The following is a 70,953-nucleotide window of genomic DNA, read 5'->3' on the forward strand; positions in this document are numbered from 1 at the left end:
TCTGTTTGTCCAATATCGACAGGCCAAATATCTGGAGTTTATATTAAACCTAAAAATAGATTTGAGCTCTCTTACCTGTAACATCTTTGAGATTTTGTGAGCCATTATTAGGTTTTTCTTGTCTTACTTTTGGCACGAAGTTCATCAATAGTTTCCTTTGGGTAAATACGAGGCTGCAGTCTGCAGATAATGCTCATCCGAGTATTATTCTGCAGGGACGTCTGAGGAAACTCAAACAGGAAGTGAGATACTCCCCAGTTTCTTATCCTGAAGGAATAATGTGGTAAAGAGATGGTTTCATTGTTTACAACTGGAAAATGTAATTCCATAAGACAAAACTGCAGAAGTTCCCGAGAGCTCAGAAGAACAGGAATTTCTGGTTGAATTTATGTGTCTGATCACTTCATTATGTCAGCCGGCTCCAATCATGCACTCATTGGGCCGATCAGATTGCTATAACTTCATCAGGCCACTGCTTTGGAGTTTCAGCAGCCTTTCACCTGCGCGTCTGACAGGTTTGCATCGTGTGTTACTTCAGACGTGTGCAGACTGTAGCTTAGGGACTCATTCAACGGGTAAGTAAAAAGTGTAAAGAAAGCGTAAATCGTTAAAGTCCAAGTGGGTGAATTAACCCTTTATATAAATAATAAATGAGTTATATTTGCAGACATATAATTAAAGTCCCAAATGAGAAGGACGAGGTCTCACTCATGGTGTGCAGAGAGAGAAACTTCTTTGTGGTTTTTAATGACGTCAGCCAAGAGACAGACAGAGAGATGATGACTGTAACAGGGTCGGACAGACTGGAGAGAATAGAGCCGCTGGGTGTGTCCCTGTGACCTGCTGGGCCGATACAATGCTCACCATCAGAGTCTCTGAGCAAAGACGCTAACGCCTGTCAACAAACACTCAGGGGATGATTAACACAAACACAATCCTCAAACTGTTTGTGTCTGGGATGGTTCTTTTTATACTTCTCTTTAGATATATGATGATTTATAAGTGTCGACTATATGCTGTACTTTTTCTTCAAATTTTTAAATCACTTTTGACAACAACAAAAAACTAGAGGTATTTTAACTTTTTAATCATCAGAATGAAATGTGTCGTGTTGTTTTGGAGTAATTCCTGCCAGATTATTTTATGTGGAAATAACGTCACACCTTCTTCCTCAGCGTCCTCTGGTACTTCATGACTCAGTCTGCGAGTATGTCAATGAGTTTATCTGCATGTGTGTGTGTGTGTGTGTGTGTGTGTGTGTGTGTGTGTGTGTGTGTACCGTGAGCATCATTGTTTTCGAATACTGATTAAATTATCATTCCAGATAAAGAGGTGAGACGCACCTATCAACACTATTTCAGGACGTGATTGTATCTTGATAAAAAAAAGTGCTTCAGAGAGAAGCAGCTTCTTATATCCACTGACCTTTGATTTATAAGAAGTGGATGTCCCCCATTGGTTGGTGGACTGCGGCATATTAAGTTAACGTTGAGCCCCATGAGCTGGATAAAACACTGTACAATTCCTCATTTATATATGTGTGTGTTTGTGTTGAAGTGGTGAAATAAGAATATGCTCATTATTCTGACACAATGACTAATAATGCAGCTATTTAAAATTAACATGTAATGTGAGCATGTGTATGTTTTATAACTACAAAGCATTTCCATACAATGACAACACCAGTGGCACTGAGGTGATGTTACAGTACGGAGGGGGGTCCATCCCCTCAGCCTTGTCAGTGGGCACCTGTTAGTTTGTGTTGACGTGGCTTCTTTAGCACCTCTGCTGATTGACTTAGCAAGTAAAATACTGACAACTCACCAGGCCCCTCAGCAGGTAGCGGACTGTGTGCATACAGCGGCGAGCTGGTAGCACCTGAGAGCAACGCATTGTGTGCTAAGCTGCTGCTGTAAAATCCCTTTGCTTATAATGCTCTGATATGGAGGTTACAGTGGAGAAAAAGCCTGAATTCAACATCTTGTCTTCACGGTCAGACGCCCTCACACAAGACTCATCTGAGGGGTCATGAGATGGTTTGCATCATGGGAAAGCATAGAACATATAACAGTAAGTCAAAATTACATCATAAAAGAGAGCAATTCTAAATTTAAAATCAAGATAAACCATATACTGATTCTGATTTAAACCAATTACCACAAAGACCCATTGCAACGTCTACACAGGCTCCTTACTCATGAGATATCTTTGCAGATATTAAGATCAGCAGGAAAAAGCTGATTCAACACCCAAAAGCAGCAGAGATTGAGATAAATCTGAGTCCAAATACATACAAGATAACATGTCAGAAAAGTGGTCTTGAGTTGAGGCTCTAGGCTTTGGCAGGTAACGCAGAGTAAACAGTGTTTGGTTTGATTGGCAGGTTATTGTTGAGTCTGTGTGGGTGTTGAGGAAGGTTGGACCTTCTCTCAGGACGTAGCCTCACTTCCCTCTCTCAGAGGCTCTCAGGAGGAGAGCAGTGTGCCTTTTAACTTTTCATACTTGTGCTGTGTTTGTTAAGGCCACATTCCCTGAGCCCGGCTGCAACTTGTGTTATTCTTCCTGTGCTGTTTGCCCCACTCGCAGCTGGAAGGACAGGAAAACCGATCTGGAAAACTACTTCATGTATGTCATCAGTGATTACAGGACGGCAGTGCCCGCCTGCGCCTTGGTATTGGCAGCCTCATGCCGGGGCTCGCGGCGCAGCGGCAGGCCTGAATAATGCCGTCCCATGGGGGCGATGCTGTGCACCCCTCCTCGCTCAAGGCCTCGCTTCTGCTTTCACGCAAGGAACTCTGTGAGCCCATGCAGCCCTGTCAGCACTCTTCCTGTGGAGAAACTGGAGAGGAAGCTCCACCAGGCTGCCCGAGGTGGCCAGAAACCTCCACAACTTTCCATTTCTTTCTTTTATCTTTCCAGTTGACTCTCAGCAAATGACAGACTGGTGCACCTAAACCATCAATTAGTGGCGGAGAAATACCACACTGTAGAAATAATCCATTACAAGCAAGAGTCCTCCATTCAAAATCTTGAGTCTTGCTAACAAGACTATGTAACTTTTGCTAAAGAGCAAGCTCTTCTCAATCACAGTTTGTACTTATACCTACAAAAAGTAATGCACTATAATTCGTATACAACCCAATCTTGAGCAAACAAACACAGGACTTTCACCCAGGAAAAAGCTGTACATGTCCCACGTGAAACCATAATCCTTATTTTACCTTATTTTACGTAACTTATGTATTTAACTCCCTACAATACGACGATAGTTTTTTATCACGTCAGTCGTCAGATCTGCCTCATTTCTGGGATGCCACACAGTAAGACATTCCCTCAGATCCCCTCTCTGTTCATTGCTTCCTCCTTCCTCTGCTGCCACTTTCCCAGGCAGAGGACCTGGAAGAGCAATCTAGGGGGATCAGGAATGACAAGGCAGTCCGGCCTCCCATTGTATGTGAGCGTTTACTCAGCATGGAAGAGCAAGGACAGTGAGCCTACAAGAATACAATAGGCTCATATTTATTTACTGCTTAGTGGCAGCCAGGGAGAGCCCCCTCCCCTCCTCAATAGCTGATAACAACTTTACAGTAATAGACCTCTAATAAAGTCCTCGGAGGGCAAGTAGAGGCCAGACTCTCTGACTCTATCGTGGGTTAATTTCAAACACAACCGATGAGATGTGTTAAATCTGTGAGGAAGACTCACTTCAACGTATATGAGGGTGTTAAAACAGGTTAAAAACAGTCAAATGAGTTGAGAAAAGAGAAATTGTAAATATAATCACACATTCAAATTCTCGTCAACTTCATTTCAGATGAAGTTGTTGTCTGATTTCCTCACATAGTTTGGTAATGCCAATAAGTGTCTATGGGAAAATGCAAAGCACAATTTTATCTAATACAAAGTTTCCTGTTTCCTGTAAACATTTATATATATATATATATATATATATATATATATATATCATCAACATGGTCTCGAAAAAGAGATCTCGCTGGTTTGAAAGCAGCAGAAATGCTGGAAAAGCCCTCAGCTGTTATCTCAAACAAAGTGTTGGAAGTTATTTACATTATTCAGAAAAAGAAAAAGGACAACTAGAAAATATGAAAGTTCTGAAGTGGTTGGAAAATTGTTTACTTTGTGAGCTGTAAATCCTTTTTATCTAATGAACAAATGTGTTTGTATGTTTATCCAGTATGTATTTGGATGAGTGTGTATTTGGATGAGTGTGTACATGTACTCTAAGCAGCAAAGTGCAGCTTTAATCTTCTTACTACTTTTCTGCGAGCAAAAATTAAAAAGATTCCTGTTCTTAAACCGTTTTGATTATCAGTTGAAAAATATTCAAAATGAAGCAAACAAACAGATGAGAGGAATCTGTAAAGTCAGTCGTGCAGCGAGTGGATGAGTGAAAATGTGTTGCGTGAGAAAAGAAACAAGAAACACAATCCACAACACAAATTAAAATGAGTGATACTGAGACAAAGCAACATGTGTGCAGATTCATTCAGTCTAAATACTGCATAGTGTGCAAATATGAGCCATGAGAATGAGTAGAAGGGCTTTCAGGTTTATGTGTAATGCCTTTGAGGTCCAGTGGAGGGCTCCCTCTGTTGTACTGATTCATAATCCATCTGTAAAAACACAGTAAAGCAGAACATAAAGAGGTGGCATTTCCCTTAAAACTCCACATGCAGTATGAAGAATACACATTTATATTTGGGACTTACGGTCAAACCTCCCAAACCAGCTGATCTGTTGCTTCTAAACACAAGCTGACCGAGGCTTGACCATCGTTGACACTTGTTTCCTCCCGTGTTTTAATCTGACTGAAGAACGCCTGTAAATGGACCAAACCAGTGTCTGACTGGTGTCTGACCTACATGACCGAGTCCCGAGCCTGAAAAAATATTAATTTTCCGAGAGGCATTATGGGAGCGTGATTTATTGGTTGCCTTGATGCCTTGTGGGTGTAATTGTGAGAGCACGGCTGAAGTTGAGTGGCTTTCATGCCCCCGTCCGTCCCCTCCTCCAATCCCTGAGTTTTCAGAGATTAACTCAGACACTGGATTAAAATCTCAAAATAGAGAAATCCTTTTAGATGAACAGATTGATTAAAAAGGGGAAAAGATGAGCGTGGGGTGGCACTGAGCTGCTGATATTCTCACCGGGGAGTGAAAGTCCACTTGGAGCTCAATGACAACTCTGAATGTGTGTTTACCTTTGATGAATTCAAACTGTTTCAAGACAAACAGTTGATCCATTAGAAGTTAAGTCGTTCTCTGTAATGAGTTTTGACCATCAGCAAATCCGGTGGGAAAACTGGATGGCTGGTGTTTTAGAAATCTTTGTCAACACTCACAGCTGTTTGCTGTAGTTGCATTTCGGTTAGCTTTTTTATTGTATTTCCATAATATATTTTCCATTTGTCACCATTTTGGGAAATGGGCTCATTCGCTTTTAGGAGAAGATATCTGTTCATTAAATATTAAGTTACAGCTAGCATTTAGCTGGTTAGTTTAGTTTAGCTTAGCTTAGCATAACGACTGGAAACAGGGGGAAACAGCTAGCCAACAAGGGTTGCTGCTCGAATATTCAAATTGAATAGCATCTCTAAAGCTCAGCTAGCTGCTTTCTCCGTTTTCACTCTCTTAGCTAAGCTAACTGGCTGCTGACTGTAGCTACATATTTACTGAACAGACATGAGAGGGGTATCAATCCATCAAGAAACTCTTCACGGGGAAGTAAAAATGCTTTTTCTTTCCCTCATCTGATTAAAAGTCAGATTTTTCTTTTCTCATTTTTTTATGACTTTTGCCCTTCAATGCAAGATGCAGTCAGGAAACTATACAGGTGTGTAGATGAGATCAAAAGAAAGGCCAGGTGCGAAGATGGGTTAGGAAATGGGGATTGTGATCCCCCCCCCCCTCCCCCCATCCCCCCATCCTGATTTTGCGTTGTGACTTGTGTGATCGCTACAAAAAACAGTTTTAGGTTCTGACATCGTGTTGCATTTATTTTATTTTGTAGTTTTTGCATATTCATACAAACACACAACCATCAATGAAACTGCAACAAAAAATAAATAGACACAATATAAAAAAAACTGCTCTTCTTGCACAATTCAGAGTCAGAAACCATTTGAGCTCCACTTGCTTTCATTTTGAACCATAACTGTTTGGTGCAGGCTTTAGGGAATGCCGTTTTTCTTCTTGCTGTACTACTCAGTTTGGTGTTAACAGACAAAAGCCTGATGCTTGATATCGTCATCATTGTGTAGCCTGTTTGATTGCGGGAAGCAGGTGTATGTTAGTGTGGCCTTTCAGACCAGATTTAGTCATCCACTCACTTCCCCCTGGTCCCCAGGTTCCCTCTCCATTTCCCAGCAGAGCTCAGCCCTCCCTCCCTCCCTCCCTCCCTCCCGCCTGCATGCATGGAACACAGTGCAGAAAGCATTTTCTTCAACCACCAGATACGGTTGCATGCATTTAAGATTCATTGCATTTCCTTGGATAATTTTTTGATTCTTTTTTTTTAAATGTCTTTTTTGCTGCTCCACTCTCTTTTACCCTTGTCCTCCGTCTCCACAGCTCCCCTCTCTCCTTCCAGACCTAAGCGCTCTTCCTTCCTGCCCTCTCACAGCTTCCTGCTCCGGCTCTTATCACTCCAGAAAACATGACACAGTCTCAGCCCAGTCAAACCAACGCTAACCTCCGTTGTCCCCCCTTTTCCTTGGCCATCACTGCCTTAAATGGAAGTATTGTGGGCCCCGCAGGGTGCCTGCAGGGGGGTGAGTGGAAATTACAGAAGCCATGTCATCCTCCTGGGACAAATCTGCTAATGAACTTATTTATTATAAACAATATAGCCTCTACTTCACAGCCTACAAAGGGACAATACATCTGGAGTGGCCAGGCGTATTTTTATTTATGTATTTATTTATCTTAGAGGAAGTCGTGGGCACATTGGGACTTTATCAACTCATTCTCCTCCGAGGGGTTTTCCTCTGAGCTGAGGAAATAGTCTGCTTTGATTTACTCTGTAAATCTGTGCCTTGTAATACAGCAAGAGGTGACTGCATGAGGCCAAGGCTGTGAAATCTGGTTTGTGGTTAAAATGTGCAGCATCATGCTTAAGTTGATGTTATCTGGATTTCTTTTCATGAATACCCTTAAAGAATATTTCTTGTTTTTTTTTTCATTACACAGTAAAATCATACTCACTCTTTTGTCTAAAATCTTCCTCAGTTTGGTGTATTTGTCAAATCAGATGAAGTATATTCTCATGAGCATCTTGAGTAACATTTTGTGCATCGCTTGCAGGTTGTATTTATTGTTGTTCTATGACACCGCTGCCAGATACGGGTCTGCAAAGGCACGATAGAGCCCGTGTTATTGTAAGGCCACAAGGCCATCTGATAAGGTCCCATGCGCCACAGCCTGCAGCGATAACACATGTTTTGGATGGTTTCAAGCCAAAAAAGCCGAACCTGTCACTGCACAGAATGCAACAATTACAGCAAAGTTCAAAGTCTGCACTACGGGCATTGATCAGAATATCTGGATGCCATTTTTCAGCTGCGAATAGCGTCCTCTGGGGTCTCCATTGTTCCACACACTGCAGCATGTCAGTGTAGGTAATAGTGGGCTTTTGTCTGGATGCAGAAACGTGATGATATCAGGGGGGACTTTCCCCTGAGTTTCCTGATGTGAGCTTTTCCCATGTTATCATGTAGGAATAATCACAGGAGGGATGCTGATCAGCTGACAGTGATCGCTTGAATGTGATTGTAAGGAAAAACATAAGAATGCTTTTAATCTGTTTTAAAAATATATTTGTGTGCAATCATCTTAAAAAACAAGAATCATGGAGTCTGCTATGTTGCACCGCCATGTTTCTACAGTATGCCACTAATCCATAGACACTTGACCTTTAGGCATGAGTAATTATTTAACATGGGCCTGCATATGCTTTAACAGAATAGACATTTTGGGAAAATTATCATTTGGCTTTGTTGCTGAGCGTTAAATGAAAAGTTACAAACATTACGTCTGTTTATATTCAATTGAAAGGGTTGAAATGTATGTTTTACAAGACGAAATATTGACGTATTATCAGGTTGCTATGGCATGTGTCAGCAAACTATTGTCAGTTTACACTTATTAATCAGTGAATAGTTGTTACCTTTGAACAGGCTAGCGCTAGTTAGCTATAGCTTAAGCTAAGCGTACCAACTGCTAACAGTAGCTTTAATATTTGAGTGTTTTAAATCTTCTCATCTTGGCAAGAAAATGAATATGTACTGAACAACATATGTAGTAATAATGTATTCCTTTACACCGAGGCTGCATGGTGAGCTTTGGTGCAGCAGCCTGCAACTGTAGGGAGTGAGTAGATATTGATGATCCAGACCATTGTGTGTAAATGAACTGAGGAGATAATCTCCATCAGGTGAACTCAGACACTGAGAGGTCTAGTCAAACACAGGAACTCCTTGAAGTGTAAGATAGGCCAGATATGTGAGATAATGTATTGATAAAATGCTCTCACGGCGTACATTTCACTGTGACTTATTGTGGTTGTAACAGCCATGTTCCATCTTCATGATGTGTTTTTGGAACATGTTAATGTCAGCTCTCACTTTGCTCTCAAAGAGGAAATTAAAAAAAAAGGTGAAAGTAAAATTTTCACGCCTCAGGTTGATTATTAAATTTACCCCACAGTCTCGTCAACTTGACACCGATCCATCTGCCTCGCGATTTACTTAGTTTCACGGGACATTCATTTGACAAGCGCCTTGAGCGAGAGAAAGAAACTATTTGACAGAAAATATGTGTGAATCTGATTAAAAGTGGGTCGGCTCTTCCTATCAATGCTGCTTGTTTCTATACAGCGTTGGTGTAAAGGGAACAACGTAGGGAGGAAGCCCTCACACACACACACACAGTGCATTTCCTCCATAAAACCACAGCTGTGTGAAAACAACACATTCCTCAGCCATTTCTCTCACTTTAGCACAATAAAGGACATGAAGGTCTGCAGGGCACTCACTAATGTTGCTGAGTTGAATAAAGACTCGCGTGCAGGTAACTTTGCAATGTCACCTTGATAATATGAAAGTGTTGCATCATAAATAGGTGTAAAAGATCAGTATTTTAGTTTTTAACCGTAGTCCATTAAAGGAGAAGTTGTTGCGTCTATGAGGAAGTTCGACTTTTGGAGTATTTGTTCTGTAATCTCCAGAAATGACATTGCATTATTTGCACTATGAGAAAAATATCATGAAAAGTCCAATTTAAACCAAGTCTTATGATTTTGTTTCCACCACAGCTCAAGATAAGTTTGAGTTGTGATCTTTCCTCTTATCTGCTGTCTCTGCAGCTCCCGTGCTCACCTCTATTGATCCAGATTCTTGCAAGGTGCGATGCCACTGACCACACACGCCATTATTGATCGACATTGGTCACCCCTCGGCCGCCATGGCGTCCTGTTAGCACCCTCGGGGGTATCTGGGTTTTTGTTCTACGCTTTAGCGCCTCACCAAGGCAAAGGCCACACATGAAAGGATTCAGAGTGTTTGAGCCACTGAGGAATCAATTCACACCCTGATTGTCATGTACAAAGGCCTCACTGTCTCTTCCCTCGTTTAAAAAAAAAAACTAGTCTGGAGAGTTGGATCAGTAATTAACTCATTTCATCACGAAGGCATCAAACACTGATTTTTAAAGTATAGATATTATTCTGGTGATGGTGCAATCTCTTCAGCATGCAACATCATGTTGCTGCAAAACAGATGAGACGAATTGAGGGACTTCTCGTGCGGAGGGGTCAAAGCCAGGCCAAGTTGCGGAGAGTAATATTTATGTGACTGGTCGCTGTCAGGAAAACAATAATGACGCTTGGACATAATCTATCATTTGTTTTCTCACCAATACTTATAAAGCAATTCCTTTTTTTGATATACAAAGCAAGAGCAGGGATTGTGTGAGAGCTGAAAATCAGAAGAATTACTTTGGTGTTTATCTGTTCGGCTGGACAAAAGTATTGTTGGCCCATAACGTATTGTTTAGGAGTATTTCATCCCTTTGATGCTATAAAACAATTATAAAATGGTTTATTGTATAGCTGTAAGTTCATTTTCTCATGTTTTCTTATATTTGCAAATATTTATCTGCATGTTTTGTTCTTCCTTAAAAGAACAAAAAAAAAGAAGCTATTTCAGGCTCATACTTGTGTCAAGGACAAAAAGAAAAGAAAGACCCAAAATAGACAAGGCTTATCAGTTTGGGAATGGTCATAGCACCAGTAGGAACAATGGCGTGGCGAGATGGGAGTAGAGGTTGACCCTAATAATGCGACTGGTCCCGTCAAGGAACCTGGAGAACAGGAAGCCCACCGTACCTCTGTCCTAATGGATAAAGTCATAAAAATGATAAACACGGGTCTCGATTAGTCTCCGTCAGGACAATGTGGATTTGGGTCGGGCCAGTAAAAGTGAAGAGATGAAAGAGTCTGCTCTCCCGTGTGGCTGAACTCCCCGCTCGTTTCACTGAGGAAACCTGGGTTTTCCCTTTCCCCACTTACCAACGGTGATTCATCAGTCAATCAAGACGTTCTATTAATACTTCCTCCCTGTGGTGTTGGAAGAAAGAAGTGCGAGCATGAGTGAAAGTCACCCTGAGAGCAAGGGGGGGTCGCTGAGTGTAAGTATACACTAGAGTTAAAGGATAGTTATGTTTTATGACAACTTGGATCTTATTTTTAAAGGCTTTTGTTTCTATTGGCTATACACAACAGATTAATTGCTGAAAACACACAACAAAGTCTGATTGGACAGGAAACACAAGCAGTAAGAGGATCATATAGGTTTTAGACAAATCCCAGGTTAGCTGAGTTTATTTAAAAGACAAAATAAAAGTGAATAGTAAAATGATTACCGAAACATTTCCACTGTAAACAGTTTACAGACTTCTTGGTTGACCTTTGACTCACTCTACTTGAACATAAATAATACACAAATGGATGTCGGCAATTAGGCTAATCCGTTAGCTTGGTTAAAGCCATTGCTCGACATTTTGGGAACGACGCTTCCTCTTGTGAAGGTCAATGCCACTCTCATGTCTGAGAAGCTAAACGTGAAGCTACAGCCTTTACGCAGTTAGCTTAGCTTAGCATAAAAACAGGAAACAAGTGGAAACTGCTAGCCTTGCTATATTTTCCGATTAGACTTTTGTTGTCAAAAAAATAACTTTTCCCAGTTGATTGGTTCCTAAATGGTTCTTATGAGCGGTCGACCTCAAATAATATTTTTATTTTTGTTGAAATGTGTATATTCATTTTCTCCCAGATGCTACATTTGCAAAGGCCTCTTCCCACTTATGATGCCACTGATTGAAAGCCTAACACGATATCCTTGACATCATCATTTTACATTGCTGCCTCCTCCAGTGAAACTACAGCACTATGGATGTTCTCAGGAAAGAGACTTTGATTATTTTACTTGTTGCTTCCGTTTTATTGTTGGCTGACCCCTGGCAGCTTGCAAACCCCGAGGTCACCACAACTTGTCGTGAAAAGTTTCCAAACATCCTCATGTTAGCACGACTAAAGGCATATTTAAGATTGGTCTCGGACCCGGGGCTTCAGTTTAGTCAAACAGACTGAGAATGAGGGCGAGACGAGAAGATAAGGCGGATGTGCTCATCTCCAAACTGAGCAGCAGAGACAAACAAGAAATAGTTTTATCATCAGAGCATCTTCATTTTGCAGGGGGCCGGATGGTGCTGCAGACGGGGTGAAGATATCAAAATGTCCTCTTTTGCTCAGCGTGGAGTGAGCTGGCCAATAAACACGACAGGGCCGAGTAGATTCCCACCTGATTCTCGGCAGATCCCCGACAGATTAACGCCTCCAGAACAATGAGACGAGAGTGGAGACAGCTTCCTACGAGTCCCCGCTCGTCTGGGGGAGACAACATCCCAGCAGTGCTACCCTTTCTGCAGGGTCCGGGTGTGTGCTCTCGGGCAAGGGAACTTTCCCAGCAATCCCCTGAGGGAGGGGGAAGACTGTACCACCAATAACACCTAAAGACATCTATGTGTGCGTGTAAGTGAGAGGCAATGCTTTTGGCCGCGTGATCAGTTTCTGTCTTGTTTTTCTGGTGTCATTCGTCAGAATTTCAAGTCCTCAGTTTCTGTGACCAAATAGTGACCCGGGGAAAGAACATGATCAAGACTCTCATATCCTTTTTGTGAGCATAATTTAACCACCTTAACCTGTGGATGATCTCTCATATCTGCAATCTCCCTCATGGGATGATTCTCAGGTTGCTAAAGATCAACCACCAACAAAAAGTCATAAGGAAGTCACACTTTTCCTTGACATATTCCAACTAATACTGATCCGCTGCACAGTTTGACAGCAGAATTGAAACTTCTTTTAAATTCCTACATGACTTTATTACTGTTAAAACTTCCAGCTTTGGGAAAAGTTGTGATTTCTATTTACAGAATCCAGACTTGCTCTCCTTCTTTCTCTTCTGCACACCTGTTATGTGCTCCCCACCTTAACCTCCTCATTCTCTCCTGACGAGGGCCCTTCCCCCATGCTGAGACACCTCCTGCTCTCCAGCAGGTGTTGGAGGAAGTCATAGTCTAATCAGATAATTTAAACAATCACTATATCTCACCATTGACAATGACAAAGATCTACACACTGACTGTATGGCTTCTAATTTATATTCCTACCATACACATGACAAAAGAACTATAACCTGGGTTTGATGGGGGGCTGCAACTAACAAAGGTTTTAACTGTAGATAAAATGTAGAATAATTTGTTTGAGTAAACCTTTAACACCAACCCTCTTTTGTTGGTGAAACACCTAAATGGGAACGAATTGAGTATTTTTCATCATTAGAGCCTTTTAAAGGATGTAAAACATTGTTGAATCGACAAACTACTCTTAAAGTTGCACTGATCAACATTTTTACATGAACAATGGATCAAAGTTAACCCCCAACTCTGCAGTTTCCCTCAGCTCTAGGAGCGCTTTAGCGTCTTTAAGCTTGTTGTTTTAGTTTTTTAGGACCTCAACTGTTTTGTTTTGAGTTACCGCTCTCACCAACGTTGTATCCAGTCGACGCCAACGGATTTCAGGAAAAAACTTTGACAGACACACTGTAGGCGACCTGCTCAGCACCACACAGACACAGTTAAAGACTAGCTGGTGGACATATTGGAGCGTTTAGCAGCTACAGAGACAGATATTTCCCTCAGCAGTTGGTGGAGACCAAAGACAGAGTTAAAAGTAGAGTGACTATATTGATCTGAAACATGACTCCAAATAAACGTTAATGCTGCTCCGTGTCTGCTGGATGTGTAAATAAGCAACTGTTTGCTAACATGTTAGCAACTTGATGCCAAAGTGCCAAAGCAAATGGCCCAACAAAATAATGATGTTGTGTTTTATTGTACTGGCATTCAATGACATTTAAATATTTTGCCTTTTTACCATATGAAGAACTTCATGTTTTGTCTGTAAAATGTCATGTTTGTGAAAAATGGTCACAAATTTTTCTCCGACCAACAGTCTGCAAATTAATTATCTGTTATTTGACTACTCTATGAACTAAACATCCTTGAAGAAGTGTAAGATGAAGAGTAGGACAGAGTCCCCAAACATTTGCTGCTAATTAGAGTATTGTTCAAACTCAGAGCACTTTTCCCTTCTGTGGCTTTGTCCAGCTCAGGCCTTCGCAGCTCGAGAGGCTCAGGGGATCAGCACAGAGTGCTAACATATATATACCTTCCGTCCCTGTGATTTAAACTAACACCACTGCCTCGCAGCGCGGCACAAAGGAGCCAGCAAACACATTGTGCAATTCCCAAGAAAGCCACCCACAGACATTTATACAGTGAGACTGGCGACCAGCAGCTCAACCGTGTTTCAGAACTCACTCGGAAGGCGGACAGTTTGTGCTGCTACGCCAAGGACAGGAAGTGCTTGCAGAGGGACAGGAAGTGCTCACCGCTGCAGTAGCCGAGGCTGGAACTGAGATAATGCCATTGTGTAAGCAAGCCAAGTGACCTCTCCCTGAGCACTGAGTCCAGAGGCTGGCGTCGTGAGCCCTGGCCCCCACCCAGCCCCAGACTCCCCAGGCACGGGGTGGGGGACTTGGTGGAGGGACAGGGGGAGGAATGGAGGGAGGAGGCGGGGCAGGGGGATACGAGGCGTGTCACCTTCCCTCATCCCCCCGCCGCCACTCCTTTGGGTCGACTCTGAACCTCACCTTGTAGAGGAAATGTGGCTACGACTCCAGACTTTATGACTTCTCCTACCAAAAGACAGGATTTTTCACTCCCACACAGCGCGAGAGAGAGAGGTGGCCAGGGCACGCTCATGCCCACGCCCATGTCAAAACACGCATTCACAGAGACACACATGCAAACACAGAGTCTCTCTTTCTCCACTCTCTCAGGACTGGAAGGGGGGGGAACTTTATCAGGTCATAAGCAGTAAAATAGACGATGACAGTATTATAGTCCAGATCCTGTCCAATGCTTGGCCGGACCCTCCATCCAAAACACCCTCCCACCGACCCCTAGAGGGTCACCCGGCGTGCTCTCTGTGTCCCCGTGGTTTCTGCACGGGGGCACGAAAAGGTTGCATAAGCATCGCTCATATTTCTGTCAGCCCCTTTTGCCGTGTCACAGGGACCGTAAACCACAACGAGATGGGAACGGTCCGAGAAGAGCTGACAGGTTGAAGGGCTGCTGGCTCAGATAAGAACCAGCATCAGCTTGGGTGATGTTTGGGTTTCTGACCACAAACAGGGGCTTCATTCTCGGCTGTATAAACACTCCAAGTCTGGACATTTGAGGTGCAACAGGTTGCTTTAACCTTTCCCCCAGCGTGTCACCGTCCTGGTCTGGCACAGCTGCTCCAAAGCCAAGGATACACAGTCTCACACATTTCTGCAGCTTGCACATGTGTTTCATAGAGTTAATGGAGTTTATATTTCACAATACTGGCTAATGTCTTTAACACATATTCCATGAATGCTGCTCAGTGAAGGTTCACCTCAAACTCTCACTCAAACTCAAGTCTCAGAGAGGGATATTTTAGGGGCAAAATGTATTCTTTGTACAGTGAATAAGCCTTTTTGCCCTTTTTAAACTCAGACAAAACTTATTAATAATACAATGAAGTGAATGAGCATCCACTGAGGTAAACAATAATTGAATTGTGACATTATAGTTCAGACATCAAAGGTGAAATGCACCTTAAAGAGTTGTTGAAATAAATATAATAGCTGACCACAAAAAATAATAAATTACTTTTAGATTATTTTCAATATGCTGCTTTATTTTTACATATTTACAGACTATGCAATATTACCATTGTGTCCCATTATGTAAATTAAAAACAAGATATTTGGGCTTTTTTCCAGACATAACTGTTCTCTTCATAAATGCGATACCAAAAAAGTAATTTAAAGCGTTTTACGCCCACAACTTAATCAAGCAGCTGTTTGTTCGGTTCATTAACATCCCAGACCGACGTCCTCGACTGTTTTGACATTTGAGCGTCACAGCCATAGACAAAAGCGCACCAGTATCACAACATTTTACAGTTTTTTTTGTGTCAGAGGCCTCATCACTTAATAAACGTGTAATGGGTGTTTATTTAAGCTTTGTTATTTAGATCTATTGACGTCACTTTTAGGAAAGTTAAATCCTCAAACGCCCTTTGTCCAGCGCTTCTCATTAGGCTGCAATCAAAGAAAGTCTCCATCGAGACCATTGTGCGTAAAAGTTGCGAATGAGGGGACCATTAACTCCACGCGTAAACCTGATATTCAAGATTTTAACACTCTTAACCCCCTCCAATACACAAACTGTCGATCAAGTATTGATCTCTGCGCATCTCAGTGTCAGTCTAATACAAAGGGTGAGAATTAAAACTGCACTCAATAAACGTGAATTGTGGATCAAAGGGTTCATCAGTTTCACCTCTTTTCTCTCCTAAAGTAGGTAAAATGTCACACATTGCCACCTTTTTAAAACCTTTGCACTAAAGCCTGGTTCATATCTTAGTGTTTTATCTAACTATAAAACACATTTTGTGCACATGGGAATATATTTTTTATTATTTATAGTTTGCATCTATTAGAAATCTCACCACGTCTCTCCTTAGAGGGTCTCAGCGCTTCAAACAAGGGTAGGAGGCGGACTACTCCAACTTTTTTACACCTTTGTAGTAGTGGGCAACTCCCACCACATGGTGATTGGCTGCCTGTGAGTTTATAGCGCACCAGCCTTCACATCCAGCACTGAGTATTCGGTACACTTCAGCCCTCGCGACTTCAGCAAATGGCTTATGGATGTGACTAATTATTTTCCAGCTTTAAAGCCAGAAACCGTGTTAAGTTCTTTGTATCTGTCTGTTGGTTCTCAGTCGTAGTGTGCTGCTGTAGTCTGTTGCTTCAAAACCTCGCAGCTGGACAGAGATGAGTAGTCCCGATGCGGGTTACGCCAGCGACGATCAAACCCAGGCAAGGTGTGCGTTGTCAGTCATGATGCCTGGAATGGGACACTGCCAGTGGGCCGACCCTCTCAGTCCTCTCGGGGACGCCAAAGTGAAGAACGAGCCGTGCGCCTCCAGCTCCGGCAGCCAGAATCGCGGCAAGACCGAACCGCGGATCCGACGGCCCATGAACGCGTTCATGGTCTGGGCGAAGGATGAGCGCAAGAGACTGGCGCAGCAAAACCCGGACCTGCACAACGCGGAGCTGAGCAAAATGTTGGGTAAGTCATTTTATACTGTATTTAATCAATCTGTGTGCCAGATCTGTACAGGTTATTATAGAGAGATACTATTATTATTTGCTTCTGATATTTACGTGCTTGTTAATTTAGTTTATTGTTTTAAGTCAAATTATATTTTCGTGTTGCTCAAACAACAGTGAATGGTTATTTCTCAATCAGTGGAGGGATCGTTGAGGCAGCAGGTGAAGTTACCATGTTATTAAAAGTTACTGTGTCTGAGTTAAGCTGCACATGTAACCTCAAAAACCTGTCCCTGCCCCCTCAAATGGCAACAAGCTATTTTTGTGTGCATCACCAGACTCCATACAGTATCTGCTGACATATCGTTGATGTGCACTCTCCTCTTGACCTGCAGGGAAATCATGGAAAGCCCTTCCTGTCACAGAAAAGCAGCCCTTTGTGGAGGAGGCCGAGCGGCTGCGGGTTCAGCACATGCAGGATCACCCCAACTACAAGTACCGGCCCCGGCGGCGGAAGCAGGTGAAGAGGATTAAGAGGCTGGACTCTGGCTTTCTGGTCCACACCGTGTCCGATCACCAGCCCGGGGATGGCAGAGTGTGTGTGGAGACTCTGGGCCTGGGCTACCACGAGCATGGCTTCCAGGTTCCCCCGCAGCAGCTCAGCCACTACCGAGACACTCAGGCTCTTGGGGGCCCTTCTTATGAAACTTACAGCCTCCCTACTCCTGACACCTCCCCTCTGGACGCTGTGGAGTCAGACCTCATGTTCTTCCCCCCACATTCACAAGAGGACTGCCACATGATGCCTGCATACGCTTACCACTCCCAGGCGGCGGAGTACCAGCCCCAGGACCCCCACTCCAACCACCACGGCAACCCCATCCTGCACCGGCACCCTGCCTCAGCTCCAGAGCAGCCCCCTCAGCCTGCCACCCTTCCCCCTTCCTACATGGGATGCCCCAACCCTCTGGCCATGTATTACACTCAGCACTGCAGTCCCAGCCACCCCAAACGGCATCCCGGTGGAGTGGGACAGCTCTCCCCACCTCCTGACTCCCAAAGTCACTCAGCAGACGGCGTGGAGCAGATGCACCACTCTGAGCTGCTGGCCGAGGTGGACCGCAGCGAGTTCGAGCAGTATTTGAGCTCCTCTTCGGCGCGTGCGGACATGACAGGCCTGCCGTACGGGTCGCATGAGGCTGGCATGCAAGGACCTGAAAGCCTGATATCATCGGTGCTGTCAGACGCCAGCACAGCTGTGTATTACTGTAGCTACAACAACTCTTAACCTCCTGCCCGGCCTGTTACCCTGCTGCAAGGACACATGATCTGACCTCAAATCTCTGTAGCTAAATTTGAACAAAAATGTTTTTTTTGATTTGATTTGATTTGTCATTGCTAGCTTATGAGACTTTTTCTTCCTCTCTTGCAGGGATTTGTTTTGTGATAATAAATATTGAACAGCCGCTATTTTAAAGGTTATGTATATACTGAAGGTGTTTTTTATACTTTTTGCACTTTTAAAATAAATTTTTGCAAATAGACTCGTCCTCTCTTGTATTTATTATTTCACATTCTCTTGAATTTCAGAAAACACTGAAAGAAGCATTCCTTCACATTCATTTATTATATGTTTCAATTTCTAAATCAAAAGCTATATCACCTAAAAACAGTCTCTAATGATTAGTCCGTTACTTTATAACAAAACAAAAAATGCTTTGTGAACAATTCAGTTTTTCCACTCATCACAACATTCATTGAGCGTTGGCTCTGTATTACACGGTACTATCTCTGTTGGTTTTTCCCTCTTCCACATGGAGCATAAATGGGCTCGCATGCAGCACCAGTTGCTCACCTGGAAGCAGGGCAGCGGAGGGCCGCGACCCGGCTTCCTGGCCCGGACAGAGTGGAGGTAATCTCAGTGTCTGCGTTACACATGGCGCCTTGTTTTCGCAGCATGGGAGTGCAGTTTATGCTCCGGACATCCTGTCTCTGAATGATTTAGTCTCTTCTGATTAATGGAAGGGGGCCATTAAAATTCACTACACCTCTGTTAAACAATGGTGACACTTTATTTTGTGTATTTTAACTGCTGAACAGGAGGTATGATTCAATAACCATCCTCCAGTTATTACACAGCAATAACATCAGGTTTTAGTTCTGAAAGGCTATGATATATTTAGCCACTAACGCCAGTTTGTTGCTTCATCATACGTCAAATTTATCAGTTGAAAATCTTTAAGAGATTACATCAAACCTTGAGGATGATTTGTGGTATTTTTAGCTGACAAAGAGTCCCGTTTCATAAATAGAGAGTTTCCCTATTTTAAAAGGAAGAGGTTCTTCTCTAAAGGGGTCAATCACCCTGACCTCGCCATCCATTTTTAGCACTTCAGAGGAAACATGCTCCAGAGGTGTATATATTAATGTGCTTTGTTCCTGCTGAATGTTTTGAAATATTCTCATACGTAGAAGTAGTGGTTGGACCTCAAGGTAAATATTTCTGGTTCTTCCCACGGTCGTAATAATGATGTCAGCTCTTGTTAAAAACAGTCTTATTCAGGTTCAAAGAGCTACATGTTTTTGACCTCAACTTACATTTCTGAGTGTTTTTACTCCAAACAAGTTTGTCTGATATGTGTGAGGTGTTACTACGTCTTCTAACTTCCCTCGCACACAAACTGACTTGTTTCCCTTCGGGCCGTGTAGAACAATCCACTGTAATTGGTGTGAATGTGTTTAAATTCAGTCTGCAGCCGAGTGGCAGGTTTATCCTCCCTGTTGTTACGGCTAATGGGTGCATAACAACAGGCTCAGGCCACGATCCCTGAGGCATCAGCAGGGTGGGTGGGGGTCACCTGTGCAGATTTAGGGAGAGGCAGACCCCCCATGTCAGCCGTGATATTATCTCCTCACACAAATTGATCAGGGCTAATTGATGAGGAAGAGCTCTCTGTTTATCTTAAAGACACAAGAATGTGTTGGATAACAAAATACGGTATATATATTAATATGAGACATTGACTGTTTTGGGAGGGCAATACTTATTATTATTATTGTGTGTCTTTTTTCTGTTAAAGCTCAGGAAATGTGGGCTTTCATGGTTTTCCCTGCAGCTGTGTGTGTGTGTGTGTGTGTGTGTGTGTGTGTGTGTGTATGCAGGTGTGTGTGTGTTCGCGTCCCGGGGCCTCGCTGCCAGCAGTCTGCAGACAGCCACTCAGAGATTACAGCAGGACGGCCGGCTACATTAACGCAGCAGCACTTAATCATGGCACTGCACTAATCTCATCTCAGGTATAGCTGCCTTTCACAAACGCAGCTTCATTCAACCACAAAGCCAGCTGCAATGTATTTCATTCAGCCTCCCATAAACCATCCATATCAACTCTATTTGACCAACATGAGATGCAAACACAGTGAAGTTCAGTTCGAGGGTTAGTCATTATAAAGCCGTGTTAGCTGTGGCTGAATGCTGAGCAAAGACAATGCAAATACACCTCCTCTTCATGAGCTGAATCCAGGTGTTAACAATTATGCCTAATTGGTTTCTCTGTCTCTTAACTTTACATCTTTAGAAACAAGAAGAGCAAATAAAAAGACATTTTTAAAGAATAATTTTTTTTATTTTTGGATGCTGTAGAGGTGGGGGTTGTGCAAAACAGGCTAAGAAGAATAGTTCAGAAGCAATTACTTGATTGTACAATTAATAGGCTGAAACCGTAACTTTGATAACCCATTAATTCCACTTTTTAATAAGGCTCACTTTGAATGTGAGTTTTGTTATAAGCCATAAATAAGTGCATGTTTTGGGTCACCTGTGAAAAATCCCTTTGACTGCTTGGACCATTTACCTTCTCAAAAAGGGTCACATAAGAGCTGGACTAAAATTAAGTATTTAATAATGGCTGAAGAAACCAGTGTAAGGGATTTTCCACCATCTTGCAACCTGCTTTTCTATGTTTTGTAATATTGTAAATTACAATTTTTTTTAGGTTTGGACCGCTAGCTGGACAAAACAAGGAACTTGAAGACATCTCATTGGTTACTAGGAACACAATTTTTAACTTTAATATAAAATACTCTATAGACTAAATTATTAATTTATCAACTGTAATAAATAATAACAAAATAACAAATAACAAACAACCACAAAATCTGCATCTGAGTTTGTATTTATCATAAATGCCAGCCAGTAAGCTCTCTGCAAACTGGTCGAGGTGAAGATTCCTTTGTCCAGTTCCAGCGACAGAGAGGCTTGCGAGGGCCCAATCTGATTAAGTCATTGATAGTAGATTGCAAATACAGCATGTGAGACAGCTGCAGGAGAGGGTGTGTCTGTTGTCTAAAGCAGGGCTGGTTGCTCATAATCCCAGGCATATGCTGTCCCTCTCTGGCCTGATCGCTTTTATGGTCTGTAGTCACACCACCGCCCAGTTGTGCTCCCACTATATATAGTGGATCCAGTCAATCTCCACTCTCCACGCTGTGACTCAATAGTTTATTTTTCTTCTGATTCCAGCGCCGCTTTTGTCACACATTCAGTTATAAATAGTTGTCTCGTGAGTTAATAGAGTGAACAGGTACCCCCACTTTTTGTGCCAAGATGTCAGCTGCTGTGTCAAAATTCACAGGGATTATTCACAAATGGTTTTGGAAGTATTTGTGTTGCACGGCTGCAATGGTTCGGTAACATAAGGTGCAACACGATTTAACAGCTTTGTATCAGTGTTTTTTTTATTTCGGATTGTCTTTTTATTTAAGATAGTGGTCAAGATTTTAAGTTTACAAAAATTGGTCAAGAAAAGGTTCCCTTTCTAAAATACAATTCAGATTTTCACCATCCAACCAAAAGGAATTCTTCAGGAATGTGGCCCCAAAATCATCATAAAATGAGCAATAAAACTTGTATCTGAGTTCAGTTGATGTATCTGAACATAACACATAGAAATATTTGACTTTTGGTTAAATTGTGCTTCATATAAAGCTTTACACGGAGCTGCAAGTCAAGTCAGATTTACTTATATTGCCCAATATCACAAATGTGTACAGCATACGTCATCTTACATTACTGTAGTTGTTTTTATAATGAGACAATATGTCATTTGGATTTTTACCAACACACAGTCAGTATATTTAGTAGGCCTATGTCTTCCGAAACACAAGGAAAGTTGTGTAAAAGTATGTCTTAGTCATCAATACTTCCTTCTTTAATGTTATATTGAAGCCATAACAATGTGTTCATTTTAACATTTCACATGCTTCAAACATTTAATCCTAACTTTGAAGCTGTTTAACAGGACATTTACAGGTGATACATAATTGAATTCATGTTTTAATAAAGGGAAAAAAGGATTTTATGGTGAATAAAAGTGTAAAATTGCATGCAGAAATGATTAACAATTGCCACACAGTACAATACGGCAAAGAGAGGCTAGGACTGGTGCCAGGGAACATTTTTCAAGCTGGCAGGCACATTTGTTTCACAGTCAGGAATTGACTCAGCTAGCTGAATCAACTCCAGGCCTCTCCTGATCAGCTCAGCGCTCCTCGTTCTTTTGTTTGAATCCTCTAGTGGCATTCAGGACAATTTTTAGCTCACGTCCAGGCGGGTAATGAGTATAAGATGACTACATCAGCAGTCAGTTTCCTCTCCACTGTGTTTTTCTTTGGAAGGCAGAAAGGTGTTGGCAGAGTACAGCCCCAATTTGCTCTCTTTAAGTCCTGTGTCCTCTCTGTACAGGATTCCCTGTTGGCTCTGCACATTCCCTTCTGAGTAAATATGTAGGCCAAGGAAAGTGAGCAATGCTGTTTAGTAGCCAACCAAAGAACATCGTGACCAACATCATTAATGACTAACTTAACTTAGCCATTATCAAGGAAAAAGGAAATCAATAAAAAAAAAATTGAATGAAACACAAAGACATCCTTCAGTTAACTTATTTCCATGTGTAGGACATTTTGAGGAATAGCTCAATTAATATGAAAGAAATATATAAATGACAGAATACGAAAATATAACCAGTAATTGAGCCAGCTGTTAAAACCTGAACACAACTGAGAGTGCAACAAAAATAGTTATCAAGCCAGCAAAAAAAGATGAAACACGTTACGTTAGCTAGTAAAAGTGATACAAAAAATGGCTGAACAGATAGCTAAAGTAATGGAAAATGATGAAACAGTTGAAAAGTTAATCAAAAGTAGCTAATGGATAAACTGTTGAAACAGTTAGCTATGAGGAAAAGATTAAATCAGAGGTAGCCAACACGGTCCCTGCGGGCGACATGAGTCACCCGCAAGGCATGTTCTAAAAATAGCACTAGTCACCATGGAGCTCCGTCTTAAATTGTAGTTGCTGTTCTTTTTTTAATCAAAAACGCTTGCATTAGTGTAGATTTTAAAATGACAATATTTCTTGTCATAAGAGAGTTGGGTACCCGGAGGCGCACTGCGGACAGCCAGGACGAGGCCGTCGCACTAGGTTTTCAGGTTCCGAATGGCGGGCGTTTCCCGTTGGCGCCAGACGCGCGCCGCGAGCGCACCCCGTCGTCAGGTCCGTAAATCCTCGGAACAGGCCGCGGGGCAACAACTCAGGGGTGGCGGGGGTAGAGGCGAGGCAACGCAATCCGACCGAAAAGGCCCAGACTAGAGGATTGAACGCGGGTGCCCGAAGACGCTTGCGCGCCTCGGGGGGTTGGATCCCCCGCTCCGCTATAGACGAGACTGGTTACTAGTTTCTTCGTGGAGAAAAAGGTACCGTTGGAAAAGCTGGTGTCGGTGACAACAGACGGGGCTCCCGTGATGACGGGCCGGCATGCAGGCTTCATTGCGCAATGCAAAGGTGACCCAGACTTCGCAAAATGTCTACATTACCACTGCATCATTCACCAGCAGGCGCTATGTGCAAAAGTAACCGGCTTTAATCATGAGTTGATACAAAAATACCCGAGATGTGATACCTCTGACTTTCAAATAACAGAAATAGATTAACAAAAATAAAAGTTGCATGTTTAAATATATATGTATAGCTATACCATCATTGTTGTGGAAATCATTCTTAATAATTATTGTGAGGAATAATTAACTGACATGTGATCAAACAGTTTCTTCACATATATTATTGATATTAAAAGGTGATCTGTGCAACTTTGTTATTCAGGAAGTTTGTATCAAACAAGTAGCCCTTCGTACTGCTCGGTACCCTTGAAGTAGCTCTCAGTTTAAAAAAGGTTGGTGACCCCTGGATTAAATAGATATACGTAGACTAATAGAAACATTGGAAATAGTTAGCTTAAGTGACTGTTGAAACAGTTAGCTAATGGATAAATGTTCCAATTAGTAGCTGTTGGGTAGATGTTTGTTATAGTTAATCGAAGGTTGAAAATGATTATTAGATATTTTTTTCAATAGTTTCTTAAAAGCTAAATGTAGCCTGAAAGGGTATAAACAGTTAAAATAGCTAAAGGATTACTTTCTACAACTAATGGATAAACGACTATTTAGCTATTCGATAAATGGTTGGAAAAGATGACTAAAAGTAATGGACGGACAGGTGAAATAAATAGCTAAAGTAATAGAAAATGGCGAAACAGTTGAAAAAGTTAGTTAATAGTAGCTAACGGATTAATTGTTAAAACAGTAAGCTAATGGGAAAATGGTGAAGAAGGCAAAAGGAGGCTAATAGAAACGGTTGAAACAGTTAGTTAATGGATTAATGTTTGAATTAGAATTAACGTAATGATGATTTAAATAGTTAACTAATGGATAAATCGTTGAAATAGTAACGTTAGCTAATGGGAATGAGATAGATAGTTAATGAATGGTGAAACAGCTAAAAATTAAAAACGATAAAGAGTTGAAATAGTTAGCAATAGCTACATAAAACCTAAATGTAGCCTAATGGGTACAAACAGTTGAAATAGCTAGCTAAAGGAATGCTTTGCTACAACTAATGGATAATAGACTAGTTAGCTAATGGGTGAAATAGATAGCTATGGATGGTAAAAAAAAGGCTAAAATGGTGGATAAACAGTCGAGTTAGATAAAAGAAATGGATGGTTGAACTAAATGCTGGTGTGAAGTAATCAAGACTAACACAGAACTGATTTATTTGATTCGGGATTGGGTGACCTATATAGAAACTGGATGAATTTAATGGCAGTGAAAATACTCTGAGGCTCAGCTGAGGTGGGGTTCACAAGATAAATGTGGACTATTGTCTGTTTGTGTTTTTTTCTTTCTGTGGATCTTTGAATCTTCCACAGAGCACCTGTCTCCACTTCCTTGTTCCAATGACTCCTGTTTGCTCCATCCATGAAAGATTGGCTGGGAACATCCTTTATCCGAGAGGAAACCATACGCTGAGAAATTCACACCCTTCGCACCATTTTGGGAATCACCGGTAGGACTTCCTAAAGAATAAAAATACATAAAAATATAGTCTAAATAAAGGGAGGAGAGGGCAGAGTGTCATGACCCGGGTCAACTACCCTTTGTTGTCTCATTGCATTTGTGTGTGTGTGTGTGTGTGTGTGTGTGTGTGTGTGTGTGTGTGTGTGTGTGTGTGTGTGTGTGTGTGAGAGAAAGAGTCTGTATGTGTATGTGTTTGTGTGTGAGCAGCTGACACATGTTTTGTTCTTATTTACATTCAATAAAAAACACCATATTTGCTTTTCATGTGTTTATTGTGGTAGATAATGACATTGCCATTTCACCACAGTTACTGTATGTAAACGATTAATTAGATTTTAATTGAACTCTGTTTTTATTTTCTAATTGTTACACAGGTACACAGTTTGACCACGCTGTGGTCAGGATGTTGTTTGATAAGGGAGATTTGTAAGACTCTATTACTTTTCAGCAGTAATCTATTGATATCTATTTAAAACACTGTATTTCTGACTAAATTATGCATTATGCATTATGCAATATAAAAACCAAAAGTCTACCATCTTAAATTTAATGAATGAAAGTTTCCATCTCACTTATTTCTGTTTTTGCAACCTACAGATTGGGTCAGAAAATGTGCAGAAACCAAGTTACAGTATCATATTTTTAGATAAATGTTTAAATTGTGTGAACCTACAGCCAGGACAAATGTCTAGACTCTGTTTGGTATTTTTCTTCTTCAATAACACAACAAGTCTGAAAGCTGTCTCTTACGCAGGAAGTGTATTTGTGCTCATGTTATTGGATTATGAGCTTCAAACAAATATCAAGCACATTTCCACTGAAATAGCAAACAGTTCACTTCCAGTTCCCTAAAAGCTGACGGTGTGTTCCTCCCTCCGCAGGTCCTGTCTCGTCTCCGTGGGACCGGTCTGTCCTGTCACGTCTGTACAATCTGTAACACAGTCGTACTGACAGAAAATGTTCATTTCTAAAAGTAAAAGTCTGATTCAATGTTGTCTTAGTTTGGAAGTTGCTGTAGTGGTTGGGTTTTGCAGATGCTGTAAAGACGATTATTTGTGCTGTCACTTGTTGCCACCAGGGGTCAGCTGTGCACAGGACTACATGAGGCTCACTGGGAAATTAAACATTTACCAGGTGTTAAAAAACTAAAAATGTACTTATTCACAGGTAATGTGACAACTTATATAAATAGAATAAAACATAGTGGGTTGATATGCAAACTGTACAAACGTAATATTCTGTATTTATATTTAAACATAATTTCAATACATTGATTAATTATATCTGATTTATAAACTAACAGGTGTAATAGAAAATTGGCCCTGATGATTAATAATATATAAAATTATTAAAGTATTTAAAACAGAAGTTAATCTATGTTTTTTACAGGCTGATTTATTAATTTAAATAGTCAATTATAATCTGTAAAAAGTCTGATTTATTAACTGACAACTAATATTTGCAGATGATTTAAAGCATTTTGATTAATTATTACATACACATTGATAATATCAATCAATATTGACCTAAAGCAACCCTTTTCTCAGTAAAATCCTTGCCTCGAAATGAAATTGAGTTGTGCTTATAGTTAGTTAAATGTATATGATATTCATGAGATAAACGATTTTTTTTAGAAAACAAGAGTCCAGAGTCCTTGTGAGAATATAAGAGAGTGAGGGAGAATATAAGAGAGTGAGGGACGTGTAGAGCACGTGTGGTCCAGGTGAGGTGAGGTGCTCCAGTAATCCCTGACAGAAGTCCTGCTGTGGTCCCGCACAGCGGTCACGCTCCAGCTCTGCTGTCATTATTACATTACCTCTGGGGTAACATGTCAATCAAATGGTTTCTTATGGTACACTGTAAGTTAGACTTTACTTGTGCATCCTCATCTTAAGAGCTGCAGAGGGATTTTAAACTAGATCATTTTATAAGCATGGTCAATTTTAAATGTTCTGTCACTGAAGAAATCTGCGAATTCATTGGTTGATGCAATTTACTGTTTTGTTTTAAGTCTATTGTCTGTGCTTTTATGTGAAACTTATGCTGCCGTCATGGCCAGGACTAAATCTCATTAGGAAATAAAACAACACAATACATTAAATACAATTATATCATAATTACATATTGTGTGCATAACCAAATGTCATAATGTGAAATAATGTATCATAAATCAACAACATGAGGAATATTTCAGCACATTTAAAGGTTGTAGACAGTGTAACGAGTCTGTAGTACGAATAAATCTAATGTAAATTAATTATATTAAATTAATTAAACAATCATCAGGCTTATAAACAGCTTTATACAAAACGTTCAGATGAAATGCATAATAAATCATGTGTATTATAACATATTGTTATATACTTAAAGGGCCGTGTCCATAATGCTCACCCTGTGTTACGTTCTCGTTGTTGTTTGTCTTTATTTTTCCAGTAGTCTCTTGTAATACTTTTTTCTGTCTCTTGCCTTATAAATATTGTTGTCGAACCCCTTACACACATACAATAATTGTACATCACATGTATAACATTATCATATTATTATGCAGTGAAAAGACAGTACTTGTGAGGTTCATATGTAAAATAACCAATAATAGGGTAAAATCTTGCCAAATATTCATCACAGGTCTTCATTATTTTCTTTGTTTAGTTCTGCAGAGGTCCAGAGTTGCTACTTCATTAATGTAATACCTCAGATATTCAGAGATATGTGTATGTGTGTGTGTGAGTCAATCCGGGCGGGTACACTCAGGCGGCTTCTGATTATTGTCTGATGACAAACAGCTCGATCTACGGAGAGGACGGTAGGCAATGTTAAGAGTCTGCTTTGATTGGGTTTTATTACCATTTAAATACATCACACTTCTTTATTTAGTGGAAACAGTTGAAATGTGAAGTAAATGTTGTATGATTGTGCATATCTGACATCATTAAGCATGTTTCCAGGTTTTGTCTTCCAGCATGTCAGAGGGAGATTGGGTCCCTAAACTCCATTGACAGATTGTTGTAGTGTGTATTGTTCATTTTTTTATTGATGATCTTTATTGTTTTTCTATATCAACTGGACAGTGTTTTAGGGCTGAAATTGTGAGATATTTAAATGTATGAGGTGTGGCAGATCCAACAAAAACAGAAATCAAAATAATAAATGAATGGGACTAACATATGTTTCATATTGTAATGGACAGTGAGCATTATGTCATGTATCCTACCAACCATCCTCAAACTAGGGCCCATCCTTTCCTCACTATTGCTAACAGGTTAGTAGATACAAATTATACAGAGTATCAACAGATAATTTGCTAAAAACAACTATGACAAGGGTACTTTTCATCCCTACAGAATTCCCAGACAATATATGGATATAACAGGCACCATTTCCATTGAAATTGAGGGGGGCAGTAACCTGCTCGTGAACTCTGAACAGCAGGAACACTGCTCTTTAACAGCTCACAGAGACGAGTCAAACAGTGGGCGACTAAGATTCGCCACATCCTTTTGTTGTCGGGTTGAGCGAATGTCAAGGCCAGCTCAATAAGTCTTTATCTTGGCTCTGGGGTGTGTGTGTGTGTGTGTGTGTTAGTCAGCCAGCGTATATGACTAAAAGAGAGAGGAAAAATAATGACTACGTGCATATTCCTTTGTAAATGCCCATTGGTAAATGTGTGTATATGAATGAGTGTTCAGAGGAACACAGTACAGTACATGTGCTGTTTGCAGCGTCTGGAAAGTCCATTTGTGTGCGGTCAGGATGCCAGTGTCTCACACTGGGAGGCCGTTTGTCTCGCCCCTGTCCACTCCACTCTGCTCTGTCGCTCAGTGACTGACCCTTAATCAGAGGAAGGTTGTCTGATGCGAGCACAGACGGATAAATCACTCCTCACCCTGGGCTGCTATCTGGGTCGCGCGTAGCCAGGTTGTCCCGTCAGCGGACTGGCCCTCCGCCCGGGCCCTCCAAAGCTAACAGCCATGTGGTATTGAGCCCTTTGGTGAGGAGGACCCTGACTGCCACTGCCCTCTGGAGAATAATAGTCCACATTCTGTGCATATCAGTATTTATATTGCTGTGGAGAGGCTTTGTTGTTGATGTACTGTATCCTCACAATCTGCAGACTTTCAAAAGACATATCACTTTTTAGTCTGCCATTGTGTTTTGTCTTTGCTTCCTTCATGTAATTATTTTTTCAGTCCACATTGTCTCATTCCTGCCTTGATTATGTTGAAAATGTACTGTTTTTATTGCCTTTTAATAACTATATTGTCATTTTGGCCAAGACTCTCAAAAAAGAGATTCACAGAGACTATTCTGGTAAAATAAGGGTTAAATACTTTTACTTTTATGTATATATTGATATCTATTTAACAAAAACCAGTCTACTTAGGTAGACTTAGGCCTACCAGAATTTAAAATACTGCATGTGTCAGTTATGTCAGTCAGTTAGGGCTAATTGTTAGCTAGCTAATTAATGCTAGCTAACCTGCTAAATAATGTTAACAGCCAACAGAAAACCTCAAGCAGCATATGGTGAACAAACTTCACAACTACAAGATAAAAAAAGCATATTTTTTCAAGAATGTCTTTGCTTAACTGGCTGAAGATTATTCTAATGCTAGTTAACATTAGCCATAGGCTACTGGCAAGCTAGTGTAGCTGGATGCTATGTGGGTTATCTCTCATTATACTAGATAACCATATTTAATGTTATGTAAAGAAAGATACCAGAGTTAATAAATTAAGTTCAGTTTTTCTATGTCTTCTTGTTTCATAGATTGCAGAGGAATATTGTTTTAGTCCTACAAAACAGTACAACACTTCAAAAATGTGCTCAATTACTTTCCACCGCTGGCCATAACAAACTTTGTTATGTTTGCCATTGAACAATTAAAGCAGATGTTGTCAAGAGAAGAAAGAGATTAAGAAAATGAAAATGATTTGAAAACAATCACCAAGCCTCTTATTGTAATTACCAGGAATTGTGGTCAGTTTTTGTGCGGCCTAATTGAATAATGGTCATATCAGTGAACAAGTGGGAGTGCGGAGTGATTTACCGCACAGAGGAGCGTGCTTATCTTTCCCTCTGTCCCATGCAGGAAACACTGGGATGTCACCAGGCAGATTAAAAGCTTGGCACAGCTGATACGGAGCGCTCAAAATGGATGGGGTGGGGACCTCTCGACTGCTGTGCTACGGGTTTTGGAGGGGAGGGGACGGACGGTGGTGTGACCTTACAGTGTGAGTCCGGTTTGGCAGGGTTTCATTCAAAATCTGGGAATTCCACTGGAAGTTAAGAGGGGGGGAAAGATATAACATCATGTAACTTGAATGGAATTTTGAATAGTAAGCATATTTTTGGCTCAACGTTTGCCAAGTTTTCTTTTTTCTCACATTGAACTGCCCTCGAAGGAAAAATGGAATTAATCAACGTTGCTGTATACATATTAAAACAATTCTAAAATAATTGGGATTTTGGCTGCAAGTAAAGTTTAAAAGAGATAATATATTTGCAGGATCATTTGGTTGTCTTTTAATTCAAGTGATTGTCCGTTGGTCACTGTGCAGCTGTATCACTTATAATTGAATTCCTGACAGCTGCAATGCTTGGAATTTTAAACAGTTCTTACAAGGGCTAAAAAACAAGCTGGGCATTTTATTTCAAATGCAAATAGAGAGGCTAAACATGGCACAACATCAGAGCAAACTGCTGTTATTTTTCTATGTAGCCACCAATGTATTCTCTGCCCTTCAAGCAGAAGCACTCTTTGCCTCTCGAATTGAGTCGATATATGCAGACTGAAGAGAGGTGTTTGATGGGAACACAGGCAGACAGATCTGGAGGAGCAGCTGCATAGAGGACGCTGGGCCAAATATAGAACGGTGACAAGGGCCAAAACATATCACACATTTTTTCCCATTAACAGCATAGGTTTGAATCTAACTTGGCGCCAATTAGTTGCAGTATAGGCGCAAGGACTTAAAAATAGAGCTTGGCAGGGGTGGCAATACACCCGGAACGCAGAGACAGATATCTCTGTCATGGTGGCGTGTGATTTCACGTGTAATCATGTGAAGGAAAAATAGCAGTATTCATATCATCAGCTGGTTCGTTATAACTCTGTGACGTGAAAGGTTATGATGTGACAAATGGAGCTTCAGACATTCGTTGCTACCTGCCATGCTGCTCTGAGTGGAGAGCTTCAGCTCAGACCTATTTTCAGACTGATTCCAGAATGTTTGGCAGGACCTGTGCTGCTGTATCAGTGTGACCAGCCGTTTTTTTAACTGCTTGGTTTCAACATTTTGTCTCTTATCTCTGGAGCGGAGGGCTGGAATGAGGGGCATGCAGGCTTCAGGCCTACCTGTTTACTCTGAGGGCTTCCTCCATTGTTCCCTCCTCCCCAGCTTCCTTTGACGGATTTTTCACATTTTTGTGCTCGTTGTTGTTTTGGGAACGGGTCATGGGCTTGGCACATGGGAGCCTCCTGTGGCATTCCTGAATCTCTGTCTGGTCGGGCTCAGCAGGAATTCTTTCCTACAGCACATATCGTCCATTTCATACACACCTGAGATATTTTTACAGCAGTAAACCAAACAGAATGACAAGAGTGTCATCACTTTATCCTCTGATACTGAGCTGAAACCTGATAACTTTTGTATGTTCCTTTGATTCCTTAACGTCGGCCCCAGGTTTACTGAGGAATGAAGTCATCCCTTGTCGACTAATCCCTTTCACGACAGAAATAGACTCAACTCAGTCCAGTATTGGTGGCTGTTATGCAACTCATGATAGTTCATGGTTAAGCATATACACAACCGGCTAATTAATTGTATTTCTTGAACGAGCACTATTTTGTTGCATGTGTATTTTTGCATGGACTAAAAAAGCCTCCACGCGTTTGCTATTAAAGGAATGTCCGTGTTATTTTTAAGTGTCTTATTTTATACTAACACGCCCTTTGTGTGTTCAGATCACACAGGGTCAAAGACACAAATAATCCCCGATATGATTTAATAATTAATAAAGAGTTGTTTTTACTAAGAGGTAATAAGGTGAATGTTCTCTCCTTTCATTGAAAACAAGCGCTCTTCTAAGGGTCCTGCGAATGGAGAGCTCCTTAAGCCTTATTATCTAAAGAGGTCCTCAATGAGATTATAAACCCGACACCAATTTACCATCTGCTGCCACTGGTGGAGAAAACCCTGCTCTCCTTTTAGTTTATAATCTTCTGCAGGTACGATGCTGTGCTCTTATTAAAATATGCTTTGTTATACTGTACTGGTCTAATCACTCTCAAACCAGTGTTAGTATAATTTCACTTCACTCATTGTAAGAATGAATAGGGGGGATTTTATTTGTTTTAAAAATGATTTTGGTTAAGACAATATATCCCTAGGGGGAAAACATCTATACAAACATGTTTCCGGTCTATTTGACATATAAAACATATATTGAATAAATCTCAGGTCCTTAGTCCACCTCTTCGTCCTGCTATGACAGCTCTACATACATCTGTGCGACACACCTTTCCCAAGAGGATTTCCAAGCAATGCACTTGCAGCGGAGATTACCGTTGTGCAAAGATTAAGCAAATTAACCAGGATGGTGTCTCCAGAAATAAACTGTTGCTGTGCACTTAGTTCAACAGCCTTCGCCATGTAGACCACGGAATAACATTTGATGAATCTTTTCAAAACAGTTGGGAATTTTATGATGCCGTAAGGTGAGTGCAATTATTGTATATTTATTTGCTTGTTCACTGCCTCCAGTTATAATCTGTATTTGTGTGCTACACTTGCAGCAGTAGAAATTGGTATGGTCATAAGTCTTAAACAAATCTTCTTTTTGATTGGAATTTGTTGCTCACAATTACTACAAATTTTCCTCCTGAATATCCCAAAGATAATGTTATGTTGGTATATTAAATACATTTTTGATTATCATTTTTTAACATAATCACTTTTAGCTAAAAGAAAAATAAATTATCACTTAATTTCCCATGTGACATGTACAATAACCAGGAACTGTAATATTCAAAAAGTTGTAATTGATGGATTTGAAGTGTTTTAATACATCTTATTTTTAGTAAATACAACATAGGCTTTAGGTTTACATAGATCACAACATTTTATTTAAATTATTTTATGTACATTTTCTATATTCAGAGCATAATACTGAAATGTGGTATACTAAATAAATACTGGTAAGAGAGAATAACCTGTCAAACATTTCTGTATGACTTAAGTTCTGTACTGTGTTGAAAACCCAGGTAATCAAATAATTGAAGATGCCAGTCACATGACAGGTTTCTCAGAAGTCACGTCATTTACCTGATGGCCCGGTCCAACGAAAACAACATATGTTTACAAGATCTCATTTGGCTGTTTACACCTCATGAACCATTTAAGTTAACATCGTGTTACGTTTCTGTGTTGACCTAATTGCAGAAGTTGACATGCAAATGTCTCCTTTTATCATAAACCAAACTATATTTTCTTCTTGTCACGATTATTTGTTACTGCATCACTCACAGCTATTAGGCTATTTAATACCTTTTTTCTTTATGTATTCATAAAACTGGACAAAACAATATATGTGAAAATTATTGTTTATTGTAAAAATGTCAAATGTTTTATGTGAAGAAGCAACTTGAGAAACCTTTTGAGGTTCCTCACCATTGATTCTGTGGAGGAAGCTTTTCTACTGAGGAATCATAAACATCATTACTTCACCATTTATTGTACTCTCTGCCAACGAAACCTAAACTGGGAAGTAAAAAGTACCCTTATGTGTATACTCAATATCTAATACTTCTCTTATGCTCGCCTTCCAGCCAATCAGCGATGATGAATGAGACGGGGCTTCGGAGGGTCCTCCCGGAGCAGTCATTTGGGAGTGGGTACACCTTTGGCACCCCCCGCCACCCAAGCCTCATCGACCCCATCTTATCAAAGAGGGTCTGCTTCTACAAAAGTGGAGATGCTCAGTTCAATGGCCTGCGCATTGTCATTAACAATCGCACCTTTAAAACATTTGATGCGCTTCTGGACAGCCTCTCTAAAAAGGTTCCCCTGCCGTTTGGGGTGAGGAACATCACCACCCCCAGGGGGGTTCATGCGGTCCATACTTTGGATGAACTGGAGGATGGAAAATCCTACATTTGCTCTGACAGTCGGAAGGTAAAACCAGTCAACCTGGCTCTGGCCAGGAAGAAGCTGGTGCCGTGGTACCATGCCAGGCCTGTTAGTTCCCGTCGTCGGACCGTGCAGCAGGCCAGGTTTTTTCCTGGCAGGAACATCCACAAGCAGGAGTCGGTGCTTGCGCACACACCAAAGACGCTACTGGTTTTCCGCAATGGTGACCCCGCTGTAAAACACACTGTAGTGCTTCACAAGAGGACTACACCCACTTTTGAGTCCATCCTGGAATATATTTCAGAGCTGATGCAGTTCCATGTGGTGAAATTACACACAGCTGATGGCAGACGTGTGAGTGTTCTCCTCCCAACACATACAAAACAATTCCTCTCAAAGAAGGAAATAGGATTTTACAACCGCCATAGACTGGAGATTTACTATAAACACCAAAATATATTCACTAAACTTTCCCTTAATATACCAAGAAAGTCTGCTGTACATACTAACAAACGGATTGACAAAGTTATTCAGGCGATATCGGAATTCTAAAAGCACACTCAAGTAAAGCCTCATTCTTCATTTAAGAATATATTTGACTTAGAGCACAAAAATGATCATTCAGCCCTTCAAGAATGGACGTACATTCCTCTAAAAGGAGTCTGTTCAAAGACAAGGCAAAGATACGTTTCAGGTTTTGGAAGCATTATTGTTGCCGCATAGAAGACTGGCTTGAACCTGGCCTGTAAACAGACGTCACATGAGGAGAGAGAGTGGTAATCTTCTTTAACAACTCACCCTAATTCGTTGAAAGGCATTCTGGGATACTGCTCTGTAGGTCAAGGATCCATTCTAAATTCAGAGCTTGCTGGTATTGCAAGGTGCCATTTTAACAAATAATACACGAATAAAGACTTGTCATACATATACATGCATGTCATTTAAATCCCTAATATATTTAGATTCAGGGTTTTTCTATTCTACCTATTCTATAAAGTGCTAACGTGATCAAATGCCGTTAGAGTGATGTATGTTTCTGTCTACTGCAGGTGGACGGCCTTCCAGGCTTGATATTGTGTTCTGGGACAGTAGTGGCTGTCGGCAGGGAGCCTTTCAGGCATGCAAACTACAATGCACAGAAATCACCAGCTCAAACCACGCTGCCTACCAAACGAATGGGTCCCAGAAGACTAAAGGCTCTAAAACGTAGGTTTACATAAGAATTAGTTTGGTTTTTAGATGGACCTCTTTGTAATCATTTTGTTTTGTTGAGTTGATGTATTCTCAGCTACAGTGTGTCTGCAGTAATCTACCTGCTCTCATGGGATGAAGATTGGGGAAGTGCTGAGGCAATGATATTATGTATTATAATACCGTGGGCGACCTACATACAATGCCTGTGGCTGTCGGCTATTGTTCTTTATGAACTGTGAATAGCTGTACTCTCTTTCTAATGTTTATTTTTTCTCTTTCTTCTCCTTTCATGCTTCTTGGGTTTACTCTTCAAACCGCCTGCCTATCCTCTTCAATCATTTCTCCTTCATTTTTCAACATGAACCTTTTTTTGGCTCTTCTGACTGACTGAAAAGGTAAAAAAAAGTCACAATCACACACTCCAAAGTCAAGAAATTTCTCCCTGTCGTCGGAGAGGTACATCGTGAATCGGATTCACAACTCCATCGCAGGAAGTTCAAGCGACCAAGCCAGTCACTCTGTCGAGTTGGAGTCGCGTCATCTACTGGAGTCAGTACCAGAAACACCAGACACCGGCCTTGGAGCTCAGGAGCAGGACAGCTGCCTGCCCACAGATGACGACATTGAGAAGTCCTTTCGAGTGAACCAAGACGGTAGCATGACAGTGGAGATGAGGGTGCGGCTGACAATTAAGGAAGAGGAAACCATTCATTGGACGACCACCCTGGCACGCTCGAGTGTAGCCAATCAGCTTAATGTGACCTGTTTACCGGAGCCTATGGCAGAGCAGGAGATCAGCTCACTAAAATCAAACTCACTGGATTTAGAAAGTCCTGCTGCCTCCATAGACACCATCAACAAGGACAAAACTCATGATAACAACGACCGGGATCCACCTTCGCTGGGCAATGGAGTTTTCAGTGAGAGTAATAATGAAGAGGACGACAGCAAAGTACAGACATACATGGAGTCCCCTAGGAGTGCTCCCACACCAGGGCACAAGCAAATTAGAAAAAAGCAAGCCTCTGTGGAGAGCATAAAATCAGTGACAGTAGAGGGGATTCAGGAAGGTATGGTGGGTTCTTACTCCTACAGAGAGCAGACAGAAAATGGAGCAGTGACAGAGCAGTACTGCATGGTCAAACAGAAGAGCAGCAGACCAGTGCCCAAACCTAGAAGACAGAGCTCTGTGGATGCCAACGTAAACGTCAGAAACGTATCCACGTTCAAATCAGCAGGGATGACTGAGATCCAACAGATTGAATCCGGTGGAGAGGAGGTCTCTGAAACTGTCTTACACGTATATGAACAGCAGACCTGTCAGGATAATTTCTTGGCAAACCTTTGTTCAGAGGGTATGTCTGCTTTTGGGATTCCTTTTTGCAGGCCGGCTACTTCAGAAACTGGACAGCTCTCCTCCAACAATGAGTTTGAACCCCAGCCCTGGAGACCATCGACAGCTTCAGAGTCAATTAGCATCTGGAGGGCTGAGAGCACGTCAGTAACATCTGATTTAACCTTGCCTTCACAGAGGACGGGTGCAGTTCAAGCTACAAATGCTCAACAACGATTGCCAAAGCCCACTAAAGGCAAATCAAAGCCCCAACAAAGAGAGGTCAACAAAGATAAGCAGGTATCCACGAAACCTAAAGTGATCAACAAACGTGTTCGTCGGCTTACGTCACCAGGGAAAAGACGAAAAGAAAATTCTGCAGGAGCAACCGAGAAAAGTAAGAAAGCGAAGACTTTCTCCAGTGCTGGGTTCATTAAGAAAATTTATGGGAATAAATCAAAATCAGCAAAAAGCATGATGAAGCAAAAAATAGGACCAATACAAAATGGAGACAGTTGTGTTACGACAGGGAGCTCACAACAGTTGGGCGACACGATAAAATGTATTCTCAAAGACTCAAACATACCATCAGCATTGAAAGAGACTACAAGTGAGACCGTTTCTTCTGAAACATGCCGCCCGAATGCTGCTCCCAATGAAGTAAGCCAACCACGGGGAACACTGACATGGCAGACATCAATGCATCACAAGAAAAAGAAAGAAAACGAGTCCTGTGATGTCAGCGAAAGCATTTCACTGCCTGCTTTTAACTCCTCCAGCGCTGTCACTAATGAATACGTGGAAACCTGGCTGGAGAAAGCCCGTCTCAACCCCTCAGCCCACCCAGATGAGGAAAGTAAAAAAACAGAAGCACTTACTCTTGTACAAACAGAAAACGGCAGGTGTGTGGAGTCTGACAATAAGAAAGGTTTGATGATTGTGGCAGATGAGGTAAAGTGTTTGGAGGACACATCAGGACTACCAACTCTCAAAATGGGCCCGCTGCCTGAGGATAAACTAGGAGCTTCTGTCAAACAAAGAATCCGGTCCTTTGAAAACAAATCATCAAGTCAATCAATGGAGAAAGCCACCACAAACATAGAAAACTATGATCATTTAGCTCACATTAACACAGACAAAATTAAACCTCTCTTCTGTTCTGAAATAATTCCGCCAATCAATGAGACCTCGACAGAAATTCCACCAGGCAGTGAAGTGGGAAACAAATCAAGTCAAATCAAAATCTCATTTAAAAAAGAAACACCTCCAAATACATTTTCAATGGAGCTACCACCACCACCTGCTGAAAATACAGATATACCAAACACAGAATATTCCATGATAGGTGCATCCTCAGAGGCCAGCAGCCTGGTACACAGGCTCTCATCAGTAAGCCGTCAAACGTCAGATAAACATCCATTATCTGTCAGTCCTACATCTGACAAGGCCGTATCACGTACCGACCACACAATGGAAATCACAACATCAATTCACCCCGACACTCCTTCCACGCAGAGCGCAGCACCATTACCAAGAATACCATCCATTAAAAGGGCCCCTTTGGTCAGTAATAAATCTCTTGACAGGAAAATGTCTCTCAGAAAGGCTTGTCTGGATAAATATACTTTATGTAGTGATGCCTGTTCAGAGACAAGCACATCATCTACTCCCATCAACACAGTTGGTGATAATATACTGCCAAACGGCATCTGTTCAACAGGGACACAACGACCCAGTGAGAGCCGACCAGAAGAGACACGGCAATCAAACAGCATCTCAAATTTGGAAAGTAGTCTGTCATGTTGTACTTCTGCATCTCCGACGAGTTTAGCATCTGAAGAGAGAATGTCATCATTCAGTATTTCATCAAGTGAGGCTCCAACACCAAGTGATCTTTCACTTAAAGAGACAAAAACAGATAAAACACAATTTTTTACTCCAAAAGAAGCATCGTCACCCAAACCCTTGGTGAAAAATGTCAAACCTATGAGCAGTCCATCTCCGGAGAGAAAATCCCAAACCAAGAAATTCCCTGCTGAACTTCCTCATAACTCTCCAAAACTATCATCATCACATAACCACCCTCCAGATATGGGAATACGAAGACATGCAACACCAAATGCTAGCCCCTCCACTGAGAGAAAGCTTAACAGACCTAAACTACATAAGAGACGGTCTCCATATTCTCAGTCTCTGGACATGGCGTCCTCACCTGTCAGACACAAGTCAAGTGGAAAGCTGCTGTCAAGAAATCTCTCCTCAGACAATGCATCAGAACCAACAAATAAGACACAAAGGAAAACGTCATCCCAGAGGAGGCGTCACAAAACACCACAGTCCATAACCTCAACAGCTGAACTGGAAAAAACACTAACTTGTACCACTCTCATGCCGCTGGATGCTGATCAGAGTGATGACAGTAAGATGACCAATGACCTAGAGAAATCCACAGCACAAATAATCCCACAGCCATTAAACATCGCAAATCAGCCGGAAATGAAACCCGTGCTTGAGAAGATTTGCTACTCAATAAAGTCAATTAGACAAATCACACAAAACAAACGTCCGTCGTGTCTGGAAAAGTCCAACAGCCTGCCTGACTTCTCCTCTCATGTGGCCTCTATGTTTGGCTCTTCTTCTAAAGCTCTCCTTGCTTTCTTGTCTGTCATGACCCTAAAAGAAGGCCTAGACGACATAAATATGAATGAGCTAAATGCAAACAATGTCAGCTGTGCCGAAGCTTTGAAAATGATCGATTCTCTCAGAAAATGTGCCAGTATTGACGATTCCCACGAGTTAAAAGTTAATTTGTCCGATTTACAGCAGTCAGCTTCCAAACAGCTCCTGCAAAGTTGGAAGGGCTTTCAGGATCTCAGCGACAAATGCAAGAGTCGCAGCTCAACACCAAATAATTCAGAGCAAGAAGTCGTGGCCGAGGCCGGTACTGAAAAGGACTGTGGCATTGACGAGATTGTGGATAATCTTGACATACCTAAGAGGCTCAAGGAGGAGTTGACCTCTCTTTCAAAAGTCAAAAGTTGCAGTAATGATGAAGAAAAGATTGAAAAAGTGGAACTAAAAGATAACAGTAATCCTGAGATATCCCATTTCTCCACAGAAGATGCTGTTAATGTCAGGGATGTTGCTCAAGATGAGAAAGTTAATGTTGATGTGAGCTCCATTATTAAAAGATTCACAGACATTAACCAGCCAAAACAATCGAGCACGGGTAGTATAACTAAAGACACTAAAGACAAGGACAGCCTGTATGAGCAGAACGGTGCTGACAAATGTCTACCAGCTGAACCTATCGATAAACAGAGACCTGAAGACAAGCAGCTTTACAGTACAGTGTTCTTTGCAAAAGATAAAGGGCAGCAAGGCCACAATGGAGACAAATCAAACCAAGAAAAGACTCAAATGAATGGAGTAGTCAGCAGCAAGAAAAGTCTTGAACAAAACCGTAGTACCTCTGAAGCAGAGGAGCAAGACATGGAAGGTAATCAGCTGCAGATGCACAGTGAGGAGAACATCCCTGAGAATGAGTTTACCCATGATGAAGAGTCAGGTTCAGATGAGGAAGGGCAGCACAAGTCAAGAGCCACTAAAGATTTAGAGCAGAAGGTGCTTTGTAAGCAAGGTGTATCTAGCACATGCGACTCAGATGTTGATGATCCACCTTCAGAGGAAGAGCAGCCGGAGGTTGAATGTAAAAGACTAAAGGTTATCATTGAGGAAAGTTTGTCTGGCAATGAGGAAGAGGAGGAAGAACACCGTGATAATCTTCCGGATCACACGGAACAAACAAGAACATATAGAGAGTTAAAGACTTTGATAGAAGAGGCAGAGGAGGAAGAGGACCACCATGCTGATGAAACACACATTTGTGATACTGTAGGAGGGGATCCAAGCCAATTTATAGAAAATCAGGATTCATATACCAAAAATGACAAAAGCAGTTTGATAAAGTCTGACAGCTTAGCAAAGACTTATGGATTTAATGCAGATGAAGATAGTGGGAATGACCACAGCAGCTGTGAGGAACACGTAGAGACGGAGCAACCAAAGGTTGAAGACAAACCAATCAACAACTCAAGCTACGATGATGAAGAGTCCAGCTCAGAGGACGAACACGCCGACATGGACAGATATACAGAAGAGAGCTGCACAGAATATCAAGAAGCTCCTGCACAGTCTAAAGATACCAAATGTGACAAGGTTGTGGAAAAACTCAAGCATCAAAGTGAAGAGATAATATCCCAATCGGTCGCAGAGAAAGTGACTCTTCTGGAGAAACAAGTTGCCGATGCCCATAAGACAACAGAAAGTTCTGCCATCAGACGATCCTCACTAAGACATGCCCCTCCTGAGCCAGATGTTGAGGACTCACCCTCTGAATTGCCCACATCTCAGTCGGCTCCCGGCAGCCAATCGGCTCCTCAGTCGTCATTATCATTCAGCTACGATTCCAGTGGTGTCATAACATCGGAGCCTGAAGGCAACAGGGTCAGATCCATTAGGGACATGTTCCTGGCAAAGAGTGCCACAGATATCCCGCACAGATGTTTGCCAAGCACGAACCCATCGGAGACCAGAGCAGAGACCTCAGCCAGTGCCGGGTACCAGTCTCAGACTTCAAGCGAGCTGTCAAGCAGCGAAGACGATTCAGCGCGGAAATCCATCACTAAAGGCTTTGTGAGGAGAACAATCGAAAGACTTTATGGCAAGAAAGATGCTAAACCTGACGAGGAAGCGGGTGAGAGGCCGCCATCTGTGCCAAAACAGAAAAAGAAAGAACATTCAAGCCTTTTCTCTCCCTTCCACATATCCCGGTCCAAAGCAAAGTCTGAGTTGTCTTACTTCAATTCCACTAATGCGTTGGACACCTTAAGTGAAGCGACACACTGCGTCGCTTTTAGTGCACAAGTCGGGCCTGAAGACAGAGTCTCTATTGATAATGAACAATGGTTCCTTAGAGAAAACACCCCGATCAGAAAGTCTGTGTCAGACCCGGTCGGAATAAACAAAAACTCCACAAACTCTCACGACGAGGAAATATGTGAGGACACAGAGGAGAACACCCCATATTCCCTTTTCTGCACAAAGTCTGAACTGGAAGACAAGAAGTCGTCATTTTCAAGGAAGTGCAGCTACTTTTCTTTGCCCCATAGGAGTGACTCAGATGCGTATCAAGACGACCTGAGCACAGTCAGCAAGAGCAGCGCGAATGGTGACGGCACCGTGGACACAAACGGGGACTCGGAGGACACCAGGATGTGGGCGGAGAGGAACGGCACGCTGCCCGGTGTCACCGACTTTAAGATGAAGGACAACAAAGTGCACCCGCTGATGGAGCCTCCACCTGATGGCGAGGCCGTGGTTGTGCAGCCGGGGAAAGGTCAAGGTGTTGTAAGCAGGAGGAGTCAGGAGCCTGACATGTTGGACATACTTTACAATTTTTGTGGTCAGAATTGTCCCATCCTGTAAGGACATTTTAGCTTTTTAACAAAAGACTAAGGACTTTTTTTTGGGTCTAAATAAGTGAACATAGTTGAGCTAGAGCATAAAATATTGTTTTGGTGCCTACATTTTGATGTTGCCATAGCCTTGGCATAATACAGAATACTCATTTGAGCCAACTGTCGAATGTGTTACAAGCCAATGGATTGACCTTTATTCAAATTTTACCATGTTTGATAAGAGCTTGTCAGTTTATTGTAAAAGTAGTGACCGTTGTTTTCGTGACAGCTTAAATGTGTATTTTCCACGCACACCCCAAAGCAGCTCTTTTCATCTTATAGGTTGCCTGTCAACAGATCAAGTAGCCGGAGCATTACTGTAATCTTGTTTTTAAAGCTCTTAAAACAGATCAAGTCCCTGCAGATGTCAGGCAGCGAGGCCAATCCGCACTGCGGAGGTTAGCAGCTCAGGTCCGGGATGAAGTTCAGGTGGAAATCATGCTTAGAAAAAGCAACTGAACATGACACAGGCTGAGGGCAAAATGTAGAGATTGTCAGTAAATATGCCGATGCTTGATTTAATGTTTTGTATCTTGGCGGTCTAAAGTGTAAATAAACCATTATTGACTTTTACTAAGTAACCATAGCTTAATATGTATACAATAACCTGACCTTTATAATTAGGATAGATGGTTTCAATGTGGCAGCTGTGACATTTTTGTCTCTTTAAATTGGTGTGTGAGAATAAAAGTGTGTATTTACAAATGTTGAGTATTCTCTTTTACTTTGTGATGACCTTTTTTTCCCAGACTCCAGTTGAATCCCTGTGTATTCTGGATTGGGTTTAACGTAGAGTGCATTTAGGGGGAAGTCAGAGCGAGAGGATCCGAGCGTCAAGAGAAAGTCAACAGGCCAAGGTGACCGGCGCGTTAAAGATACCTTAGGAAGCTCCGCTGGGTTGTTTTCTCCTGCTGATCAGTGGGAGCTGTTTTCTCACTCTCCGCCTGAGGAAGTATCCATGTTGTTCTTAGGTTGTTTTGTTTCTCAGAAGTTGCCATCGAGCTGGTCCGTGTTGTGACAGGAGTGTCGAGGAATGCACTAAGAGGGGAGTGTTTACATCTGCAACTACAAAGAGAAAACAGCCACACAATTTCCGCCATTTTTGCACTTATCTTAAACGTGAATGTGTCTTAAAAAGCTACAAATTATATTCATTTTCATTCTGGGGATAATGAGTGTATTTACAGCAAAATAGTGCTCAGTAAAAACTTTTAAACGTCACTGACACACAAACAGCAATGTCCACTAGATGGCATTGGTGACCAACACAACAACAGGAGTCATGGGGTCAGCAGTAAATGTACGTAAAAGCTCAGATCACACGTTTCTTCCAAGAAGAGAACCGAGCGAAAAAAAGGTTTTAAATCGTTTATTATTTAAATAAATATTTACATAACAGCTTCGTATAAATCAAATGTATTTTTCTTACACGACACATCTTTCTAAAAGCGTCTGCTTGAACAAGGAAGAAGAAAATAAGGGATGGGTTACAATGATACTGTAAATCTGTGTTGAGAGGGGTGTAGAGGTTCACCTCGAACGCTCGCGTTGATCACTGAGCAAATATTCCCGTTTGCAATCGTAAAGGCTGAACCTGGACGACATTTACCATCGCTCCAATACCAGTCACCACCTGGGCCTCCAGGCCGTGCTCATCCATTATAAATGTCGTTATAGGATGCATAACTCTACATGATAATTTGATACACATTTTAATTTGTTGTTACTAAAGGAATAGGAGGATGATACTCTATACTAACTCAATAAAAAGGCCATGCCGCATGGCTAAGAAAACAAATCAACTTCTTAAGTCTCACATTATTCATTCAGGCACAAACAAAGCAATAGACAGCCTCAGTGAACTTATAAGACAGCACTCACACAGTAACGGCTACAATGCCCTGCTAAACGGTGAATAGTTTATGGCTCAGCTCGAAAACACAACGTTTCAGGCGAAGTGATCTAAAAAAAAAATTAAATTAGAGCACACAATTAATGCCCAAGCTACATTTCTAACCCACATCTCTTCAACCAGATTGTTGAAATGAGTCGCTCCTGGTTTGGATGATCAGTTTGAAACGTTAAAATAAAATGACAGTGAAATCATGGAGGGGGAGGGGGGGGAAGACAACTTTAACCGCCCAATAGAAATGGTGTAGTTGTGACCTTTATTATCGCTGCTGCTTATTACACAACCTCAGACGAAGGCAGCGTCACTTTTAACTGTAAAGAGATGAGAAAAAAAAACTCAATGTACACATAGTTTACATCATGTAGTTAAAAAAACATTCAAATTGAATGAGGACAAAACTCTAAAATAACCGTTTTATTTAATGCAACCTTATGTTTCTCAGGGATAAAAACAAAAAAACAATGAAATGCTCTTTGTTTTCTATTGCTGTCAGGTCATGCATGTAAACTCTATACTTCGAATAAAACCAATTGTTTACTTAAAAATGTATAAAGAAAAATACTCTTGTTTCAAAATACTATTCAGGGAGGGATTAAAGGGTGAATTAATAAAATGTTTCAACAACACCTTGTTGTTTTCATCCTGAGATTTAAACCAAAGGAGTAATTTACAGTTTTTATTTAAAAATTGTTATGCAAATACAGATTCAGCATCAGACACCGTTTGGAGATGGCGCCTCCCGTTGGTCAGTCAAATCCATGGTTACCTTTCCTGAAGACTGTCATACTGCATCAGTGTTGGGCTGGGATGGGTGCGTTCCACTCACAAAGTTATAAACCAAAAACTGAGAGGTGTCAAAATAATGCGTGGCAAAGAGTTTCCCATCAGGCGTGGGGTCGGAGAAAGCGATCTCGTCTTTGCTCAGGTATGAACCGTACACGAAGTTGTTCCTGTGCGAGAAAAACAACAATGAGGGTGTCAATTTGTTTTTTAAGGTGGTATAAACATCAGACGTTGGTGTTTTTTTTTTGTTTTTTTTGAAGACACACTGACCTGAGGCACTCGAGCATGCGGGAGGCGATGCCCTGGCGTCTCATCATGTTGACCACCCAGATGCGGCTGATGCCACAGATGGCCGGCTCCGCCGTTGTGGAGCAGCACCAAGCTCGCTGACGCTCAAACATCACCTTTTCTCCCTCCGAACCCTCGGGCGTTGGCTCCTCGATCACCCTGTATCCCTGTGATCATTCACGAGGCTCAGTTTACATAAAGCTAATATGCACTCTGGTATTCTATTATTGTTGTTTTTGACATGATGAACATGTGCCGATGACACGAGATTGCGGTCGCTTACCTCTTGTATGTGCTCTGCTATGAGGCATCCACCCACTTTCCTGTCGTTGGAGATGAAGAGGAAGGTCTTGGTCTGAGAGGGACACTTGGTCTCCACCTGCTGGAAGCCGAGGTCGTTGTCCACCATCTCCCTGATCTCCTCCACCTGAGAAACAAACAGTTAATGTGTAGTCAAGAAATAATATGCCGGTGTTTGTGGCTCTAAAGGATACAATAATCCTTTAATGGCAAAGGTCCCTGTTAACATACTGTACCTTCTTTATAGCATATTTGGGATCATCTGGCAGGACAAGAATGATCTTGCCGTCAGGATACTCTGCCAGTATCCTCTCTTTTTTCCATCCCTGAAAAAATGATGGGAAAAACGAGTTATGTAAGGATGTTTTAATTGTCCTCATGAGGCATTCATGTTCTTCATTTGATAAATACAGTAACTTCTTAGAAGCTACCGATATTGTAAATGCGCATACTTCATTATAGTAAGTATTGCAACCGTTTACATCACATTGATCTACTTTTGTTTCATCAATTCGGTCATATTATCTACTAAAGTGTTGTTGTTATTATTATCGGTTATATACGAGACTTGTTTTCTAGATTCTCATAGCTACATCCTCTTGAATGCTGCTGCATTAACACCGTTTTCTTAACGGGATCATTGAATGTCATAAAATTACAGAAATTTGCAAGTTAAAAGGAGAAAAGTGTATAGAACATTTATTTTAAATCACTAAAGTCAGCGAGAGTTATGTTTTATATACTAAAGATACAGAATAATGAGGAGGCATCCAAGTACATGCCACATATATACGGTAGTTTCCTGTAATTGGTTCAGATTAATCTAACTCTTTGTGATTCATTTGGCAAATTCAAATAAACTTGGTGTGATGCTCGGGTATTTCTAGATGCGTCTGTGTATTGCCCTGATGAGTCAACGTTGTGAGACAGTAGGCAAGACAAATAAGACACGTAATAAGAGGAAACCTCCTCTCACCACATATTTGACAGCGCTGATGAACTGGTTGTGGAAGAGTAAATGTTGGGATTCATCTTCAGGGTTGGCAGCAGAGTAGAGCATCCCACACACGCTGCAGGCCACTGCTCCAAAGTGCTTCTGCCCTGCATCCTACCAGACAAAGAACACACAGATCACTCCTTGCATTTATGTACATCCTGCAAATATACAACAACTACCCGGAGTAATGTGTAACTTCTGAGCTCTAGTTTACTTGCTATAACCTGTACAATAATAACAGACAGACGCTCACAATAATGGTTTGGGTGCCATCTTTGTCAGCCTCCTTTAGCTTCTTGACTTCTTTTTGCAGACAGGCATCAGAGAGAGGAGTCCTGGCATCCTGCGGCTCCGCTGCTCTGCTGCGATACAAAGACACGTCACATTACCTCAGATCCCTGCTGCTACGAGGGAAAAAAAACATTTCAATTTTACTTGAGAGAAACGTCTTACTCTTGAGGTTCTTCCGGTGTCTTCTCGGCTGAATCGACCGTTTCTGTCTTGTTCTCCGGAGAAGGATCAACGCCAGTGACTGTAAGAAAAGGAAAAAGATCCTGAAACACCAGTGCACATTTTGTAAATCTAAAAATAATCTTTTGGCTTTGTGTTATAATAAGTAGCAACTGTGACAAGATATCGATTAAACCGTCTTCTTGATATTTAACATCTTAATATAAATACAGGAGGATGTTTTTTCATAATCCTGTGATAACAGTGATACCATGAAATAATGACACAACATTTTTAAAAATCTCACCAACTGTAAATAAATGCATACCTGCAGGCTTTTCTTCACTCTTCAGTGCATCATCTGACACTTTCAAGCCGTCTTCAGCGGGGATGGCAGAGGTGGGATCAGCTGTATCCTAAATAAAAAAGAGACACAGGATGAGTAACATCTTTCTTCCAAAATGCGGTTAGTGACACCCATTATGACAAGATGTATTTTTGAGTTACCTTGCATTTGCCATCTTCTGATGATGGTGCATTTGGGGTTTTCTGGGGCGTTGAACCACCATCGGCCGTAGAAGCAGAGGGCTCAGGTGTGGTTGAACCCGCAGCCTGAGACGTCATTAGCTGAGCTGCACTTCCACTTCCAACAGGCTTTAACTGCGGTGAAGCAGACGCAGCGGGCTTGGACTGACCCGGAGCAGCTGACACAGCGCTTGAATGGGGCGTCGTCGAAACAGGAGACTTAATTTGAGCTTTAACCGAAGGTCCGTGTTTTGAAGAAGCTGCGGCAGTAGCAGTGGCCTTTGACTGGGGTGCTGTTGCAACGGCGGGCGGTAACTGTGGAGCGGTGGAACCAGCAGGCTTTGACTGAGGCGACGCTGCGACGGCGGGCTTTGAATGACCCGAGATCTGTCCAGCAGGCGTGGTCTGAGCTTTGAGTGTCGCCTGGTGGGCGGGATGTGATGAAGCCGTGGGTCTAGATTGAGCTGCATTCGGTCGTGTCTGCTGCGCGGGCCTCGACTGAAGGCCGGGCTTTGTTGCAGCTACTGGTAATGGGTCATCATCCAGTTGAAAGTCATCAAAAGAATACTTGGGCCTGGGTCTGTATGGCTTGTACTCAACAGGCTTCTGTTTTGGCGCATTAACTCCGTTGGGCATGGGCGGGGGTACCGCCGGGAGCGTCCTCTTACCTGCTGATCTGGTCACTTTTGGGGTGGGCGCCGGAGCAGGGGTCTCTTTAGCAGTTTGAGCCTTAGTTTGCCTTGTGGATTTACGGGTTCCAGCATTCGGAGTCCCAGTTTTGGAGGCGTCCGCTTTGTCAGGTTCAGGTTTAGTGGGTTCACTTTTGGAAGTTTCCGTTTTAGTGGGCTCAGCCGTACTGGGTTCAGGCTTAGGAGGGTCAACCTTGGGGACTTCTGGCGTGGGTGTTGCAGGCTTGCTAGTTGAGGCAGGACTTGGGAGAGGTGTTTTTGATGGACTTGCTGCAGGTGGAGGAGCCGTGGTCACAGGACTCCCTGAGAATGGAGAGGATGAAGACAGGGGTACTTGCCAATCCATGTCTGAAAACATCTGATTTGCTTGGTCAGATTTAAGTTTCTTTACACGTGCCCAGGACATTTTCTCTCTCTGCAGTTCAACCTGTCTTAGTCTTTGATATCTGGTTAGCTTCTTTTTCTCGTGGGCTTTCAGTGGCACAGAAATCTGTGTGACGAAGAAACGCCTCTTTGGAGGCTCTGGAGCCGCCACTGCGGGAGGCTTGGCCTCAGCTGAAACGTCCGTCGATGGCTTGGCTGTAGATGCCGCCTCAGCAGGGGTCACCGAAGCAGAGCTCCCTTCTGGTCCAGCAGGAGTCGCAACTATAACAGGGTCTGCCTCCTGTGTGTTGACAGGTGGACTTTCCTTCTTGCTGGCTTCGCTCTTGGCTGCTGCTGCCACTTTTGCTGCTGCCGCTTGTTTCTCTTCTTCTATCCTCTTCAACAGCATGCTGTCTGTAGCAATGTCCTCTGCGATCTCCTGACACAAAGCCAAGAGGTTCAGCTGCTGTCTGTTCGCCGTTCTCTTAGAGGCAGCAGCCTTTTGCTCGGCCAGAGCTGCCAGACGGGCTTTGGTTCTGGCCTGTGTGTTCATTTCTTGTTTCTTCGGTTTCTCTGCCACCGGTCTCTTTTTATCATCTTCAGTCTTTTCAGCTGTGCTGTTTTGCTTCAAGCTGGTCCCACAAGTGTCATCTTTAGTTTTCTCATTAACCGTTTTCTCAGGCTCTTTGGGGGGGACTGCCTCGGGTATTTCCTGGGGTTTTTCTATTATTGTAATGTCAATATCTTCACTATCATCATTCTCCTCCTCTGCTACTATGATCTCACGACCGATCTCGATATCCTCCAGAATCTGCACTTCTTGTAGGTCCAAATTAACCTCAGCGTTCTCCATCACCAGTGCACCGCAGCTTTCATTCGTGACTTGAGCGTGAGGGTTTGCCATATCAACCTCTGAGGTATTACTGTCCATCATGGCGGATGAGGGTTGCTGGCTTTGATCAGAATTTTCAGGAACTTCAACACCTTCCTCGGTTGCGATTTCTGTCTCAATCGTGCTCCCCTGATCTAAAACCTCGCTTGAATTAGTCACTTTGATCTCATCAGTTGTTTCACATTGCTGCACTTCTGCCTCAGGGAAGACGGCTTCTTGGGAACCATTTAAAATCATTTCATTTTCCGTGTCACCTTCCAGAGCACTGTCTGGATTCACCTGTTCGAAAAGAGAGTCTGACAAACCCGATTCGGCCGCTGCTTGAGTGACAATATCGAAGTGAATTTCACCCTCTTGGATCGGTTCTAAGATCACAAACTCCTCAGATGTGCTATCTGGCATTTCGACTGTGGTGGTGGCTGTAGTCGTCGTCACCGTGACGTCTGAAACCTCCTGAATTCCGGAGTCCTCCTGCACGTGCTCAGGAAGCTCTGTGGCACTGACGCAGTCTGGAGACCCATTGCTTCCACTTGTTTCTGGGGCATCTCCTGACTGGCCATCTGGCCTGCTGATGTCATCGCTAGAGCTGATCTCTGCTACTTGTTTCACATCCTCATTCATGTTACTCTGCTCCGACTGTGCAGGGACACGACTCTCTGGCACTCGGACAGTTTGTGCTTCCATTTCAACTTCTTGGCCGTCTGAGACGCAAACTGGTTGCTTGGCACTTTCCAGTTGTTTGTTACAACGGTTTCCTTCATCAGTAGGCGAATGTCCTTCCATCTGCTGGGTGCTCTGTATGTCCAGTAAAGACACACCGTTGTGGTTCTCCGATGCTGTAGAAATCTCTCTCTCATCGTTACTTTCCGGACTACTAATGGGCTCATACACTATCTGGTTTTCATGAATCTCAACCTCTGACTGATTAACCGTCTTAATCTGCTCGTCTGACACCTGAATTACAATATCGACGTCGTCTGGTTGGCCACAAACAAAAACTATCACTTCATTGCTTCCAGCTCCTTCTGCGTGTCCTTCAATATTACTGACAGCGACAACATCACCGTCAGCCTTATCAGAGGAAATGTTTGCAGCCTCTTCTTTAACCTCATTAATCACTCGTCTCCCTGTTTCCTCTTCTAAAGCAGAATCTACCCCTCCTATTGATCCACTAATTACATCCATATCCACTTGGATATCATCAGCACTCTGCATGTTTTCACTATCCTTACTTTCAGCCATAGGAAGAGGCTCGTCAGTTTCATTTGATAAGACCACGGCGGTATCATGGACGTCCTCCGTACCTTGGTTTTGCTGTTCTGCTGCTTCAGAAACCTCCTCTGGCGTTGTAGAAGTTTCCATATTTATTTGAACCTCTGGAACATCAACACGTTCAGCGTTAAACTCGTCGTTATTTTCCTTACGCTCATAACTTATGCTCACTAGATCCGTTTGAACTTCTGCGTTGAGTTCACTGATGTCCTGGCTCCCAGGGCTTTGTGTTTCCACTGGAGGTGGTGGATTAGGACTCTTCTCTGGCGTTGCTGTTGTCTGCGCGTCCATTTCTGTTTGATTCTCAGTGGCATCCGCACATTCTGCAATAACCTTTTCCGCGTTTTCTTCACTCTCAGAATTGGCATCGATACATTCTTGAAGTACTTCAGCATCTGTAGTGAGTTTATTGACCTTCAGACTTCTCTGGTTTTGTGTTTCTACTGCAGTTGTCTGATGAGAAGTCGCCTCTGGTGTTGCTGTTGTCTGCAAATCCACTTCTCTTTGATTCTCAGGTGCACTAACACTTTCTGTGATAACCTTGTTTTCATTTCTCTCTGGAGTCTGAATCATTAGACCTTCTTGATCTTTCTCAGATATGTCAGCTGCAGGTTCGATGACTTCTTGGCTCCTCTGGGCCTGCGTTTCTACTGTAGGCGCCATGTTAGAAATCTCCACTGGTGTCGCTAAAATCACTTCATTTTGACTTTTCTGACTTCGTATTTCCACTGGAGGTGCCGTGTTAGATATCTCCTCGGATGCTGTTGTAGCCTGCATGTCCACTTCTATTTGGCTTTTATCCATTTCCACCGAAGCAGCTGGATTTGAAACCTCTGATGTCGATGTAGGCTGCATTTGCATTGGACTCTCTGACACAGTCACAAAGCTCAGCTTGTTTTCTTCCTCATGACGTTCAGTCAATATAGCAGGTTCGATGACTTCTGGGCTCTTCTGGGACTGTGTTTCTACTGTTGGCACCATGTTAGAAATATCCACTGATTCTGCTGCAGTCTCCACATTTACTTCATTTTGACTTTTCTGAATTTGTATTTCCACGGTAGGTGCTGTGTTAGATATCTCCTCTGATGCTGTTGTAGCCTGCATGTCCACTTCTACTTGGCTTTTCTCTATTTCAACTGGATTTGAAACCTCTGATGTCAATGTAGCCCGAGTTTCCATTTCGATTTGACTCTCTGGTACAGTCACAGATTCAAAGCTCAACTTGTTTTCTTTTTCCATATTTTCAACCTCATGATCCTCATGATGTTCAGCAGACATGTGTGTGGTAGATTCCCTGTTCTCCTGACTTTTTACTTCCACTGTAGATGCAACGTTAGTCTCCTCTGATGCCCTTGTAGTCGCTTCTATTTGACTCTCGGTAGCAGCAACACATTCAGCATCGACCCTGCCTTCATCTTTGCCGTTCTGACAATTCGCAACTGGCTGTTTCTGTGCTATATCGGACATGTCCGTGGTGCGTTCACTGTCTCCTGGTCTCTCCTGGCTTTGTAATTCCACTGTAGATACAGGATTAGAAATCTCTGATGCCGCTGTAGTCCATCTCTCAGGTCCACTACTAGTACATTCAAAGTTCTCGTCTTCATTTTCAATTATTCTAGAATTGAACACATGATGCTCATTAAATTCTGTAGATATGTCTGTGGCGCGTTCACTGACACCCTGGTTATTCTGGCTTTGTATTTCCACTGTAGCCACATTATTAGAAATCTCCTGCTGTGGTGTTGCAGTGGCACATTCAAAGTTCATCTCCTTTTCTTCTTCTTTACTCGTCATTGCATCTTCTTTGACTTCGACAGGTGTTCCTGTCATGTGGTCTTCAACTTTGTGGTTTCCCTGGTTTTGTTTATCTTCTTCAGGTGCTGAGTCAGACCTCTCCTCCGGTGTTATTTTAGTCCGCATGTCCACATCAGTCGGACCATCTGAGACACAATCGGAGAGCACCTCGCTTTGATTTAGCTCTGGAACTAACTCACTATCTGGTGTCGGTACTTCAGTACGGCTGTGAGTTGTTTTGTCCGGCACCTCTTGGCTCAGTTGTAGCTCAGCAAAAGACCCAGGACCAGCAACAGTCGGAGTCAACAGGAACTCCACGCCTCTCCTTTCACTTTCTTCCAGCTTTTCTTCAGACCTTCGGACTAGTTTGTTCACACTGTCACATGAGTTGGTAATTGTACCTGGTACTTCCTGGCTCACTTGATCCTCCGATTTCGATTCCTCTTTGAAGGTAACTTGAATTTTGACACTGAGGTCTGTTTGAGTCTCTGTTGTTAGCTTTTCCTCAGTCTGACTTTCTGGATTACTGCCTCCTACCATGATCACTTCTGGTGCAGAGTTTGACAACGCTTTATCTTCTGCACCACAGTGGTCTGCAGAGACGCTGGCTGCTTCTATCACTTCCTGCTCTCCTTCCTTGCTACATTTGACATCATGATCTATCTCCTCAGAAACAAACTCTGTAGTCTCCTTTGTTTCAGTTTCACCGCTCACATCTGTTCTACAAGCTGTCCTTTCATCTACCTGCACTTCAACTTCACAGCCTGGATTTGCCTCTCCAGTACTAGAATATAGTGTTTCCACTGACGTTGCAGGCGATTCCTTATCTACATCCTTTTGGCTTTGGGTGGCAAAGTCCATCTTTTCATTATCCCCCACCTTAAATGTGATGCAAGGCAAACCTGCAACTGTTGCAGTGACAGAGTCCAATATTTCTCTACATGATGCTTCCGTGTCATTATCTATGAGATTTTGGCTGTCTGGATCTTTTAATTCCTCGTGGTTACTTTCATCAGCTGCACACTCAAATCCAGTGCTAGCTGCTATAGAGACAAACGTTTCCTTAGACTCTGCTTGTGTGGCATTAACTGAAATTTCTTGTCTCTGTTGTTCAGTGTCAGATTCTTTTTTCTCCTCCTGATTCTCCTCTCCCACGCTTGAATCTGAAAATCTACCATAATTGTGGTCCATCTGAACAGGGTCTCCAGGCGCCGATGGCGACCCTCTGCTCGTCTCCTGTGTGTCAGACGCCGACTCTTCAACCTTGCGCTTCGCTTTGACTCGATTGGAATATTTTCTTATGCAGCGGGCCTTGTCGCCGTCATCCCTCTCTCTGAAGAGGTCGGTCTTACCACTGTCACTACTCAAATCATCCTCGGACTCTGTGGAGGCCGTTCGCTTCAGGGAAGCTTTAGAGTTAGCATTCTGTGCGGGAGCTTCTCCGCAGGAGGCACTTGTGGCTATCAGGAGCTTGGCTTTTTTGACAGGTGGGTCAGAAAAGGTTTTGCTGGAATCTTTTGGAGGGGAACTCTGTTTGGATGGCTTATTCCCCCCTTCCGCCGAAGTAGACAGTTTTATCTTAGTCCGTGGGGCTGCTGTGTTTTCTCGTGTATTTCCTGTTTTAAGGGACCGATTATTGGCAGCTGCTGCAGTTTTGGATGGCAGATCCTCCCCATCATCATCCAACTTCCTCATCTTGGGCTGAGAATCATGAGGAGACGATCCTCTCTTTGGGGCTGGCATTCTGTCAAAATATGTGACAAAAATATAAGTGTGAAATCAAGACAACAGAGAAGTGGAAATGCATCATACCCCAAACATTTCTAATGAATAAGCCAGGATTAACACTTTTCTTCCAGGCACTCTGCACTTTCTCTTTTCCTTTTAGGTTGAGGTGAATACAGAATATATGCCTTCAAACGACATGACAAAAATGCTCTGTGTCCAAATTCAACACTGGTATTATATTAGTTTGAACTACAATCCCTTTCTTAATAGTTAACTAGGTTTCCCAACAAACCACAAGGCTAACGTTGAACATAAACAGTGATAAATCGTAGTTCAACCAGGCGGCTAGCGAGTCACACAATGTACGATCTACATGTACTCACGTATTCGCCATCTACATTCAGTATATTAGCGATAGTGTGACAGTCGGACAGAGATTATTGTCGCCAGGAGTTGTGCAGACAGTCAGGAATGGACAGTTAGCTAGCTAGCGGCGGCTAGTGTCGCTAGCTGGAAGTCCACAGTGATGGGAGCTAACGCTAGCAGCAGCCAACTCGCAACAAATGAGCGAAACGAGACTCGCTGATCGAGTGAATAGAAGCAGGAGGCGGGCAGACAGAGTAGAGTCCTTACTGTACTAACGTCTGCGAAAAGACAAAGCCAAGACATACGTGAATTAAACTCACTTTGATGTTTTCTTTTTCAACAACAGCTGTGTTTTTTTTTTCTTGAGAATAAAAATTAACTGTACTTCCGGGGGGAAACGGCGGATGTGACGTGGCTGCTCTCCAGGCGCCACTCAAGACCAGCACGACCGAGATGGAGAGTTTTGGAAATTAGGGTTCTACTTTATTTATTTATCAGAGACAAAGATGTAGATGTGCCACATTTAAACAAATTAATGATCCTCTGCCTGTTTTGGGGTTAAAAGTTAATAATATGCGGAATACATAGACTGAATTTAGGGCAGTAGACAAAAAAATGTAAACATTTTATATTTTTATTTCTTATAAATATAAATAAAAATATAAAATGCCAACCGATTTTATACACTTGTACTGTACTTATTTTATGGTACTTTCTACTTCACTACACTTCAGAGGCAAATATATAATTTTTACTCCACTACATTTAGCCATTTTATAGCTTTAATGACTGCAGATTCAGATTACTAATATAAAGTATAAATCAGCTAATCGATTAAGATGTATTATTGTAGGTTAAGTTACCCACAAGTATATAGCTTCATTAAAATGAGTGCTATCTTTACCACCTGCAACATTAAAACACATTTGTGCATCAATAATTATAATCCAGTGATATAATGAAATAGGCCATAATGAGTACTTTTATTTTTGGTACTTTAAATATTTTGATGCTAAAAGTTTTGTACTTAAGAGTTTCAATGCACCTACACGGAGTATTAATACACTAGTATTTCTAAATATTTTCACCACTGCATGTCAGGTCTCTGAAGTCATCCGTTTGTGTGTTAAGTTTGTACATTTTCCTTTAATTATCTATCACCAGCTCTAGTGCACCCAGTCGTGGTTTTCTTTAAAGCATCTGTTAATATCGAAGGAACAAAACCATTAAATATTTGGAGAACTAATAACGCATCTGTATATTTCACTAGCATCAAACATCATACCACAAATTAGTCATGCTTTTGGCATCTTCGTAACAGGTCAGAGGTTAGTTTCATATGTCTGTGTGCACTAAATCATGGTGTAATATCTGTAATTTGAGGAAGAAGTCCGATATCAATTACTAAGTTTTGAAGAATAAATTATTTTTTTTTCTCCTCGGGATTGATTGACATGCGTGATTATCAGACACAAACCACAAAAAGTTTTTATGTGATTTTATTTTTTTAGACGTTGCAGGTATTTCATCGCCAAATCACATTAGTGGCAAGCAAAACAAGCAAAGCACTTTATAGTTGTTAGATTTAAATATACAGAGACAATCCAATATATATGTTTTGCATTTTGGCAGAGGGATGGTGATATTATTGATCAATGCACTGACAGCAAATGGAAAGCAACAGGGGGAAGGTAAAGGCATCAATAATAACATTGTGAGTGCAGACATCCTGGTTTATTTTTTCATCTCCAGGATTCCACTTCCTGGCCCGCGCTTCTTTGCACTGCAGATGTTACAAAACTGCACCCCAGGAATCTGAAAGAGGGAAAAGATGCAGGAGTCTCAATATAGAACAGCCAAGTAATGTTCAAGATTCTCACATAAAATAGAACAATGCCCGGAGAAAGATAAGCAAGCAAAACTCAACACCAAATTAAATAAATAATGTGAAGTGTTGTGTAAAGAGTGACTCAGATTAAAGTGAAGCTTTTCATACGACAGGTGTAGACTCAATGTGCTTCAAATTAAAAAGCAAACAAATTACATATACAAAATATAAAATAAAATGAAAAATAAAATGACGTAAGATTTCTATTATGTGATAAGAAGGTAATACAATAATATATTATTATTAATACAAAATGTAATAATAATAATAAAATAATTGAATAATTCTAAAATAAAAGGTTTTAGCCGTTAATCACACACTTTAAAGCTTGGGGAAAAAAATATGTGTTTTTAGTCTGCTTTTAAAAGGACACACTGTTGTAACAGACCTTTGATTCTGACTGTGACAGGAAGCATCTAACTTTATATATACTTCTAAGATGATAAAAAAAACTGTCTTGGAGATATTACATTATGTGCTTCTGGAAGTTAAGATGAGCATCCAAAATCACACCCAAGATTTTGGCACGCTCACAAGGTTTTACCGACAGGGCAGTTGAGAGTGTTTCCCTCATCCCCATCCAATATTTGATATCAACAATGCATTGGATGAAGTCATTCACTGGGGCAGTGAAAACATACTGTATATGTATAACAGTGTGTCATCACCATAGAGTGATATGAAATGTTGTATTGCTGAATATAGGAACCCAAGTGGGATCAAATTAAACAGCAGTGGATCAAGAATTGACCCTTGAGGGACTCCATATCGAATGCTGACTTCATCTGATTCAAAAGTTAATAATAGAAACATAGAAATTGAAGTAGCTTACTGTTCCTGAAGATGGTAAACATTCCTTGTGAAACATGTGTCTGCAGTGAAACACAACCACGCTGAAGGGTTTGGCCATATCTGACAGTGAAGCAAAACAACTAGCAATGAATAGCTTTCAAATGAAACACAACAGTAAAATACTTGGAAACAACTCCACAGAAAACCCACCTGATGGTAATATTGCAGCATGACACGATTCGCAAATGTTCTCCTCTGAAAAGAAAAGCAACACTTGCATGAGTACGGTTTGAAAACGACTTAATCTCCACTGCTTCTGCGTGAACCAAAAAAAAAAAAAGAAAGTGCACCCACCGTCGACCCGGACTCCTCTCATCTGTGTTCGGTGCATCTTCTGGAGCAGCGAGAGGGAGTCGGCCACCAGGATCTTCTTACACCCTTCCCTCAGAAGAATCTGAGAAACGAGAAAACAAACGCTGGTTTAATAAGTTAAACAACATGATGAAGAGTAGGGCTGAGTAAAAAATAAAATAAATATTCATAAATGTTCTTATTAATTCTAGCTATACTAGTAGAGAATAACCGTTTTAATAGCTGCACTATTGTTAAATCATCTGTAGGCCCAACACGACTAAATAAATGAAGTTTACTTTATTTACTTACTTGCAGATTGTAATCCTGGAGGATTTTTACAAGTGAATCCCTGAGGTTTGGGATTTCCATGCCCTCCTTAATGCGATGGATGAGCAGGATGGGATCCACATGAGTACCGATGTTATTAAGGAGGCCGGTGATGAATGCTGGGGAGACAATAGCAGGGACAAAGAAATATTATGAAAGGAAGAGAATGACAAAGACAGAATGGTGATGGGAGACTGTATCGTACGTGGTTTATCAATAGAGTAAGAGATGAGATCCTCCCAGAGCTCTGCATCGTCCTGCTCTTTGGCAAACTCGATGGCCTTGTCCACATCCTCCAGCTCCTCCATGATCATCTGCAGAGCGCGTCTGCAGTTCCCCATCCTGCCTGAGAGCCAACAAGCTGGATTAGTTTCCTTTTTAAATCATTTAAAAACACCCGTAAAGCAGGAAAACGGACATTAAATAACACTTACTGAGCAGGAAGACGGTCTCCTCTACAAAGTTCCTCTGCTGACAAACCTCGAGAGCCTGACAGAAAAGAGCAGACGACATAATTAATCTCTTGTCGCTTCTGGAAACTTGGATGCGAAGTAGGATGTAATAATTGTACCTTTTCAAGCGGGCAGTGTGTGCTGTCTCTCAGGAAAGGCAAGAGATTTGGACGGTCATATTCGGCATACAGGACAATCTGTCTCTCGTGGTATTTTTGGCCTTTGTGGTGATCCCGCTTAAACAGTTTATGGAGATACTGTGGAGAAAAGATGAGTCAAATCAGCTCTGGATTAAATTGTGAGGGTTAATATGATTGCATTTAAAGTTATCTCAACTCACCACATGCAGAAGCTCGGGCCTGTCTGCTAGTTCTTCCACCACCCTGTCTGTCTATTAGCAGAGAAGAGAAACAGGATCAGTGGGCTGCGGAGTTTCATCGCATCCTTAATTAAATACTGAGAGAAGCCAGGAACACTCACCGATAGCTTGTCCTCATTGTCGAGAAGCATGTCAACAGCTTTCTGCCAACGTCAATTTAGAGAATATATTATTCAAACATGTGAAAGTGAAGATAATAAAATGTTCAGTCTGCAACCAGGCTTGTACCTCTTTGTCAAAGTCCATGAGGAGTACGATCTTGTCCTCTATGGAGGAGAAAAGGTTGTGTTTGTGGATCAGCTGGTAAACATCTTTGTGCCTCAGTCTCAGGTAGATTTCCAAGGCTCTGTCGTACCGCTGGTCGTACGTGTATCTGCAACAGCGTCGAGGTTCAACAGGTTGCTTTACAAGATTTGATTTTGTGTCATTTTTAATTCATTGAAAGCATTACTCCTTCAACCCTGCAGGCACCTCAGTGAATACATCTTTGCAGACAAATATTGTCCAACCAAGCTTACACAGATACACATCATTTTGTTTTAATATTAAAAAACAGAAACTTGTGTTTGAATATGTCCCTTAATATCTATTAAATTGGTAAATTAATGCACATCTTAAGCTCATTTACAGTTCAGCCAGCGTGGTGAGCAGCGTTCTGTTGGTGGGGTCCCTCTTCAGGTGGTCGTTGACTGCCTGAACGATGGCCATGTTGTTATAAAGCTCTCCAGGCCATTCCCGGATCAGTGTGGCAAAACCCTTTGTGGACAGCAAAGGAGGAGGGACAAAGCATTAATCTGACGATCAACCAGTGGATTAACTGTACAGGACGTCCGGACTATTCAGGGACAAAGTACCTCATAGTCAGTTTTGAGAAATTCATGCAGGATCATTTCATAGATGGCCGGTCTGAGACGCAGATCCCCTCTGGGCAAATACTGACTGATGGCCTGAAAATGGAGAGAGGTGGAGCACAAAACATGTATCACATTTCATAATCGATTCATGAACACAAACACTTCAGTAATTAAGTTATATTAAGGATCAGAAATTCCTACCTTCAACTGTCCGATGGTCTTGAACCGGTACACTTCATTTTCCCATAGTTCCATGTTTTTTCCAAGAACCTTCTGACACTTCCTGAATAAGAAGAAGCACGTGAATAATTAAGATGAAACAAGAACATTCTGGTTTGTGACTTTGTTCGCAGTGGCAGAGTTAATGAATAAGGAATGTTATACATGACAAAAACTGAAAATAGGGTTTCTATTAAAGAAAGAAATGCTGTTATTCCTTCTGTTCAAACTTTTATCAACAATTAATAATGATGATATTTTATACATGCATGCAAATTCATCTTCTGTGTTTAGGTTTAGTGCACAATTCTGCGATACGATTTGTCCCAGATTCGGGTTTCTGCACACATCGTTGCACCTCTTGGATGAAAGCGCTTTTAAAGTTTTTGTCAAGACTAGATTAATTTATAAGCATGGAAGATTGTAAAAACAGGATTAGGGATAATTTCAACGTTGGATGTACATGTCCTGTTACTGAACAACACTGCTAATTCATTGGTTGACTTTTTGTTGTTTGTTTTAAGTTTTTTGGGCTTTAATGTGAAACTTTCATGCCGTCATCTTGGCCAGGACTCTCTTTTAAAAGAGATTTTAAATTTCATTGGGAATATCCTGGAAAAATAATGATTACATAAAATAAATCTAAATAAAAATACAGTGAATAAACTATATAGTCTTTGTGCTTAGTGTTGGATCATGTCTAAGAGTGTTCCCTCTTTCTACAATTACAAATAAAGTGAAACATTCTGCTTAACGCTTAAAATATAAAGTTTCTCTAATCAGGACTCTGGAGATGTAAAAAAAGACACTGTTTTTCCAAATATCTCCCTCACTGTACGATTTATCAAAAGGATTACCTGACTGTACAGCTGCAGAATTTAAACCTACCTCGCAGCACTGTCATAGTCTCCTTTCTCCACTAAGTGATTGATGTAAGCCATCCCAATCTTCTGAACGTCGTGTCTCTTGATGTTTTTGAAGCTGATCTCTGCAGCCATCAGCGCCTCCTGTCACAGCAACAGGACACGCAGTCAAAACTATATAATCGTAGACCGTAACCTTTTGCAACATTCATAAAATTCAACCACGCAGACCTCATATTTCTTCTTTTCAAGCAGCCAATCGATATGGTCATCCTGGTCCCGCTCCTTGGCCACGACGATGTCTTTGGGACTGATGATGTAGAAGAGCGACTCTCCCTCAGAATGCTCTGTTAATGAAAATACATTTATGCCTCTGCGTATTGCGCATTAGAGCTGACATTTGATGGTTGAGGCATAATGAAATCAGGGCGCAGTAAAAGGCCGCGTGACATTTCTCTGAGGGCTGTTTTTATGGTCTCACCGAGGCGGTAGTCTCTGCACTCGTTGTCTTGGAAGTTGCGCACGGTCAGCGCGTCTGAAGAGATCTCCTCGCAGCTCTCAGGGAGAGGCTGGATGATGTCGAGACGAGGCCGCGCACGAAACTCCTCATCCTGAACACACACACAAATACACCATATTAGCCTCTTTAAAATAAATAAATAAATATATATATATATATATATATATGATGTAAGTATATTCACCATGTGATCAGAGTTCTCCTTCACAAAGTACAAGGTGACGAGCTGATCTGCCAGCGGGGCCAGACCACTGATGAAGAACTCGGTCTCAAATGCAGAAACTGTTTGAAAAAAAGACACCAAACAAAATAGCTTTAAGGACAATATGATAGACACCGTATTAGAGTGGATTTAATTGATCTGTATTTTATTGTATCTTATCACTTTTAACCACCACGTTTTAATCCGGTCTTATCTACTTTTATTCTTGCTTTATGTTGTGAACCACTCAACAGCCTTTGTGTGTCTATAAATAAAGTTCATCATAAAGTGTATGTTATACCTATTTCCACATAGCGGCTGGGCAGGTCTCTTATTTCAGTAGGATTTCTCTCTTTCGCAACACAAATCTGAGGAGATAGAAGAAGATTACAGAAAGTCAGAAACACGTGAACAGCTGGTGTCGGTAATGAGTTTAAATAGAAAAGCAGCAAACCTTGATGGAAGTGCCCCAGCCGACAATAAGAGTGCTGTTGTCCTTCCAACACAGGCTGCAGGGGTACATGTCGGGCCTCAGACTGATGTTATCCCGCAGCACGTTAGTGATCCGCTGCTTTGTACCGATATCATAGATTTTAACTCCCTAAAAGACAAAAAACAAACAAGCGAAACATTTTACACATTCAGTATTATACTGTTTATTGAGGCCTGTGACCCATCACTCACCACATTGTTGGCCCAGGCGATGAGGTTAGCTCTCCACTGGACATTAGTGATGGAGCCCTCGCCTTCATGTAGCACAGACATCTTCCAGCGATTCAACCAGTTTTTTTCATACAGGAGCAGCTGAGAAAGACCACAGGAGCACATTTAATACTATTTAATACCACACGGTTTGCAGTCGTGCAGCCCGGCCTACAGAGGGCAGCAGATGAACAGAACATTACACAGCAGCTGTGTCGGATGACAGAGTGAATCACCCTTCTAGATTTAACCTAAACTGTAGGCAACTTTCTAATTCGGCCTGCAAATGATGACGTAGAAAACGTATTTTAGTCCTCGTTTGAAGATCTTGATTCCACTTCAGGGCATTTAGGCACAAAGACAATGAAGACAGATTGCTCATTAGTCTCCGTTTAAGTGAGAAAGCTTCACATTAGCTTCACATTCAGTGGTGGAAGAAGTCGTTTTACAGTTTCACATGGTCGATGTAATTGGCAAGTAGAAGATGGTGTGAAGGCCATAAAGAAAAGGGTTGAAAGCAGTACAAGCATGACTTCATACATCCTTCTTCCTCCAATCATGATGGTTGAGGCTTCTTTAGGACACGCACCATCTATTGTATACAAGTATAGAAACAAGTGTTTAAACACAAATGTATATCTACCGTCTCACAAAGGTGTGGAAGCTCAGCGAGAGTGTTTTTTTTTTTAACCACAATGCATTGTGGTATCAAGGCGGCCACTGGGCTACTCCATCAACTGCAGTTTCATGCTCGGGCCTTGTATTGTACAAGCCGTCGAGGACAAAGCCTGTCATTCACATTCCCTGCATTGTTACTGTCCTTACTATATAAACCGCTAAATGTGCATAACATTACCAAGGATGCCTGGGAGAAGGTTGTACAGGCTCTTTAATTCAGCAGTTGGGCTGTGTTAATAAACAGTTTGCTCTACAAAGAGATGATATGACAAAAGAACTGCGGAGACAAAATTGAATTTCCTTTGACAGGATGTGGCTCCCGTTGAGGCTTATTGATTTTCATCACAGGCACATTGTGGAGGCCTTCATGACTTGGAACTGAGAGGAATCAGCAGCAATTGAAAGAAAATGGCAAAGTAACACTAACAATGGGGTTTCGTAAAATAAAGTTGTTTTTCCTCACCCCGGTTGTATAAATGTCAGTGTACATTATTTATGGGTTGTTTTGGAATGACGCTACATCCGAGCAGTTTATAGTTGTGTGTACAGTAATTGGCGTGTGGTAATAGCTAGGTGGTTTTACCTCCACGAAAAACAAAATAACAAATCTAATGTCTGAGATAGTTTTCACCTTCCGCAGTGACATACCTTCCAGAGACGACTTTTAGGATGGAGATCCCCGAACGCGTCCCGGAAATCCTAAGGCTATGTACCCTCTTGATAGTCACATCTACTTGCCGTGCTTGTGAAGCATCGCCTTTCAAACACTGTTGAGCGAACAGCACTTTGTGAAAATGGGCAGCTCTCCCGAGAGCACTCCAGCAAGGAGACAGAAAACTAAGAGCCTTTCATAGCAGACAAAGGCCTGTGCGTCGCCGTCAGTCGAGCCAAAGTGAGAAGGTTTGCTGGTTTCGGGTTCGCCCCGGACACTATCGGGATGGATTATTGTGGCAGGAAATGGCGAAAACTGTACATAATGACTGCACGGGAAAATACCACTCAAGCCTACCTTGTTGCCCCCAGTGACAAACTGTTTGTAGTTTGATCTGCTGAACTGAGGATGTAACGCAACAACCTGCAAAACAATACAGGAGTGACAGATTATAGAATGTCAGACATGTGATTTTCTGTTGTGTTATATGCAGGTAATGCTGTAGCAACAGATGCATAGTAAGACACTTAAAGGAGTACCCACAAAATGACCATTTGTTTATCAATGAATCACCCTGTGTTACCTTGAATTATAAAAAAGAAGAACTTTGTTCCTCTTGCATGCCTCCACGGCCAGAAAACGGGGAACAGTCTTGATGAATTCAAGTAAATGGGGGGGGGGGGAGCTGCATATAACAACAGCAAAACACAAACATCTACACTGAAATCAACTATCTAAAATACTTCGACAGTTTCACGCTTGTGGAGACGCGCTACTCATCTGTGTGAAGTGTTTCAAATAGTGAAGTTTAAGCAAAGATGCATGCGTTTGTGAAGTAGTGAGCAGAAGACCGGATAAATGAGACTTGGATTATTCTGCACCAGTTGTGTGAGCGGGTTTTTAAACTGATATTTTGATAAAGTGTTTCCGTTAAACACGGCCGTCACTCACTTCAATTCATCAAGACATTTCTCTGTTTTTTGATTCTTCGTTCACCACGGAGGAGTTTGAGGAAAACTAAGTTTTCTTAAAAGAATTCAACGATGATCATTTTGTGGGTGAAGCGTTCCTTCAAGTTTTCAGAAAATGTGATAACAACTCACTTTGATGGGATGGTCAAAGTTCTCGTGGAAGCCCTCTCTTGTATAGAGACCGAACACTTGAACCTGAAACAGAGACGAGACGGGAGAACGGAAAGCAAAAGGTGAATAACTCAAAATTTCTCCTTTAATTGCTGCCTCTGCAACTATCCGAGGCCAGCGGGGGGAATTGTGGTCAGAAAAGACTTTGATTGGCGCTCTACTTCTCCGCTGGGTCACCAATTAGTGGACAAGTTGATTCTTTGCGCCCCGCAGGGCTTAAAAACCCGACCACAGCCTCAGTTGGCTACAACAAACCCTAATGTACCATTAGAGTACACGACACCCGGTTTCTCCTCATCTGAGGCCCCAAAAAAAGAGGACGTTATTTTTTTTTAAAGTAGAGGAATAATATAAAACTCTGATGCAATCTGCTTTTGCGAACCGCACCAGCGATTAAGGATTAAGTTAGATTTTAAAAGGATTAACAGCCAACTGAATTGGTTGAGGGCGAACAATTGCTGCAGCATTGATTTTAATTGTGTGCTCCACTTTTTTTTTTTGTGCGACAAGATCTTGTTTTTTGCCACCAGAGTGCTAGAAGTAAGGGGAGGGTGATATCAGAGAGCATATCTTGACTGTGAAATCCATGAAGTATGGTGGTAATGATGAGAAGAGACAAGATAACAGCAAGGTGGAGAACATGGAGAGGGTATCCATAGATGGCTGATGGCTGACTGACAGCTCAACGGAGTGCAATCCTTTCCCCTTCTAGTCAAAATAGGTACAAGTTTTTTATAAATTCCTGCATCATGAAAAAAATACGTGCATATATATGGTAAAGATAAAAACTTCAGGTTAATGCTCTGACTGTGGAGGTAAAAATGCACTCCTCAAGTTCCACATCATTATCATCAAGTTTAACCCTGATAAGAAGAGATTTATATGAATCCGAGGATGAATTATGAAAGATGAAAAACACAGATTTCACTCACCTTCCCATCCTCGGAGCAGATGCCCACATGCTCTCCACTTTCATCCAGACTGATCTGGTTGATCTTCACTGAGCTCTGCGGAGACACAATATCATCGGCATCGGCGGGTGTGAATATCTTTGCGGCCGGCCAAATGTTGCTGGCTGACATTTTATCCCATTAAGTGAAATGGCAGAAAGAGGCAAAAAAAAAAAAAAAAGATTTGACTACGTAATGGATGCACAGTCCCATATGTGTCAATGCACAGAGCGTGGCATTAACACTGTGAAGGTTAGGGGGTCCAAATTCACTGCCGACGCTCTTAAAGTTTACACATTCATGACACTATAGGGCTCTTTAGATAAAAGGATCAACTAAGTGGCATAAATTATAGCAAATGTTACTTAAAAACCTAAAAAGGTTGACTGTGTAGACTAAAGGAGATCAAGTATTTTGCTTTATTTCTCCAGTGCATTATGGGTATTTGGTATTCATATTAAATACGTTTCTGCTTTTCACTGAATTACAACTGCTTTATTTTGAAACTACACAAATCCATCGGCCAGAACTCAGCTGCGCCTTTTCTGTCCAGTGAAACACTGACTGATAACTGTCCAACAGGTTCCTCAGGTGAGCAGCACTTGAATCAATGTGCTCAGCAGGGACACTGCAGTCAAATCAGCCATTACTGAATGTTTTTGACTCGCAAATGAAGCTATTGTTCAGAAGTCATTCCCTTTCAGAAGTTAAACAGTGGGCCTGAATCCGATATGCTACGAGAGATCACAGCTGGTTATAAATCCAATATGGCACTAGAGTGTTAATAATATTAATTAATATTGATAATATATTATTTTTGCAATATTAGCATTCGTCTTTAGCGTGGCTAATGCATTTTATTGCTATATACTTGAGGATTTGAATGTACTCACAATTTCAAACTTCTGCGTTACATTTCCTTGGATGTCCAGCAGGTAGACTTTTCCAAAATGGGTCCCTAGTGCAAGAAACTGGAAAGGGACAAATGCAATGTAAATCAAACCAGAATGAGAAAGAGGACACATGAAACATATTCAAGACTTTAGAAAAAAAGGCTGTGGAAGGATAAAAAAAAAACAAAAAAAAAAACACACACTTCCTGGAGCTGGAGCGACATGAGCAGTGTGGGGATTGGGTGGGCTTGGAGGCAAAACTGTGAAATTGCAGGGGGTGGAAAAGCCCTATTTATTAAAGCATACAGTGTGAAATGGCATTTTTTCTCCTCAAATTAAAATGCTTAAGCATAATAAATGCGCTGTACATCTGACTTCTTCCCGTGCAAGCCAATCACCTCCTTGCTCAGCAAAGAGCTATTATTTCTACTGAGCAACTGCTTTCTGTGTTTTGTGCTTCAGCAAAAGTGCACGTGTGTGTGTGTGTGTGTGTGTGTCGACTGGGACAAAAAAAATTATAGAAACTGGGGGCTTTTGGCATTAGATTAAGTGTGTGTTCTTCCACCCCAGCCCCTGCTCCGTGGCCTCCTCCTAATCCCCCTCCCTTCTAGACCAGCATGTGGATGTGCGGCGAGTCCACCATGCTTCAGTGCAGTCTATAATGAAATGCTTATATTTACAGGCACAGCTGAGCATGTCAGACAGAGCCCCTGCAATCTCCCCAAATAAAATAACCAGAAATAAATAAATAAAGGGTTCAACCTTGTGAGGCGGAGCGACTTTTAAAAGGGATTTATCAGAACGGAATTGTTCAAATGAAATTCCGATTCAGACACTTAAAATATGAGGCGACATAAGGCAATATGTGCCGTCGGTGGCTTTAAGGTTGTGCGGGGAGTTTGCCGCGGCGGTGGGGGCTGCTGTGTGACCAGGTAGCTGCATGGCACACAAGCACAGAGATGCCAGAGAGAAAGACAGTCGGATCAAATTCAGAATTCCAGCGACAGCGACGTCTCTCACTGTGGCGCGGTTGCTATTTTGAGGGTTTAAAAAAAAAAAAAAAAAAGAAAGAATAAGAGGGGACCAAATCCTCAAAGTAAGAATAAATAAATGAAAATCAATAGCGGTTAATAAAACATCAGGTGAGGAGACGTAACTGGGTATGACTTTTGCTCTGCTCAGGCGTGCATGTGTGCTGCCGGTGCCACAACGATTAACCATCTCGCCGAGAGTGGCCGCTTAAAAAAAAAAAAAAGAAGAAGAATCAACGTCGGACAAACGGGGGAGAGGAGCGAAAAAATATGTAAGAGTGGGAATAAAAAGAGAAAGACAATGGCGCCCGGTGTCTTCTGATGCACCTCCCTGAGAGGAAAAGCAGGGGAAAGGTGAGAAAAGAATGGGCTGCCATCTCTCAGATGTGCACATAAACAATGTGAAACCTGAGGTGGACTTGACTCGTGGGTGGTGGGTTATCAGCCCTACCTTGTCATGGACGGTCATACAGCTGGCTGCATCCTTCTGGAGGATTTCTGTCACCCCATTGGAGAGCCTCTCGTACTTCAGCTTGGGCTCCTCCTCGCTGTCCTCCTCCTGGTGGACAGAGTACACTGTCACTATATGATATATATTTTCTTAAAAAGGTATTCATTACAACAGCACAGAGTCCTCTAAACAAATGCTGTAGTTCACAATATTCTTTGAAAGCCACAAACCCTTCATGCAGTACACTGAAATATACAGAATGTCCATCTCAATTTACTTAAATCCTGTGCTTAAAATCTTAAATCTGATACATTTTGAAACAAATCAGAAGACGTTATAAAAGAGGTGGAGTTGACTTTATGACATTTTGTGTGTCAACTCAACTTAAAGGTGCCCTGCAGAGTTTTTGACCACTAGTGGCACCATGGAGCAATGTTTTTAAGTTTCCACACACTCGCACTATTCCTCCGACTGACCGGCCAAAAAACATGTAATGCATCAACACAGGCAGGAAGACAGCTAGGGAGGAAACATGGACGTAAAGAATTTATAATCTCTGCAAGGAGAAGGAGATGCATTCAATGTGTTTGTTAGACGTCAAAGATAAACTTTTGTTTGCTTGCAAGAAAACTCCACAGGGTATTTATAATATTAATATCATAACATTGAATGGATCAAATGTATACAAAAACCCATTAAATTACTTAAATAGGTGATGATGTTCAATGCAAATAATTGTGTTCATCTGTTAATAAGACAAAACTCTTCTCAAGTGTAAAATAAAAACTTGACAATGCAAAGTCCCTTGAGGCTTTTACTAAAATATTTACACAATGAGATTTTAAAAAATGATCATCAGTAATCTGGATATAATGACTAAGTAGTTAAAGGCAGATAATAGAACAGAACAGACTGTTAGAACAGAACATGTGCTTGAAAAATCAATATTTATTTATACTGCATATGCGAACATGCAGTATAATACTACTGTAAAACAGTTGACATGTAACTAACATATTTTGGGATGGTTTCACATCCACAGTGCCCACCGTCACTGCCACAGTGTCACTGAGCAAGACACTGAACCCGGCAGGACTAATGGTCAATCCTACGTCTATTCTGGCCTCTTCCAAGACATTCATATGTCTCGCATGTGTGCATCAGGAGATGTATGCACAAACACATTTCCATTATACTGCGTGAAATGCGGCATAAAGCCGTGTTTTCACGAGACCGTTCATCCCCAGTGACAAACATGAATCCAGTCATTTCATAAAGCGAACTTAAGGTATTCTACCGTGCTACACTTCCCAACACTTGCGGCCAGTCACAGCCTGAATATTACTCATAATTCAGTTTATAACCAATGCTGCACAGTCTGTGGCTGCCCAGAGGGTGCATCAACTCAAAACAGTGTCTGCCATTATGTGCTACTGGGTTGGAGGCGGGGGACAATAGCGTGGAAAAAATGTAATTTTCAAAAACAATCCTTTCCCACTCAACAACGCCATATCGAGGCCATTTCCTTTGTATTCTGGTTGTGAGATTTCTGGTGCGGGAGCATTTGTCACGGGTTTCAAAAGGTGTATCAAACAACAAAAGCTAACTTTAGCCCCAGAGAGAAACTACCCATTTTCAAACTTCTGCCGTCTCTTGGAAGCTTCCTTTCGTTTCGTCGACCACTGAGCTGGCCTTTGTGCTGAAACCGTTTTGGGCGTATTCTTTGCCTCTTGACAGTTAAGGCTGAAACATACCGACTACAATAAGGATACCAGCTTTCATTTATACACACTGAAGACCATCCTGCACCTTAAACACAATGTACAGATGGGTGACGAATAATAGGGCAAACCTGAATAAATGAGTAGAGAAACCTCAACACGGTCACCTGATCTCATCCCGTAGAAACACCGATGAGAGATTCTGGGGAGAGGTGTTAGATGGTGATCTCATTGAAGTTGTTCAACACACTTAAGACACTTTGTTGTTATTGTCTTTAGTTTGCCCACCCGTCTTTTGTGCTTTTTATGACGAAAGTTATTAGATAAAAGCATATTTTGTGACTAAATATCATATAACTTGCCATTTGTTTTAACAGCTACCTTTGTATATTAACCATTTCTGCCATATTCTTTGTCTATTAGCAGTTAAGACAAAATAGGCTGAAGTACACTAGTTAGAAATGTGCATTAAGGCTAAACAGGAGTGCCTTCAGTGCTTTAGGGAGGAGATAGGAGAGGAGAGTTAAAATGATCCTTATTTCCTTGACTACATGAGGCATCAAACCAACACCAATCAAAAACACTTACAGCCAGGCTTATTGCTTCTATTACATCACAACAAATCAAACTAGTCCGGCCAGATTACAAAAGGTGATGAAGAGCATGTCTTTTACTTTCAAAATCAAGTTGTTATCCTGCTCAAAGTGTAGAGCATACAGGCCTCACTTCCTTCATCCATTGAGCCTGCTGTCAACCAGCTAACAGCAGTATAGCGAGACGCCAAGTTTTATTAATTTGCAGTATTCTAAGTAAACAATCAGCTGCTTGCTGACCCTGTTCGTGTTCGTCTCGCACAGTATTGAACACACTGAGCACCGTTTGTAGGAGCTCTTTCTATGTACACGCCTGGTATTTTACCCTTTTCCTTTCGCTCACTCTTAACAGTTTCCCTCCAAGAGCCTTTCCCTGATATTGCATTCAATTATTTGCTTCCTATATAAAGACTCTTCCCCTTCCTGCCAGACGGATGTACAAAGCTATATTTTATTTAGCCTACCTGTGATTCTCAGAAGCACAAGTGTACCGTAACATGCCGGAGCTCAGTCGTAACATTGATGGATCTGGAAAGCTATCTGTAATTCATGAGTGTT

General features: G+C 41.8%; 4 protein-coding genes across 9 annotated transcripts in view; 2 read left to right on the forward strand and 2 right to left on the reverse strand.

The window, feature by feature from the left end:
• The first annotated feature begins 16,349 nt into the window (after positions 1-16,349).
• sox17 (SRY-box transcription factor 17) lies at positions 16,350-18,347 on the forward strand. Its single transcript, XM_031850264.1, has 2 exons — positions 16,350-16,808; positions 17,185-18,347. Exons 1-2 carry the CDS (start codon positions 16,511-16,513, stop codon positions 18,075-18,077), a joined length of 1,191 nt encoding a protein of 396 aa, XP_031706124.1. The 5' UTR covers positions 16,350-16,510; the 3' UTR covers positions 18,078-18,347.
• Positions 18,348-32,846: 14,499 nt separating this feature from the next.
• On the forward strand, positions 32,847-42,341 carry LOC116385103 (oxygen-regulated protein 1). Its single transcript, XM_031850304.1, has 5 exons — positions 32,847-32,916; positions 34,027-34,681; positions 35,377-35,533; positions 35,917-36,800; positions 39,045-42,341. The coding sequence occupies exons 2-5, from the start codon at positions 34,037-34,039 to the stop codon at positions 42,339-42,341; spliced, it is 4,983 nt and encodes a 1,660-aa protein (XP_031706164.1). The 5' UTR covers positions 32,847-32,916; positions 34,027-34,036.
• A 693-nt stretch (positions 42,342-43,034) lies between these two features.
• Positions 43,035-55,135, reverse strand: LOC116385045 (mucin-17-like). 4 transcript variants are annotated; one of them, XM_031850219.1, is made up of 11 exons: positions 54,750-55,042; positions 47,611-54,382; positions 47,432-47,519; positions 47,107-47,185; positions 46,907-47,015; positions 46,633-46,764; positions 45,893-45,982; positions 45,640-45,783; positions 45,339-45,523; positions 45,052-45,235; positions 43,035-44,596 (listed from the first exon to the last, which is right to left on the reverse strand). In XM_031850219.1, exons 1-10 carry the CDS (start codon positions 54,758-54,760, stop codon positions 45,067-45,069), a joined length of 7,779 nt encoding a protein of 2,592 aa, XP_031706079.1. In that variant the 5' UTR covers positions 54,761-55,042; the 3' UTR covers positions 43,035-44,596; positions 45,052-45,066. The 4 variants fall into 4 exon arrangements, with proteins under 4 accessions (XP_031706079.1, XP_031706082.1, XP_031706081.1 ...); XM_031850222.1 differs by lacking the exon at positions 54,750-55,042 and adding an exon at positions 55,053-55,135 and having other exon boundaries at positions 43,035-45,235; XM_031850221.1 differs by having other exon boundaries at positions 43,035-45,235; positions 46,907-47,012.
• A 1,080-nt stretch (positions 55,136-56,215) lies between these two features.
• Positions 56,216-70,953, reverse strand: part of vps41 (VPS41 subunit of HOPS complex) — a 15,669-nt gene continuing 931 nt past the window's right edge. The window contains exons 3-28 of one of the 3 annotated variants that reach the window (XM_031850307.1): positions 68,082-68,189; positions 66,600-66,677; positions 65,689-65,763; positions 64,718-64,780; positions 63,972-64,037; positions 62,267-62,386; positions 62,037-62,183; positions 61,884-61,950; positions 61,565-61,662; positions 61,342-61,471; positions 61,092-61,207; positions 60,886-61,004; positions 59,980-60,061; positions 59,779-59,871; positions 59,553-59,680; positions 59,153-59,297; positions 59,026-59,067; positions 58,886-58,936; positions 58,665-58,802; positions 58,528-58,582; positions 58,299-58,439; positions 58,076-58,212; positions 57,767-57,866; positions 57,623-57,667; positions 57,453-57,532; positions 56,216-56,547 (exon numbers count right to left, since the gene is read on the reverse strand). In XM_031850307.1, coding sequence (XP_031706167.1) covers positions 56,467-56,547; positions 57,453-57,532; positions 57,623-57,667; positions 57,767-57,866; positions 58,076-58,212; positions 58,299-58,439; positions 58,528-58,582; positions 58,665-58,802; positions 58,886-58,936; positions 59,026-59,067; positions 59,153-59,297; positions 59,553-59,680; positions 59,779-59,871; positions 59,980-60,061; positions 60,886-61,004; positions 61,092-61,207; positions 61,342-61,471; positions 61,565-61,662; positions 61,884-61,950; positions 62,037-62,183; positions 62,267-62,386; positions 63,972-64,037; positions 64,718-64,780; positions 65,689-65,763; positions 66,600-66,677; positions 68,082-68,189 — 2,505 coding nt within the window. In that variant the 3' untranslated portion in view covers positions 56,216-56,466. Of the gene's footprint in view, positions 56,548-57,452; positions 57,533-57,622; positions 57,668-57,766; positions 57,867-58,075; positions 58,213-58,298; positions 58,440-58,527; positions 58,583-58,664; positions 58,803-58,885; positions 58,937-59,025; positions 59,068-59,152; positions 59,298-59,552; positions 59,681-59,778; positions 59,872-59,979; positions 60,062-60,885; positions 61,005-61,091; positions 61,208-61,341; positions 61,472-61,564; positions 61,663-61,883; positions 61,951-62,036; positions 62,184-62,266; positions 62,387-63,610; positions 63,669-63,971; positions 64,038-64,717; positions 64,781-65,688; positions 65,764-66,599; positions 66,678-68,081; positions 68,190-70,953 lie in introns of those variants that run through there. The other 2 variants (XM_031850308.1, XM_031850309.1) reach the window with 2 other exon arrangements.

This window comes from Anarrhichthys ocellatus, unplaced genomic scaffold (assembly GCF_004355925.1).
Source record: "Anarrhichthys ocellatus isolate YVR2014 unplaced genomic scaffold, GSC_Weel_1.0 scaffold10, whole genome shotgun sequence".
Taxonomy (NCBI): domain Eukaryota; kingdom Metazoa; phylum Chordata; class Actinopteri; order Perciformes; family Anarhichadidae; genus Anarrhichthys; species Anarrhichthys ocellatus.

Excerpts from the sequence above, each read along its gene's own strand:
- sox17 (XM_031850264.1), top strand. The coding sequence starts at position 16,511 with ATGAGTAGTCCCGATGCGGGTTACGCCAGCGACGATCAAACCCAGGCA. Across the intron at positions 16,809-17,184 it reads GGAGCTGAGCAAAATGTTGG|GGAAATCATGGAAAGCCCTT; the intron begins GTAAGTCATTTT and ends CTTGACCTGCAG.
- LOC116385045 (XM_031850219.1), bottom strand. Across the intron at positions 47,186-47,431 it reads GAGTGAAGAAAAGCCTGCAG|TCACTGGCGTTGATCCTTCT; the intron begins GTATGCATTTAT and ends CTTTTCTTACAG. Across the intron at positions 47,016-47,106 it reads ACACCGGAAGAACCTCAAGA|CAGAGCAGCGGAGCCGCAGG; the intron begins GTAAGACGTTTC and ends TTTGTATCGCAG.
- LOC116385103 (XM_031850304.1), top strand. The coding sequence starts at position 34,037 with ATGATGAATGAGACGGGGCTTCGGAGGGTCCTCCCGGAGCAGTCATTT. Across the intron at positions 34,682-35,376 it reads ACACAGCTGATGGCAGACGT|GTGGACGGCCTTCCAGGCTT; the intron begins GTGAGTGTTCTC and ends TGTCTACTGCAG. Across the intron at positions 35,534-35,916 it reads AAGACTAAAGGCTCTAAAAC|GTAAAAAAAAGTCACAATCA; the intron begins GTAGGTTTACAT and ends CTGACTGAAAAG.